Here is a 60,948-nt window from a genome sequence, read left to right as displayed (position 1 = left end):
TGGAACCACCAACACACTTAGAGCAGGCCGCCCGGCCAAACTGAGCAATCGGGAGAAGGGCCTTGGTCAGGGAGGTGACCAAGAACCCGATGGTCACTCTGACAGAGTTCCTCTGTGGAGATGGGAGAACCTTCCAGAAGGAAAGCCATCTCTGCAGCACTCCAACAATCAGGCCTTAATGGCCGAGTAGCAAGACGGAAGCCACTCCTCAGTAAAAGGCACACGACCGCCTGCTTAGAATTTTCCAAAAGTCACCTAAAGGACTCGGACCATGAGAAATTAGATTCTCTGGTCTGATGAAACCAAGATTGAATGCTTTGGCCTGGAGGAAACCTGGCACCATCCCTACGGTGAAATGTGGTGGCAGCATCATGCTGTGGGGATGTTTTTCAGTGGCAGGGACTGGGAGACTAGTCAGGATTGAGGGAAAGACGAACAGAGCAAAGTACAGAGAGATCCTTGACGAAAACCTGCTCCAGAGCTCTCAGGACCTCCGACTGGGGTGAAGTTTCACCTTACAACAATACAACGACCCTAAGCACACAGCCAAAACAACACAGGAGTAGCTTCGGGACAAGTCTCTGAATGTCCTTGAGTGGCCCAGCCAGAGCCTGGACTTGAACCTGATGGAACATCTCTGGAGAGACCTGAAAATAGCTGTGCAGTGACGCTCACCATCCAACCTGACAAAGCATGAGAGGATCTGCAGAGAAGAATGGGAGAAACTCCCGAAATACAGGTGTGCAAAGCTTGTAGCATCATACCCAAGAAGACTTGACTCTGTAATTGCTGCCAAAGGTGCTTTTACTAAGTACTGAGTAAAGGGTTTGAATAATTATGTAAATATGATATTTCATAAATTTTCTTGCAAAAAAATACAAACTGTTTTTGCTTTGTCATTATGTGGTATTGTCTGTAGATTGATGAGGGGGGGAACAATTTAATCAATTTTAGTAAATAAGCCTTTAACGTAACAACGTGGAAAAAGTCAAGGGGTCTCAATACATTCCGAATGCACTGTATGTGTATAGTGACATCAACCCCTTCAAATGTCCCATTGAAAAGGCCTGCAGCTAACCAGTTATTCTGTAACACAATCCACTAGAAGAACCACAGTCATCCAATGAATGTACATACCCTTCAATGAAGTACACTTCATTTATCAGACCATTTGATATACATGGATGTGCATAGTGAATGCAGGTGCCATCTAACTTATAGAAAGAGTGGATTATATGATACATTTAAAACAATTAAATAAATCCTGCTTAGTCCACACTGAGCTTTAAATGTCATCAAATCTGCTCCCGTTGACAACTGTCATATGTTTGTCCCATCAGATGACCTTGTGGTATAACGACAGTGTAATAATGAAGTGAATTTATGCTGCCTGGAAAGAAGAAGTTAAACTATGCTCAATCACTGTATGGTTCAAATTCAAATGACTGTCCCAGAGGCTCAATTGCCAATGACCTGAAAGCATTTGGATGCTCAAGCATTGCCACATCCCTTCCTGTCATTCTATTTACCCCGATCAACACTGCTTTCTTCTGACCACAAGATGGCGACTGCTCACATGCTGAGATCTAATTTACCAGCTCTTCTGTCGAAGGCATATGATGTTCAAAACAAGTAGCCAGTTCATGATACTGCAGCCAAGGGACTGTCACGGGCCAAGGCAGAGAAGAGGAAATGAAGGCAGAGCATCTTAGCATTTTTATTTTATACAATATAATGTTTATTATACAATATATAATGTTCTCCATGTGTTTCATCCCCTGTCCATCCCCCTAAGTATTCAACTCCCAGGATCTGTTATATTGGTGCCTGTTCTGGGAGATGGATTAGGAGAGATCATACGTCACCGGTATAGGGTAGTAAATCAGGCCAATTTAACCTCTGACCTCAGGCTGAGAGGGGTCAATTTAAGCCAGCAGAGACATTAAACATCAACACACTTATGATGGAGAGGCAAGCGTTTCTCTACTTAATCATGACAGTTTTTAGTAATGTTTCTGGTTTCCATGAAAATTGCTCTGCATGTGTATTATATTGACAACGCAGCGTCATATCCTCTGTGCCTGTGTGTGCGTCCGTGCGGCGCGCTTCTGTTTGCGTGTGTGTTTGTGTGAGCGTGATTGTGTGCATGCGTGTATTGCTGAGCGATGTGAGAAATGGGGAGGACAATCTTATCTGTCCCCTGCTGTGGATAAAGAGACTGGCTCTGAGAGGGGTCAGGATGCCCTGGTGTCAGGTTGTGGCTGCTGACTCAGGTCATGACCCAGGAATACCTATTGGCTTTGTGCCAAGACCCTCCTCATCTGAAGACATGGCTTAGGAGCCCCAGGGCTGAAACCTGAGCTGGGATGAGTTTCAAAAAACAACTCCTTAAAAGTCTGAGGCAGTGCTGCAAGGGTGCATATTAATTCATAAATGTTGGTATGATTAGATAGAGGTATAAACGTTTAACTAAAAAAAAATGTCCTTAATCTATTGTGATGATTTATCTCCTTGAAAGATGAGTTGGCTTTTACACGTTTGCAAACAAGTGGTTGTGAAACACTCCCTCTCCCTCTCCGTTTATGACCTTACAGCCTTTTGTAATGGTCAAAAGTAATGATTTGGTCATCAGGTCAGCTGTAGGTACAGTTCCATCCACATGCTGCAGGATGGAAGGTTATAGACTTGACACCAACAGACATGCCATGATAATAACAATTCAGGTGCATTGCTGGGCAGCTTGAAAATCAGCTTTGACGGGAACATTCTCTTTTCTGCTACATAATAAATACCTACAGCTGTTTTTTTTGTTAAAGTTTTTTATTTTTTATAATGTATATTTGGGAAGAAAGTTATCCTATTGATAGTATAATGCCAACTAACAGTCTTATTAGTTCGTGGATCATTCTTGGAATCTAAGTTGTATTTTTTTTCTAAACAGAAATATCAAAGAGAGTTAGTGGATAGTCTAGGTATAATATGCACAGATTTTTCGTTTTGTCTTTGAAGGAAGTTTGGGCGCACTACTGTTCTTTTGTTGAGTGTGTACAGTCCCTCCCACCCGTCTGGCTCAATGGCTTCAGAGTTTAGAATGACGCCACTCACGCCCCGCCCCGAAAACTCAATCTTTGCGTTCATTTCATTCCTGCTCCCATTCCGCGCATACTTCGCATCCCTGTAGATACGCGGCGAATTTTACGCACTAGCCGGCTGGTCTGGAGAAAAAAAAACCTTGTCAGTTCTGAAAAAAACATCTCAGTTCTTACAGCAAAATCGTAAAACAGCTCAAATTGTGACAATTAACCATAATAGAGGTGTTTAAGGTAAGTTTCCAACTACTTTGTATGATAACTTATTGTGATGCGTTAGTAGGCAACTGGGAAATCTGTGGTCAGATTTAATTGGAAATTATTTAAGGATGACTATAGTATATAAAAAAAATATGTAGCCTATCTAATAGAGGTAGGCCACTGGTGAAATAGATTGTAGAAACTGCAAGCTTGTTATATTGGCTGGCTGAACTAGCATACATCGGAGATCCGTCGCTTTCACTTTGTGCATAGACGTCGTCCGACATTGCATGAAAATTGACATTTAAAAATAAAAAGAATAAGCTGAAGACTCCTTTGTATATTGCGACGGCGCCACAGTACATCGTCGTATAATTACTGTAGAACACATATTGTTGCTTTTACATGATATAAGTTATTCAGACACTTTTGATTGTGTTTCCCCCCCAATAGGGAGGGAGTTGCCGTAAAGGATATTTTGCTTTCCTAGCGCAAAAAAGCATACAAGTCAAGAGGACTTGTTGCATTTCGGGTTTTCATTTGGCCCTTTGACATCTGTAAGTACACATTTTATTCGTACAATATAACATGTCGATGATGTAATATTGTATCCTAATCAGTAACTTATTGCCTGGGGGAATTATTGTTGTGTGATATCTTTCTGTTTACAGTAGTGTTTGGATGTGTAAACAGTTTTGCAATCATATTCACCACCGAATGATTTTTCCTTAGAAGTTATTTTGATATTTTCATATAAAAAAAAACATATTTTCATTATTTTAGCTATCTGGTACATTATGTGTGAAGGAGAAGTCTATATTACAGAGGGCCTTTGCCTTCGTTAATGATTCATTCGACTAGGTACAAGTGTGTAATACAGCCTCTAACCCTCCTGTGATTTCATGAGTCCAAGAAGCAAATTAAAATCTTTTGTAATTTGGTTTATGAATGCTATGATAAGTACAGTGTTTCATTTAATTTAATCACCATTCTCTCATCAAAGAAAATATGCCTGCAATTATTCCATGAGCCCATGGATTAGATTGGAAGTTTGTTTTGATCATGCGTAATCCAATTTTAATAACCTGCCTATTTTGAAACAATAATGTGAAACATCTCATCTCAATTAGATAATTAACAGATCTCTTTAGTGAAATACTGACTTGAGTCAAATGTGTTCAAGTATTCAGCTTTACTTGTCTTGATTTTTTCACCCACATTATATGTTATGAAACTGTTTTTCAATCTGACCATTGGTATGTCACTAAAGTTAATGTCATTATCACTTTCCTCAAAGTGGACTTAGTTTTTAGATTGAAAATAAAGCTTGAAATAAATATTTTGTCTAGCCAAGAGGGACTTAAAACCGCTTCTGAAATCAGAGGGGTGGGGGGAGGTGCAAAACTCACCAGTTACTTATGGGAGTGGAGGACTGTGGGTAACTTTGGAAGAGGGGAGGGAGGGATGGATGGAGGGAAATAGGGTATTTTATTATCTTTGCTGGGTTCAGGCTGTGAGTATATGGACAGTGGCGTAGCGCAGTTTCGCGTGCTCGGAAGGTCCGAGCAACAAAAATGTTTATTTTTTTTGTATTTTGTTTTGCTGCCATGTGGCAGAGAGAAACATTTGCAGTTTAATAGCTAATCTCATGCTATTTTACAAATTTTTCCATGCGTCTGAGAGAAAATGTTCCAATTTTAAAGCTAATTTCCTGTAATTCGAAATATTTTTTTGGGGGCCCCAACCTCTGGTTGGACCCCAACCCCAAAGGCTTGTGGGCTCCCCTGCCTTGCGTGGGCTGCAGGGATTGTGTGCTACGCCAGTGCGTATGAAACTGTTGAATCACCATGGGCAAACAGTCCTACTCTTCAGTCCGTTGACATCTGGTTTAGTACTTCATGCACCTGTAGAGGGAAAAAAAATGCAAATCCAGACGTTTGGTTTTACCCCTCCCTGCTGTGGAAATGTGGACTAACGACCATTTGTTCGGTTGTGTTTGCCCCTCACTGTCTAGGCCAGCCTATTGTTATGCCTGCAACAGGCAGTAGAGGCACCATATGGCTCCTGTGTGCCTAGTCGGTGCTATCCGCTTAATTTAGCTTATCAATGGCATTACAATATGGTAGATTTTTGAGTCGCCAGCTATTTTCTCCTTGTTATTCTGTCTTTGTATAGGGAAAGGGGAACGCCTGACACACCGAAGCATCCACAGCCTTAGAAAGTCACTTGGATAACCTGGCTCCCTAAATTACAGTAGCCTATCTGAATCTATGTTAAATACCTGGACTTTATCCCAAACAACAACATATTAAATTGACATGACTTTTAAGAACCATTGGTCTCGTCAACATGTTATAAAATCAACAGGTGATTTACCTTCTGAATGTGGGAATGATAGGCCTACACTGCTTTGTGTAACAAGAATCTCTCACGATTTCATCTGATTGCAAATCATCATCCCTCTACTATTCTAAAAGAGATTTTGTCTTAAATGGCCATTTTAAACATTAGAAGTGACCATCTTAACTAAAAGCCATGGAAACTAAATAAGTTGTCAGTGGAAACGGTGTATCATTTGGTCCCTTTCTGTCATTCCCGTGTCTTATTCTCAGAGTAGTGAAAATTAATGCTGAGATAGATTGACTGAGAGAATTATGTCTCATTTCTCTGGCCTGATAAGTTACCTTGTTGTCTGATACTCGCAGGACACAAAATGTGCGGCGGCAACAGAGAAAGGCTGTATTTTGGGAGGGATAGCCAATTCAACAGAAAGTAAATGGAGTGTAAAAGAGAAGAAAGAAAATTCATATGTAATGACATTTGGGAATGGGTTTGTTAGAGCAACAATGCGTGGTGCGGTGGGCTGGTGTGTCACAGCACTGGGGCAGAGGCACGGGGGGCAGGCTTTGTTTGGAGAGTAGGGGAACAATGGGCGTCCTCCAGGGGCATGGCTGCCTGGCTGCAGGAGGGCCGGCCGCTCTGCTGGCCTGTTCTCCGGGCCTCCCTCCGTGCCCTGAGGTAAACCCTGTGTCACAAAGGGAGCGTTTCAGCACGGTCTGCTGCGCCGCACTTTCAGCCGCGCACGGCCCCACAAAGCAGACGATGGGTGCCACCAAAACCGTACAGCTGGCACTCAGCCAGTGACGTCATGGCAGTGCTAGCTGCAGCCGCGGGGAATCTCTGCCTGCCAGCTTCTTCTGGCTGCACTTTGGCCCTGTCCACCAACCATGGGACCACTGTAACTCTAGGGTTAGGACACACAAGACCACAGGGTTAGGAATGTAAAGAGGGTGACAGACAAGGGTGCTTTCATTATCCCTTCGAAATTAGTACCAACAGCCCTCACAACAACAAATGTTGTCCAAATGTAGTTGTCCAAACGCCTCAAGTTGAGGCGTGCCATCTATTTAATCAATGGGATTAAATATATTGCCCCATAAAGCTTTAAAAAAAATATATATACCATATTATACCACTTAAATTACTTAAATATACAATAGCTGCATCAGCGATTAACAGCTTCGTAATTCAAACCACCTGACAGCTGAAATGCTATCTTCCTTTTTGTTTTAAGTCTCTCTTTTCCAAAATAAAAATCCTGATAGCTGTTTAGGCTACAGATGATGGGTCCTACGACCGATGTGTCACGACAGCAATATGCAACCCATCCGTCCTTACATGAGTCAGAACCTGAAGCTCAAACAAACCTCCTCAGAGTTATTGGCCTTAGCTGAAACAGGAAATCCAGGCTCCAACTACTTCCTTTCCCTGGACTGACTACAATACAGTAGTAGTGGCAACATGTACTGATTATACCACAAGAAAATAAAAAATACCTTATAGCAGATAAATTGAGTACAATTGTTGGTTCCTACAATGTTATTTAGCATTTGGCACAATGCTACCACTTTACTTGGATTACTGTGGCCTACTACATCATTGGTTAAGTACTAACAGATAGGTAGCCTAGCGGTTATTAGCGTTGGTCCAGTACCCGAAAGGTCGCTGGTTTGAATCCCTGAGCCGACTACGTGAAAAATCTGTCAATGTGTCCTTGAGCAAGGCACTAATTGCTCCTGAAAGTCTGAATAAGAGCATCTGCTAAAATGGGAAATTTAACAGCTATGATACTTCAGTGAATATCTAGGCTCTTTTGACAAAAATATACTTTGCAAGGGGATTTAAATAAAAGATTCCCACCATCACACCCCATCCCACTTTTGTCTGTAAATAAAAGGTGTCTAACTATTTCAATAGAAGAGAAGGAAAACACAATTTGGGCTAAATTGAGTTTGTACATTTCGTTAGGTGGAGCTGAAACGGTCTCTTTGTTGGGTCCTGAGCACCGTGACTGTTTTCTAACAGAGGTTGTATCAGTGTTTAGCCTAGGGACACACAGGGTTCACATCCCCCTTTGAAACCACATGCTCCTATCCTGCGGAGTGTCAAGGAAGGATTATACACTTACACGCAGAAGGCTGCTCTGGAGTTCACACTTCTTGGAGCATGTTGATATTACTCCAACCCAGGCCTGTCTTTCCTGGTAGAGCCTGTTGTTGAGGGAGAGAGTGACGCCCCAGGAAGATGACAGATAACAGAGGGGTCTGACTCAGCAATATAGCCGCCTAAAAGGAAGAATAGGAGTTGCGCTTATAGGAAACACACCAGCAACACAATACCTGGAGGAAGTGGGCCTGCTCACAGATATATGGACAATACATGGGGGAAGCAAAGTCTTTTTGGCTGCTACTACCACGTGTTGCTTAAAGCTGAAAATTGCAGGAGATAGTTTGGAATCCCCGAGCTGACAAGGTAAAAATCTGTTGTTCTGCCCCTGAACAAGGCCGTTAACCCACTGTTCCCCGGTAGGCCGTCATTGTAAATAAGAATTTGTTCTTAACTGACTTGCCTAGTTAAATAAAAATAAATAAATATAGTACTACAGTATTACTGTGGACCCCTTTCCATAGTTCACAGAGACGAGCCTCAATTGAACCAATTGGGAATCTGCACTGGCTGGCAGTCGGAGAGCGAACAAAATAGGTGGGAGGGGATGACTTAGGTGGGAGGGGATGACACTGCTGGAGGGGAGACAGACAAACAACAAGCGCCCTCCTGTCTTCCCCATGTAGTGGGACTAGTGAAGTATCCCGGTACTGTAGCTGTCTATCGGGGCCTGAACGCTAACAGAGTTACGCTGCTGCCAGGTTAGCTTGGGTTTACTGATTACTCTTCCTCCAGAGCCTGATAGCTGGACATTGTCAACAGTTCAGAACTGTAGAAGGAGGCCAAAAGAACTAGATGACTAGTGTAGGTACGAGTGGGTCACCTAGTACTGTTGCTTATTACATCTGAATTCGTATCTTATTTTCCCCCAACAAAATATTCTGTTTTTTACATAATTCTTTCATGAACCATTCATCAATTAAGTTGTTGCCTGGAAACAGCCACATGTTATTGCTTTAATGCAGTCAAAATTGATTTCTAATTTGTGTGTTGGGTTTGTTTTTATAAAAGAGATGCAGCGCCCCAGTGTTTTGTATTATGATGTAGCAATAAGTAGACCATTCAAATTGCTGGCTTTCCCTACTACACGTTTAAAATACTATTGCATCACGAACAAAAATTATTACATTTTTGTGGCATCCGTTTCATCTATTAAAGTGAAATGGTTCAGCACTGTTTGTGATTGTTGGAAAATACAATATGTACATTTTTGAATCAATCTTTATATTGAACACAAAATGAACACAGGATTTCTATTTGATATTTCTGTTCCCAGTTTTCCAGCGTACAATGAATGTATCTGAAGTTGTCACTATTGTGCAGGCCACCTTGAACTGCATTGACTGAACTTGAACTGCATGACTCATCAGGGTAGAATTCAATTTAGCTCTATACAATGGTAGACATCAGACTCCAAAAAGAAGCTACATGCTGTGACTAATATTTGTGAAATTCACTTAAATGGATTCGTCTTCAGAGTGACTGTCAATAGGTCGTGCATCCTTGCCTTATACTACGGTGGATCCTATATCATGCAGGGTCATAGCTTGAGCCCTTTCTAAAACCCTGGGTCTATCTATCTTTATGTCGCTAATAAGAGCATTTCCATGGCGTTCAGTCAGGGCTTGTGGTATGTAGTAATCTGCTCAGACTTGACTGTTGCATTGACACTGGCATTTCCCCCTCTCACAGCCTGTGATAATTAGCTAGCGTGTTTTTGTATTCAATAGAAACCTCGGAGCACCACTCAGTGACTCTGTGAATAGCCTGGGTCTCAGCCTGTGTCCCTTATTAACAAGTGTGGCAACAGTCCTCTGACACATCAATGACCATGTTACTGCTGTCTTGTTACTGCTGTCTTACAGGACAGAGCCACCTGGTTAGGACTGGGGTTGGTTGGTGCTCTCTGTGGTGTTGAGGCAAAAGCCGAGAGCTGCACCTCTGAGGATGGTGTTGTCATTTGTCATGTCATTTGGAGCTGTGATTGGACTGGAGCCTCATCCAGCCGTGCTCACTAAGGACCAGTCTCTTCTGGTAATGAGGATGTCTCTCTCTGTCTGGTGTTGGGAGAAGGAGTGCACTCTCATTATTGTTGAATATTTTCCCCGGTATTTTACAAATGTTCCATCCCGAGAATAAATCACTTTTCTCCCCGGTAACCCGGTATTTCCCGCCATAACCGGAAGTGTCGTTCAAAAGCATTATAAAGCATATAAATATCTGGATTTGATTGGAGCTTTGATCAGCATGAACATTCAAACCTGATGCTACCTGAGCTTGATGCGCCATATACAGGGCCTTCGGAAAGTATTCAGACCCCTTGACCTTTTCCACATTTTGTTACGTTACAGCCTTGTTCTAAAATGGATTAATCTACACACAATACCCCATAATGACAAAGCGAAAAAGGTTTTTTAAACAGAAATACCTTATTTACGTAAGTACTCAGACTCTTTGCTATGAGACTCGAAATTGAGCTCAGGTGCATCCTGTTTCCATTGATCATCCTTGAGATGTTTCTATAACTTGATTGACGTCCACCTGTAGTAAATTCAATTGATTGGACATGATTTGGAAAGGCACACACCTGTCTATATAATGTCCCACAGTTGACAGTGCATGTCAGAGCAAAAACAAAGCCATGAGGTCAAAGGAATTGTAGATCTGGGGAAGGGTACCAAAAAATGTCTGCAGCAAAAACACAATGGCCTCCATTATTATTATTATTTTAATTTTATTTAACTAGGCAAGTCTGTTTTCAATGACGGCCTACCAGAAGGCCAAAGGCCTCCTGCGGGGACAGGGGCTGGGATTAAAAATACAAAATTAAAAAAATTATATAGGACAAAACACACATCACAACAAGAGAGACACCACAACACTACATAAAGAGAGACCTAAGGCGACAACACAGCATGGCAGCAACACATGAAAACAACATGGTAGCAGCACAACATGGCAGCAGCACAACATGGTAGCAGCACAAAACATGGTACAAACATTATTGGGCACAGACCACAGCACAAAGGGCAAGAAGTTAGAGACAACAATACATCACGCGAAGCAGCCACAACTGTCAGTAAGAGTGTCAATGATTGAGTCTTTGAGATAAAACTGTCCAGTTTGAGTGTTTTTTGCAGCTCGTTCCAGTCGCTAGCCGCAGCGAACTGAAAAGAGGAGCAACCCAGGGATGTGTGTGCTTTCGGGACCTTTAACAGAATGTGACTGGCAGAATGGGTGTTGTATGTGGAGGATGAGGGCTTCTTAAATGGAAAAAGTTTGGAACCACCAGAACTCTCCATACAGCTGGCCGCCCGGCCAAACTGAGCAATCAGGGGAGAAGGGCCTTGGTCACATGCGCCGAATACAACAGGTGAAATGCTTACTTACGAGCCCCTACCCAACAATGCAGTTAAAATAATTAAAATAAGAATAAGAAATAAAAAGTAACAAGTAATTAAAGAGCAGCAGTAAAATAATAGCGGGACTATATACAGGGGGGTACTGGTATAGAGTCAATGTGCGGGGGCACCGGTTAGTCGAGGTAGTATAGGTAGAGTTATTCAGGGAGGTGACCAAGAACACGATGGTCACTCTGACAGAGCTCTAGAATTCCTCTGTGGAGATGGGAGAACCTTCCAGAAGGACAACCATCTCTGCAGCACACCACCAATCAGGCCTTTCTAGTAGAGTGGGCAGATGGAAGCCACTCCTCAGTTAAAGGCACATGACAGCCCGCTTGGAGCTTGCAAAAGGCACCTAAATACTCTGACCATGAGAAACAAGATTCTCTGGTCTGATGAAACCAAGATTGAACTCTTTGGCCTAATTGCCAAGTGTCACTTCTGGAGGAAACCTGGCACCATCCCTAAGGTGAAGCATTGTGGCGGCAGCATCATGCTGTGGGGATGTTTTTCAGCAGCAGGGACTGGGAGACTTGTCAGGATCGAGGGAAAGATGAATGGAGCAAAGTATAGAGAGATCCTTAATGAAAACCTGCTCCAGAGCGCTCAGGACCTCAGACTGGGGTGAAGGTTCACATTCCAACAGGACAATGACCTTAAGCACACAGCCAAGACAACACAGGAGTGGCTTCGGGACAAGTCTCTGAATGTCCTTGAGTGGCCCAGCCAGAGCCTGGACTTGAACCCGATCGAACATCTCTGGAGAAACCTGAAAATAGCTGTCAGCAACACTACCCATCCAACCTGACAGAGCTTGAGAGGATCTGCATAGAAGAATGGGAGAAACTGCCCAAATACAGGTGTGCCAAGCTTGTAGCGTCATCCCCAAGAAGACTTGAGGCTGTAATCGCTGCCAAAGGTGCTTCAACAAAGCACTGAGTAAAGGGTCTGAATAATTATGTAAATGTGATATTTCATTTTTTAAATTTATTTTGTATTAGCAAAAATGTCTAAAAACCTGTTTTTGCTTATTCATTATGGGTTATTGTGTGTAGATTGATGAGGGGGAAAAAATGATTGTATCAATTTTAGAATAAGGCAGTTACGTAACAAAATGTGGAAAAAGTCAAGGGGTCTGAATACTTTCCCGAAGGCAGTGTATTAAAAATTCATTTTATGAGCCCTACATTAATGACATTTAATGAGCCCCAGTCCCGAAAGGCCCAAATGATTGTGCCGTTATCCATTACATATTGAATATAGGCACATTACGTCTGACAGAATAACATAATGTAGCTAGCTATGCTCTCTTGGGTAAATAAATGAAACTAGCTCCAGTAGGCTAATCTATATTACTGTATTGTATTGTATTATACTGTATTATATGGACTGGAATTACACACATCATTCAAACTATGATAAAACAGAAGAGAGCATCCACATTTGGTGCAGCACAAGTAGGCTATAGGCTAGCAAATTTGATTTTAATTTTGAAATAATATAGGACTAGAATTAGATGCAGAAGGCTTTCATTTCTCTTCACGAAGATTGAATGGTTATGGGTCTGAATAAATAACTGCTATAGCCTACCGCCATCGCACGTTCGCTCTTCTTTCAAACTACCCGTGATTTCTACTGGCTGCTGTATTTAACATTCAGCAACAAAGAGCTTGCGTGTCACGGCCGTTGCTGGAAGAAGACCAAGGTGCAGCGTTGTGAGCGTACATTTTCCTTTTTATTTCAAAATGTCGCCAACAAAACAACAAACGAAAAACAACCGTGAAGCTTAAGGGCTATAGTGCCACAAACAAAGTTAACTACCCACAACGAAAGGAGGGAAAAAGGGCTACCTAAGTATGGTTCCCAATCAGAGACAACGATAGACAGCTGTCCCTGATTGAGAACCATACCCGGCCAAAACATAGAAACACAAAATCATAGAAAACAAAACATAGAATGCCCACCCCAAATCAGACCCTGACCAAACCAAATAGAGACATAAAAAGGCTCTCTGAGGTCAGGGCGTGACATTGCGTCCCTCTTCCAATAGTCTATTGGTATAAGAAATGCAAAAAAAATGATGTCCAGCAAGCTATTCTAGTCTATCTTTTCCTGCATGGGACTCCAAGAGCTAAGGAGTGTTTTTTTAAGGAGAGTCCAGCAGAACACAGGTGTTTGCATATTATGCAAGAGACAGAGGCTACAAGTTAGAAGCTTATTATACATAACCCATCATTAATTAGCTAAATGTAAGGCTAATACTGTATTTAATGTATTACCTGAAAGAGGTAGGCTAGGGCATCTAAATATAGGGCTAAATATCAATCTAGAACAGGATGATCTATTTTGGATACAATTTGAATGGAGTTGATGGAGAGAGAAAGACTGTGAGAGAGTGCTTGCACGTGCATTGATTCAAAGCAATTTGAGTGATAGGCTGTTTTAAAACTCTGCAGCTGCAATGAAAAGTTTTTGATTTACTATGAAAAAACAAGGTGACCCCCGAAAGCCAGATGGAGATGGGTAAATTAGACGCGCATTCGATCTTAATATTACTGTAGCATAGTCTACGCTGCAATGTAGGCCTACCTGTCACAAGAAAAAAAGCTACCATGGTGAGATGATAGGTCTACACATGCATTGTGAACTGCGCTCCTTACTGAGATGGGTTAACAGTTCATATACATTTTTTATTATAACTTACCGGTTTCTTTTAGTTATTTATCCCATGAAAAGGGAGTGATTTTCTCTGTTCCTGCCATTCAACCCTAATGCTCAAATGTTTTTTTTTTTTTTTTGTATAGGATTAGGTCCCAAAACTTGCTATGAATGTATGTAATGTACCTCTAATTACATAAAATCCACAGACTGCAAAGCGAATTTAAATGTCGAGGCAGAAGTCAGCATTTCAGAAATATTCTAGATTTTTCATGCTCTCCATTTTTACAATTATGAAGGCGACAAAGGAGGTGCAAATGTTAATGCCATAGTAGGGCAGTAAATAGACCCGTTCAGGTGGAGGGACATTGAAATAATGTCATTATGCTGAGGCCTATCCTGAGAGATAAAGGAGCCATGTCTCACTTAGCCCAATGCTGAAATGACAAACGGAAAAAGATGGGCACACTCTTTCACTGATGCATCGTGCTATTGAAATGCAAAGAGATATCTGACAGAGACAGGCATGAAAGGAGGCGTTGTCAGCCTTTGAATTTGAATTTCCAGCCTTATAGACTCATAAACTAATAGCAGGGCTTAAGTAATTCATGCTATCAGTAGAAATGAACTGAACAGCAGGGGATAAAAGCCTTTTTTACTCAGCGATTTGCTTGTAAGATGTTGGAAAAGATCTAAGAACATCATTTGATGGTTGCCTCTTGTAGATAATTAATCCTTTTGTATTAAATCTGTACTTATTCATACAGGTCTCATTTCATAATTACAAAATGCATAATTGTATTATGAATGGCCTTGTTAGTGCAGTTGTCAGAAATCTGTTCAGGCTTTGTAACTGCCGTCTTTGTGTGCTTATATGGTTACCTCCGAGTCCAGCTTTTGTTTAATGGTCAGGTTAATAGAGAAAAATCCCATGATACATCTCTCTCTCTTTGTAGGTTTCAGGCATGGCCATATCCATTTAGTAGTGTTGTGTGAAGGTGTTTTCACATTGCCCCTGTGGGGAACAGATTTCCTAGACATGGCAGAAGATTGGATGCCAGGGAGGTTCTGGTAAAACACAGTGTTTTGTGTTTTGGCTGCATTTTAGACGGACACAGCTTCCAAGAGATAGAGAACATGCCCACGAGGCAGAGGGGCAGAGGACCATGCTGCTGCTTGTGTTCACTGTTACAGTGATAACATGGTCAACCCCCTACCAACACAACCCCCTGGTGATGGAAGCGCTCATATATACATATCATTACATTTCATTACGACACACTGTCTGCTCGGCCTCCCTATTTCCCTCCCTGCAGCGATGCACATTGCAAACACAGAGGTAGCCCCAAAAGAGCTGGAATTAGAGTAGGCGAGAGAGAGAGCAGGAGAGAGAGCAGGAGAGAGAGCAGGAGAGAGAGAGCAGGAGAGAGAGAGAGAGCGAGAGAGAGAGAGAGCAAGAGAGAGAGAGCGAGAGAGAGAGAGAGAGAGAGAGAGAGAGAGAGAGAGAGAGAGAGAGAGAGAGAGAGAGAGAGAGAGAGAGAGAGAGAGAGAGAGAGAGAGAGAGAGAGAGAGAGAGAGAGAGAGAGAGAGAGAGAGAGAGAGAGAGATGGATGGATGGATGGATGGATGGTGTGAATGTATGCCCCCTGTTTCTGTGGAATCGCATTCATGCCATGGCGTTTATTTGGAAGGCTGTCCCTGCCTGGAGGATGAAGTGCAGTGTAAGTGTAGCCACAGTATATTGTTGCATGACTAATCTCCCTCTCCCATCTGCCACTGGGGCCTCGGACAAGCGGCCCCACTCCAGCATCTAGCACGGCCATATTGCACCAATCACAACATTCTGGCTTCCCTTGCCCCTCCCTCCCTTCTCCTCTACATTACTACAGAATCAGTGGAGCAGAGAGGCTGCTTGAGCTGAGACATTGCCCCGCATTGTACACAATGGCATAACATCACGGAGCAACCATGTCCAAACATCAGATCCAAATGAGTAAATCCAGATGATCTTCTTATTGTTTTTTTTTTTGTCATTGAAATAACTCAAGCATTTATACACTCGTCTACTATGTTATTGACAACAACAAAAAAAGGTACATTGATAAATAATAAATGTATCAGGCTTATTATTAAAACTCACCCTCTTGTTGCTCATAAAAAGCATATTTGATGTATGCTAGAAATCACCAGTTTGATGAAATAGTGCCTAAGTATTGCTTCCAGATTCCTCTTTAATTTTGCAGCAGGTTTACATAATTGGGAAATGGGAATAAGGGGGGGGGGGGGGGGGGGGGGGGGGGGGGGTAAATGTATTTGTCTGCAAAGCCTTTTGTGATGTGGTTTGTATCGGGGTGCTTTAATCTTTCCCAGCGGCCCACTCTAACAGGAAATAATCAAGGCTCTGGATGCAGATTAGGGAGGTGATACATTTAAGCTCAACAGATGAGTTAATTATGCAGTTTTCACTGCAGTGGCTACGCTGATAGGATTCTGCTCTTTGCCAATTCAACACCACAATGCTAATCTGGAGGGATTTTCCTATTATCTCTACAGGGATCCAGAAAACATCCCCGTGTTACACATGTCCCACGCAAATTCTCATTTTCCTCCTGAGTACCAAATGCATGTTGCTCATATGTTATACAAAACGGATTGAACAACATATAGGCAGTCATCACTGTCTGTGCCTAAATGTCTATTTGTTGAACTTTGATGGACACTCTCAGTGCTGTAATATGTAGGTCTATGGTTGCCACACATGTCAGTACGGTTCAGTAAGTGCCACATATGCATGTGGCTGTGCCACGGGAAGAGCTTCATATTTCATCACGTTAGGTGCGGTGAGCCTCTTTCTACTTCCTAGAGAGATAGGTTCTGTGAACGCCACTTGTGGGAGTGTGGAGGAAAACCTCAGCGCCACAGATATCCTGCTGGGCAGTGGCAATTATAGTAGCTAGGCATCTCCAAAAACACTTCTGAGTGTCACTGTTGTCTTCGCCGTGAATCCATCTGCTGACAGATTCTGGAACGCCAGAGTCCCTTTTAGTAAACATTATTTTTTTGTTTGCCTTACTAAATCTGCCCCAATTATCTCTGACATCTACTCCTCCAATCATGCTATTATGTCTCGAATCATGCTACTATGTCTCAAATCATGCTACTATGTCTCGAATCATGCTACTATGTCTCGAATCATGCTACTATGTCTCGACTCATGCTACTATGTTTCGAATCATGCTACTCTGTCTCAAATAATGCTACTCTGTCTCAAATAATGCTACTATGTCTCAAATCATGCTACTCTGTCTCAAATCATGCTACTATGTCTCGAAACATGCTACTATGTCTCAAATCATGCTACTATGTCTCGAATCATGCTACTATGTCTCAAATCATGCTACTATGTCTCAAATCATGCTCCTATGTCTCGAGGCATGCTCCTATGTCTTGAATCATGCTACTTTGTCTCAAATCATGCTACTATGTCTCGAATCATGCTACTCTGTCTCAAATCATGCTACTATGTCTCAAATCATGCTACTATGTCTCGAATCATGCTACTATGTCTCGAATCATGCTACTCTATCTCAAATCATGCTACTCTGTCTCAAATCATGCTACTCTGTCTCGAATCATGCTACTCTGTCTCGAATCATGCTACTCTGTCTCGAATCATGCTACTCTGTCTCAAATCATGCTACTCTGTCTCAAATCATGCTACTCTGTCTCAAATCATGCTACTCTGTCTCAAATCATGCTACTATGTCTCGAATCATGCTACTATGTCTCGAATCATGCTACTATGTCTCGAATCATGCTACTATGTGTCAAATAATGCTACTCTGTCTCAAATCATGCTACTCTGTCTCAAATCATGCTACTCTGTCTCAAATCATGCTACTCTGTCTCGAATCATGCTACTCTGTCTCGAATCATGCTACTCTGTCTCAAATCATGCTACTCTGTCTCAAATCATGCTACTCTGTCTCAAATCATGCTTCTATGTGTCAAATCATGCTACTATGTGTCAAATCATGCTACTATGTGTCGAATCATGCTACTATGTCTCGAATCATGCTACTATGTCTCGAATCATGCTACTCTGTTTCAAATCATGCTACTATGTCTTAAATCATGCTACTATGTCTTAAATCATGCTACTCTGTCTCAAATCATGCTACTCTGTCTCAAATCATGCTACTATGTCTTAAAGCATGCTACTCTGTCTCAAACCATGCTACTCTGTCTCAAATCATGCTACTCTGTCTCAAATCATGCTACTCTGTCTCAAATCATGCTACTCTGTCTCAAATCAGGCTACTATGTCTCGAATCATGCTACTCTGTCTCAAATCATGCTACTCTGTCTCAAATCATGCTTCTATGTGTCAAATCATGCTACTATGTGTCAAATCATGCTACTATGTCTCAAATCATGCTACTATGTCTCAAATCATGCTACTCTGTCTCAAATCATGCTACTCTGTCTCGAATCATGCTACTATGTCGAACTAATTGAAGGAGAAAGTATTTTACATGAAGATGCTGAATGAAGCCAAATTCATTCAAATTTGAATTACTCCTTTCTCCCTTCTGATAACCCACATTTATCAGCATGCTGTTAGTGATTACTAACTCAGTTCATAAATCAGTCGGGGAGAGTCATTTAGTGGTTGGAATGGAACGTTTTCCCCCCACCAATAGCAGTAGTTAGTTGTGCAATGTCAGCACTCAGCACACAAAAACCAAATTCAGTCAAAGCTACGCTTACTCTGTGGCAGATTCTTTACCAGCAGCCCCCACCCCTGTCAACCACACACACACACACACACACACACACACACACACACACGCACGCACACACACACACACACACACACACACACACACACACACACACACACACACACACACACACACACACACACACACACACACACACACACACACACACACACACACACACACACACACACACACACACACACACACACACACAGACAGACAGATCCTCCAGTGTACTGACATTCTAGAGGAAACATATGCTGCTAGTCGCTCTTTACAACAAAGCGTGCTCCATGAATAGGATCTTGTTTGAGAGGAAGGAGTTGCTGCCCGGCAACTGGATGGGGAGGGGGGGAGGGGAGGGGAGGGGGGGGGGGGCAGCTGTGCGGCCATCTCCACAAAGCCATGGGGAATAAAGTATATTCCAGCTGTACACTTTCTCTATAGGAAACGTTCTACTTGTTGGGGTGGGACGTCGTTTACGAAACTTAGGCGACGAAGTAGCTGTGTTTAGACGCGGAAGTGACAATGTCGTTTTTGAATGGGATATTGTGAACATAGACTCGTATTTCGGGAGCTCCACGAAGCCTTTGTACGCCGATTCCCCCTATATGAACCCCAGCCATATTGAAGAGCTTGGTGACAGACTGCCTTTGAGTAGTGACTGACTATGATACTGGTTTCCAAGTAGATGGCAGCTGGTGTGGATGAATGCTACCCAAGGCTTCTCTTCTATTCGCTCTCGGCTTGTGGCTTCCTTCTACCATGTTCTTTTATAGCATTTGTATTGTATCTGGATGTTTGTTTTGGGATTGGATCACATTCTCTCACCAGGTGTATACAGCATTAACGATCTGTCCTGCTATACAATGTCTTGTTAGGTTGAGGAGAAATGTTGATAGGAATAATCCTCATGCCTAGGTCCTGGCGACAGTTTGAATGTTCTCAAACTTAGCACTTGTGTAAAAACGACAAGCAGGCATCGGCCTGCCAACTCTCTGGACAAACATAGCGGTAGTTTCACCTTGTTGTCTCGCTTGTGTTCGCTCCCTTCCCGTGCTCTGCTGCTACCACCGCTGCCCAGGCCAGAGTGAACCAGGTCTGCGCTTCTCCGTTTTGTGCTGCGCTCTGTGGTGGTGCTGGAGGCAGCTGGTTTACACTCTGCTCTGTAACTGACTAACTGGCTGTTTGTTTATTCCGCTGCTGGTCTCCAGGTTTCTCCCCCCAGTGTGATCCAGGCCTGGGCATGGACGAGCGCAGCGCCACTATGGACCCCAGCAGTTGGAGCGGCAGCGAGAGCCCCGCAGACGACATGGAGAGGATGAGCGACGGGGCCGAGAAGGGCATGGACGGGGACCCCGAGGGGGTGTGGAGCCCCGACATCGACCAGAGCTTCCAGGAGGCGCTGGCTATCTACCCGCCCTGTGGGCGGAGGAAGATCATCCTTTCAGACGAGGGCAAGATGTACGGTAAGTACAGAGGAAGGAGGAAGAGAAGAACCCCAAGAAAGGCTCCAGTTAGTTAGAACTGGGCTATTGTTCACAGAAGCGGACGAAGTGGGGGGAATATTTATTTTGAATTATTAGAAACAACACATACTGCACCATGGTGAGTTAGTGAGAGTTGTGAGAGTGGTGAGTTAGTAAGAGTGGTGAGTTAGTGAGAGACATGACCAGTGAGTCTGCTGGAGTGCTGTGGGAGGGAGGGAGGGAGGCAGAGGTTTAGAACTAAAGCCAGTGTGAACCATTAGTGAGGAGCAGATGGTCGTGTGGCTGCCACCAGCTGCGCCGTACACTCTCCCCCCTCCCCCTTACCCTCTTTCTCACTCACACACACACACATACACACACACACAGTCCCTCACCCTCCCTCTCTTCTTGGGCTTGGCTGGTGATGTTGGGAGAGGGGGGACACCCCCCTCCTTATCTGAGTGTCATAGTTGCTCACAGCACACAACACAACATCCAATGAAAGTAGAGGTGAACCCCCCCCCTCTCAAACATGACCAGTGTCTGCTCTCGTGCGACCTCACTGACCAAGCTCACAGTCTGTATAAAATCTCAGGCCTCTTACCGAGTCAGAAAACTGATGTAAGAAAGATATTATATACAGAAACTAGAAAACCATTTTCGAGTCGTATGTAACAGCACTGTGGCACTTTGTGAACTTATAGTGAACTTTTGCTGGTTATAAGTGTGTATACTTCTATATGTTGTTGTATGTCTTCAGGTTGTTTCTGAGACTCTTGACACACAAATAAGACCATCTACAATGTTTGAGTTTGTGTTTATTGAATATCGCCCTGACTAGATCAATCTCTGTCTGAGCGTGTTGACAGACGTGTTATCTCTGCTTGGTTGTGATGTATTGAGTGGGATCAGCACAGGGTCGGTCAGAGGTCCTCAGTATTTTAACATGTTCCAGACTCAGCTGCTTGTTTCTTTACCTTCTCTAGAACATAGCAATGATCCCTCTGGGATTTTACTCAAAAACCACTTAAAGACCTGATTCTGTAGGTTTGACACTAACACACATCCATCAGACAGAAACTGGGCCTTGTGCATTTTGTCATTGTAGTTTATTCGAATGTATTACAAATCGCTACGCGTTACTCATGAATGGGATCTGCATGTCAGCGTATCAGGTAGGGAGGACAAAAGAGGGGGTTGCGAGGCATGGGGAGTTGGAGTAATGAGCAGTGATTACTGGAACTGTGGAAGAACTCACTCCAACCTCTCTTCCCAGCCGTGGATCCACTGGGTCCTAGTGCTTGAACTGTGACTCATTGTGGACTCATGTAGCCTGCAGCACAACCTAATATCTCCCTTGTCTACAATTAATATCCTCCACATAGAAGACCATGGATTTGCCTTTACAAAACACTCCGATCCTGTTGGCCACCACTGTACTGCGGGCCCCTCCGTCTCATCCCAGAGCTGATGAGACACAGATAGAGAGGGGGTCTAGGCTGATTAAGTGGGCTGATTGCTAGAAATACAATTGTTTGCATTAGTTAGCACTGGAACCACACAGATGGCCTGGATTCAATAACAACTTAATTTGCTGTCCGCTCGGGTCGCATCCTGACCAGACGACAGACAGTAGCTGAGCTTTCACAATGTGAGATGGCGTTGGCATCTGAGAGACTGGAGGAACGACACAGAGCGACCTGGATTAGTCACTAGAGGAGGCGGAGTGAGGCAAGAGCAAGGCTCAGGTCCTCCTGAGTGGCCCTCTTCAGCCCTCTGCTCCCTCCACTCAATGCAGTTAATTAGCAACTGTCTCTATAGCAACTGCCTATTGCCTCTAAACAATGTCTATTTTTCCTGTTGCAGCGGAGCTTATCTCAGTGTTTACCTGTGGGGCTCTCGGGTGCGTTGAGTCTCAGTGGGGCCTGGCACGGTGCCCAGCCTGGCCTGGGGGGGGGATGACTGGGGCTGGGGAGAGGCTCTTTCCTCTTTGTGGAGCGCCAGCTGCTCTACAGGAACTAGATTGAGCAGGTGGAAGGAAGGAACACGACCTCAGCCCGGCACAAAAAAAGCCCACGTACTGACTGATCACAAAACGTACGATTCCTTGATGTTTCTCTTTAATGTCTCAATGAAGTTATCAACCACTTTTCACTTCTTTTATCCGAGCGATAGATTCTAGAGAGAAATCAGTGTTTTTTTAAATGGTATTGACAATCTCCATCTGGTTTAGATGAGGAGCAGATAGGCCTCCGCGGTGGTTCCATTCTGCCACCATTTATCCTGTGAGTGGAGAGGCCTGTCATGATGCCTCATCATCATTAGCCCGTAGCAATCTGCTTTCTCTCTGTTGGCCAGGCCAAATATCCCAGCATGGCTTAGCTGGAGCAGAGACCAGAGCAGAGGCAGGCTGGAGTTTTGTAGCACCATTGATGACATGGCCATTTCCCCTCTGCTTCAGGAGCAGGTAGTGACTGAGGTATAGCTAGTGAATCTTGGATCAGGTTTGGATTTGGCCCTTTGAAGTTCTATGAAACATTGTCACTGTCACTAAAGATTAGCCAACTTTCAATATTTTTTTAAAAGGAAAGAAATGGCTTTGTAATGAGTTATGGGAAGCTGTGTACTCGTGAGGATTGATTTGGTTTACACGATATCTCGTCGCTGCCTTCTAGCTATTGTGGATAAGATCCTGTACATCCAAGCTGCCAACATGGCCGTATGAGATGAGACATAGTCCTCGTGCCCTCAGGGTAATGGTGAAGCATGCTGGGTTGGCTTGAGTCTGAGTCATCCTGGGGTCTGGTGCTCCCTCAGGCTATCCTCCCTGTATGGTACATACAGTATCATGGAACTACAGTAACATGTGACAGTAGGCTTCACTATGTGATGGGTACAGTACAGAGCCTTGACTTCAGCTTCTAGCATTTATAGTTGTAGCCTCTATAGGTAATAATACAACTATAGTACTAGCTGCTGAAACTTACGAGTCTGGAAGAGATTGTTTAAAGTGACGGTACAAAATGTAGTTAAAAACAAACATAATAAAAAAATATCCTGTAACTCCTAACTGCCACGATATGTCACAATAGGAATTATTTTTCTTGTAAAGGTGAAAACAGACAAATGCTAAACTATCAACGCTCATACCAGCTTGCTCTCTACAGTACAGTGGTGTGTGCAGAGTTGGTATTGGCACTGAGCCACTGTCATTCTCCCCGGCGTGGACCTGTATTGCACTGTGGGAAAGACCCACCTCCTCCACACCTTGGGGAACAGCACCTCAGAGTTCTCCTCTGAACACTATATGTATTTCCCATCCGTTGTATTGTGCCTCTTAGAGAGCAAAGATGATGCGTAGAGAGAGTTCAGAGTGTGACCTACACACGTTATCTTCAACGAAGGATGGAGACACACTGTAACGGCTGTCGTCTTCCTCCTCGTCTGAGGAGGAGAAGTTTGAAAGATCGGAGGACCAATGTGCAGCGTGGTAATTGTGCATCTTATTTAATGAAAGAAAACAACTCAAAATACAAAAACAACAAAGTGAAAACCGAAACAGTTCTATCTGGTGCAGACACACAACTCACGCCCTGACCACACTAAAACAAAGAAAATACAAAAGAACTATGGTCAGAACGTGACACACACAGAAGTTGCATCTCTTCATTTTTTTGAACCATTCTGCTATATATGGTTGCACAGGGTGTGGGGTAAAAAAAAGGTATAGCCAGAAAACACCATGTTCTTTGTATTTTCTGTATTAAGAGTAGTGGTCTTTTGTGGTGTGATTGTTTTTGGAAGGGTTTTTAGGTAGGTAGCTTTGATTTTACTATCTGTTATTTTACTACCTTAGAGTGGCGCGACATGACTTTGTCCTGCGAGGGAGGCCGGTTATTGACGATGCGCAACTGAGGTCTGGGAGTTTTTTTGAAGGTGTGTAAAATAAAAATGGAAAGTGCTCAGGAAATGTTTTCTTTTTTACGTTTTCATTTTTCTTTATTTAAGCAGGAAATCACCATTGAGTCCAGGGTCTCTTTCACCAGGGAGCTCTGCTTATGCAATTTCATAAGACAAACTCTAAATCAAATACAATATCAAACAAGTAAAATACAGCAAAACACAAATATTAAAGAAAAACAATTACATTCCTCAATAAGAAGGTCCCAAATCAATATTTCAAATTGCCCGAGCGGCACCAGAACATCCAACTGTGATGTATTTTGTCGTTGGTTCCAGCAATGAGGTGCTTTAAAAATACAGCGAATCCACCTAGTTCGGTGGAGACCCGAGGAACCTCAAGAGTTAACCAACCTTGTGAACGAGTTTGGTATCTCATGTTTTTATATTTTTACAGCGGTGTTTAGGTAAGTCGGAGGCTTGTGTAGTAGAGCTTTGTCAACAAAGAGGGAATACTGTAGTGATCTACGGGACTTTAATGAGGACCAGACAACCATTTGATACAGGATGCAGTGGCGAGTATCACAACTGTCACCTGTGATAAAGCGAAGGTTGCTATGGTAGACGGCATCCGAGGATTTAATAGTAGTGGCTGCTGTCACCATAGTGCTGAGCCCCGGAGAAGCATTATAACGGTCAGGATGTATTGTGGCAGGGGTTAAAACCTTTACCTTTCCAACCCTAATCAGGGAAACTCTTGACAGTCAAATTGCAGTTGCCAGTTGCTGTACTGTAACAAAGAATGTTCTTTTATCATGAATGTATTGTTGTTGAATGAGAGATACACTAAAGACCTCCGCTGTTTCTCGGTCTTCAAAATGAATGGCTATGGTGAAAGTGGGATGGTAGGAAATGTGCCAAGAGGAGAGTTCCCCGGATGCTGCAGTAATGTGTTCCCGTGTGGCTCCAGTGGGGTGTGAGCTGTGACCATGAAGGGCATGCCTGTACCTGTCGTCTCACACACACACACGATCGAAACAGGAATATCAATACCATGACATACAAGACCTGCCATGTTTACATAACAGAATTAGAGATCTTCATACAATAACCATTGAAACAAAAGGCATAGAGATGATTATCCAGTGGTATTCCCTCTGTCTTCCTCTCAAGGTAAATGGAGTGAAAGAGGCTCTTGGCACATCTTTGTTTGTTAGTAATGACTCAGTGGCCTTCAGGGGTAGAACGTGTTCTTAACAGAGCCTCTCGCGTTGAGGGCATGTGTGTGTCTGGAGTGTTTGGTTCGTAAAAGAGCACTAGGTGTTCATCTGTAGGTCGTTATGTTGCACTCCCTTCTGATGTAATTATTCCAGGAACAATGTGTTCCTTTGAAAGACATGATAGATTCATGGTACTTTGTGTGAAGGCCCACACAGGGACAGAATGACAGAGGTAATGATGACAGAAAGTGTTGTCGAGATAGAAGGAGAATATGTGAGCGGTCACAACACTCAATGCTGTTTCTCTCATTCTCTCTCTCTTTCTCTCTCACCCTCACTGTACAGTATTTGTTTGGGTTGACGAAACAATTCCGATGTACAGTACATTTTGCTTCACACCATTTCTTTGGGACTAGGTTGAAGAAAATCTTGAAAGGTAAATACCTTCGTCAGGCAGCTTAAAACTTCTTATGGCTGCATCCCGCTACCGGGATCGATATGACAGCAGCCAGTGAAAGTGCAGGGCGCCAAATTCAAACAACAGAAATCTCATAATTAAAATTCCTCAAACATACATGTGTCTTATATCATTTTAACGGTAATCTTGTTGTTAATCCCACCAAAGTGTCCGATTTCAAATATGCTTTTCAGCGAAAGCACTACAAACGATTATGTTAGGTCACCACCAAACCACAATAAGCACAGCCATTTTTCCAGCGAAAGATAGCTTTCACAAAAAGCAGAAATAGAGATAAAATTAATCACTAACCTTTGATTATCTTCATCAGATAACACTCATAGGACTTCATGTTACACAATACATGCATGTTTTGTTTGATAAAGTTCATATTTATAACAAAAAATCTGAGTTTACATTGGCGCGTTACATTCACTAGTTCCAAAAACATCAAGTGATTTTGCATAGCCACATCGTTTCAACAGAAATACTCATCATAAATGTAGATGATAATACAAGTTATACACATGGAATTATAGATATACCTCTCCTTAATGCTATAAACTTTACTTAATGCTATAAACTTTACTTTACGGAAAAAGCAAATCATGCAATAATCTTAGACGCAGCTCAGAACAATAGCCAAATTAGCCGCCATGTTGGGGTCAACAGAAACCAGAAAATACATGATAAATGTTTCCTTACCTTTGATGAACTTCATCAGAATGCAGTCCTAGGAATCCCAGGTCCACAATAAATGCTTGATTTGTTCGATAATGTCCGTTATTTATGTCCAATTAGCTACTTTGGTTAGCGCGTTAGCGGTAAACAATTCCAAAGTCACAAAGAGCATCCACTATAACGTGACGAAATGTCCAAAAGTTCCGTAACAGTCAGTAGAAACATGTGAAACGATGTACTGAATCAATCTTTAGAATGTTGTTAACATACATCTTGAATAACGTTCCAACCGGAGAATTAGATTGACTTCAGAAGAGCGGTGGAACGGAGGTCCTCCTCATGTGAAGGCGCGTGTTCAATGCGTGGTCACCTCATGGCAGTGATTACTAATTCCTGTCTCCTTCGGCCCCCCTTCACATTAGAGTCATCAGACAAAGTTCTATTGACTGTTGACATCTAGTGGAAGCCGTAGGAAGTGAAAACTCATCAATATCTCGCTGTAATTTCAATGAGAGCTTGGTTGAAAATCTGCCACCTCAGAAACAATTCAAACAGGAAGTGGAACTTCTCAGGTTTTTGCCTGCCATATGAGTTCTGTTGTACTCACAGACATAATTCAAACAGTTTTAGAAACTTCAGAGTGTTTTCTATCCAATACGAATAATAATAGGCATATATTAGCAACTAGGACTGAGGAGCAGGCAGTTTACTATGGCACCTCTGTGCACCTTTCATCCAAGCTACTCAATACTGCCCCTGCAGCCATAAGAAGTTAAGGGCCTGTGGAGTTCACTTGAGGATATTAAAAAAAAAAAAAAAAAAAAATCATGTGAGATTTCCAGCATGCTGATGTAATGTTTCCATCCGGGCCTCTCTGTCAGAACTCTGAGAGGCCCGAACACACAGGTGAGCATGGCTAATTAGTCCTGTTAAAACCAACCAACGGATGCAACCAACCAGCAACATTCACTCCCACAGGTCGTGAGTATGCGTAGTGGGCCACAGTTTGGGATAGAGGGAATTGTGGTTCTTAGAGTGCCGTTCTGCTGTAAATATATACACACTTAAACACACACACACTTAAACACACACACAGTGCCTTTTTAATTTCAAAAATTGCGATGAATGAATACAGTGGTCCTTTGCCAAACCGAGACGTGGTCGTTGTGGTCTGTGGACTCCTCGGTGTACTCCAAGCTCATCAGAGACTGGGCTCAAGATGACGTTTGGAGTCGTTCTAAAACAACTGAAGTGCTTTATTGTGAGTCGAGGCTATCGGCATCGGGTATACATCATCCTTCCATCCTAAACGTCACGGCTTAAGAAAACGTTTTTCTGACTTTGAAACCTTTGTGTTCTGGAAGTACCACTGAAATGGTTCTATAAACAAACTCAAAATCACTGCTGCATACTATGGGGTGCCTTAATCAAAATGTTGGATGTTTCTGCCATTCATTTCACACGTGCGTTACTGTGCAAAGATTTCCCCAAATTAGCAATTAGAACAGCAAGTGATGTTTGATATTCCCTGATTGCTGTGTTTGGCTTTACCGGTGGCTCCTTTTGTATAATGAAGTGTGTTGTGATTGGTGGAGAGCTGGATACATCCATAGGGGAGGGCTGGAGGGGTATGTTGATAATGAGAAAAGCCATCGTCACGGCCTCAGACCATCTGACTTTGGCCTTGAAGTCTTTCTCTCTGGCCCATTCTCTAAATGGGAGTGGGGTGGGGGTGGGGGGGTCATAATGTACTGTGTTAAGCCATCTAGAATGGGCAGCTGGTCGGGGATGGAGTCAGATGTCAGCCTGCCAGAGGAGTGTGTACGTGTGAGTGTGTGAGGATTTATTTGTCAGGGGGAGTGACGGCCGCACCCATTGACTGCTCTGAGGGAAACACCTGCATTGGAGCTGTAGATCTTATCAGACTAAGCTCCCTATCTCCAAGCTAAGGGATGGGTCAGAACAGCACCATCTGGTTTAGGGACACAGGGCCAGGGCTAGATCTATTTCCATTCAACAGGTCCAGAAGTAATTCAGTATTTTTGTTTGTTTCTATCTGTGTGTTTTTATCTTGTAGTTTGTATGCCTGTGACATTGCAGCCTCTTTTAGATGCATTAAAGGTGCTACACATGAATTGTTGCGTTGTAATTTCAGAAAATGTCCATAATATACCGTATCTGCAGTAATAGTGGAATGATAATGTTTCACAGTATTTCTTACCCGCCAGTGTTGTGATTGGCTGTGATATTCGCCTATTGATTTCTCCCGCCGGAGCGCCATCTGTTGTCAAAATGGGAAAAGCTGTTTTGACTTTGGCTTTGTTATCTAGTGGAAATCGGGTCAAGTGGCCAATGTAGAAATCGTTTTTTCCCTGGTTGCTAAAATTCTACACTGTTCTCTCAATTTCAGTTTATGTGAGAAAACAAGCATTGAATAGCGTAGGGAATAATTTTACCACCAACATCTCTGTGAAATATCTTTTCAATAACAAAAATGTAGTTTTTGGACCAAAGTAAAAGGCTCAAGCACGAGTCTCCACCATGTCACAGGGAAATGGGATGCGTGGGAGGAGGTTTGTTTTGAATACAGCCTAGTGCTGTTGCAATTCACCTAGCTTCTACATAGGGGCGAAATTCTAGGTATTATTTCTGGAGCTTTAAAGTTGGAATCCGAAGCGGTGAAACTGCCACGTCTGTTTACGATATTCCAACAACAAAAATATTCCCCCCCTCTGACATCATGGCAAATCATTGCACGCATGATAGAACAGCAGAGTGTGTCCTATGATACAATTATTATTTTTTTACCACTGAGCAGAATGCTCCTCTTCCCCGTTTCAAAAGCAAAACAAAAACATGCGCATGCCTGGGGGTCGACCAGTGGTGCTGTTTCACCAAATGCTGATCTCAGCTTTAAGGTCTAATCACTTGGATGGGGCTATTATTCCCATAACATACCCCAAGGTAGCCCTCTGTGTTTGTGTGTGACAATATGGAGGCTGGACCAGACAGAGCCCTGGGGAAGGAGTGAAGATACAGCAGCTCTAGCCGTGGTAATGTTCCAGTCTGTAGTAGTTATAGGGCTTCTCTCCCGTCTCCCCAGCCAGCCAGGGGACCTCCCACTGAAAGGCTCCATATTGTTGGCTTAGGCCTTTGTGATGCTAATGTAGGCCTGAGACCCTTGAGTCATCCATCATGGCCGGCGGGACAGCCAGGCTATTGTCCAGAGGATTTGGGTCTCTCCTGCACTCACTCCGCTCCGCCGAGAGACAGGGGCTTGCCTGGGGCCCAGTGCATTCTGGGAAGGGGGAGTAAAGAGCGGAAAGGATTAGGGCGCCCGTCACAGTGTAAATATAAGCTAGTCAGAGGGCTATGAAAGGAGGGTGCCTGCGACAAGTTTGAGCACTGGACCAAGAGACGAGGCATTTTGTTGTACGTGTGCATATTTTGTGGGATTTGTAATGTTGGGAGTTGATACTTTTGATACGTTTTAAAGTTGCTAGCCTCACTACCTTGAACGCAACATGCAAGAAAATGAATAGAACTGTAGAATACGGAGGGCAGCTTCTTTAACTGGTTCAAGATCATTTCATTGCCTATAAAGTGTTTGGTTTTTATTCCATTTCAGTGTTTCACAACTTTGATAATGTCAAGAACAGGGCAAGTCACAGTTGTCTTTCCTTATGGCCTTGATTCACAATGACACTTGGAAACCATCTCTGAGAAAAGCCTTTAAATCCCTTGTTATGATGTTGGAAACAGCTCATATTGCCTGGCAATAGACATTTATTGGAGGAGCGTTTAATGGCAAAGCCACACGAAGAGTGCAGTGAGTGAGTGTATGAGTGATCCTCAGGTTGTCAGAATGCCAATGTGTTCTCTAGGGTCTTCTGACATCACCCTGGATGCTGCAGTGCAGAGCCTTGTGGGGGTATGGTCAGTCCATCCTTAAAACGAGGGCCGGGAAAGGAAATGAGAGCTTTAAAAAGATCTCAGCTAAGAGACGTAACGATCTTGTTACACACACACACACACACACACACAAAAAAAATCTAATTTTTATAGCTGTTGTTACCAATACAAATAATTTCGACGTGTAACACGAAAACACTAACCTGCGTTATCCAGGAATTTCAGTGTCAGTTGTCCGTTGGTGTCAGTGGAGGGTGCTAAACTACCTCTCTCTGGTTATGTTGTGTGTACTGTGTGGTGTTGTGTCTCTGCCCTTTGTCTCTGACCCCTGACCTCTAACCCCTGGCCTGGATCAGTAGGGCTGAGGCCGGGTCACTGTGGGTCAGTGTCCTGCCCCATCCGTCAGCCTGGTAAGTGGGAGCTGAAATGGGAACACAGAACTGCCCACACACACTATCAGCTGTCAAGTAGCACTGTAGCAGTCTGCTGATCAGGCAAACCATAGCAATGAGAGCTCTAAGCTCCAACTCTACATAGTCAGACATCTCCAACCCACACACAAACTCTATCTCGTCGACCCACTGAACTCTCAACTCCAATCTGTTAACCCTAACTCTGACCCTGCTCTAACCTCTGCTGTAGGCTGCATTATGTTCTCCATAATTTTTTATTATTTAAGGGATAGCCAATGAAAGGAGATATTGTCCAGTTTGCTTGACGGATTTGCAAGGCATTTGAATAAGATGTTATTTCAGAGAGAACTCATTTGAATGTGTGTTTCTTGGCACATGCAATAATGATATTAAAAATTGACTGCTCCTAAAAAGCAACTTCGGATTTTGAAAACAGCCTATGTGGCATCGATGTTAGTCAGAAACATTTATTCTAGTGTCGAACTTGACTACAAAGTGTAAATAGGATAATTCTGGTCATAAAGTCAGCCTCGTCCAAACCAGAGATTTGCGAGATGATAGGAAAAATGTCTATGTCATGGAATGAAGGGTACTGTTACTACTGTAACAGTTTTCATTTGGTTTGGTTTATTTAAATCCTGCCCAAAGCTGGCGGCACCCAAGTAATCATCAATTCAGAGCGCAGCTGCAAGCGGCCAGATCGTAATGCCCATGGTCAATTTGGTTTGACATTTCATACCCCTATGGGGTTAGATAGGGACCATCAGTAAATTACACAATGTAAACAATATTTTTTAAATGTCAATAGCACCAAATGTAACTGACTTAAAAACCTAAAACCAACTATAAATTATAGAAATGTATTTACAAACATTGAAAGCATTTATGAGCCAACTAAAAGATGTGCAACATGAAAATATTGTCCCATTTACATTGTATAATTTATTGATGGTGCCTAACTAGCCCCAGAGATAATCTATCCAATGTCAAACCAACTTTGCCACGGTTGCACACCAGCTGGCTGAAGCTAATTGGCGAAAGAAGTTGGCTAGCACTAGCTAGCCTCTGCAATTTCAAGACACAAGACCTGGTTAGACTGTTTCAAGTTATCTAGAAGGGTGAGCAAATGTAACTGTGTACTGTTTTGGCAGAGTGAATGTACAAACGCTTGCCACGTGCTAACACACACACACACACAACAGACTCTCGTTTGGCTTCAGTCATGGCCGCTGCATTTCTTAAAGACCAAGCTGAAAATGAGGCCAAATCAGGAAGTTCAGCCCCCCTTAAATGGCTGGTTTTACAGAGACAACAAACAAAGCAGGAATCTGTGATGGAGCTGGTTTTGAATAAAAGTTCAGAAGAAAGCTGAGGGAAATGGAGCAGTGTTACCTCTTTGAAACTTAATGAGACATTTGACAATAATAATGTTCATCAGTGCAGAAACTTCTGTCTCTTGTCTCTCTTCTGGCAGTGCACTCTTTTTGTTTAGCTCTGGAAATAGATATTAGCTTACTCAACTCATAGTGGGCTAATTTATGAGTATCATGGGGGAGGGATTTCTTGGTTTGGTCTGTTAGGTTGAGGGTTTTTAAACTTCTCTCTCTCCCTCCCTCTGTCTCTCCCTTTCTCTCTCTCACTCCCTCTCTCATCCCTCTCCCTCTTTCTTTCTCTCTGGCTCTCTCTCTCTCCATCCCTCTGTCTGTCTGTCTCTCCCTTTCTCTCTGCCCTTTCTCTCTCTCCCTCTCCCTCACCCTCACCCTCTCTCTTCCTCCCTCACCATCCCTCTCTCTCTCCCCCTTTCTCTCTTCCTCCCTCACCCTCCCTCTCTTTCTCTCTTCCTCACCCTCCCTCTCTCTCTCCCTCTCGCTCTGTCACTCTCCCTCTCGCTTGTTTAGTGCTTTTGCCAAGTCCCGCTGAGTGTGTTTGCAAGCTGGTGAAAATAATGAATTATTCAGCAGTAAGCATGCTTACAGCTGGCCGTTTGGGGGCCTTTGATCTGGGAATTGGGCGTCTGCATGAATGCCCGTATTGTCATGTTATGTGTACACAGTGTGTGAGTGATTGAGAGTAGGGAGGCCCCAGCATGGGCAGCGGGAGATTACAGTGCGGGCCTGCTGGGTGCAGGGTCACACCACTAAATCCCCCCAGATGCTGTTTTTTTCGGCCGAGGTCACATGTTATCCGCCAGTCCGTGTTGCCTTAACAAAATGGTCCCCTCCAAGTGAACAAGGGTTAGAGTTAGTATCACCCACCAGGCCCCCTCCACACACACACCTGTCTGGAGTGGACACCTAAGCCAGGAGGCCACTACCTACACAAACCTGAGTGATTTGTTTCTTCCCCCAGGTCGCAATGAGTTGATAGCGAGATACATCAAACTAAGAACGGGAAAGACAAGGACAAGAAAGCAGGTAAGAGGACTCATCAGTCCAATCCCTAAGGTACACATATTGCCATTTTCTGGAGCCCTTAGAGGTTGCTGGAGGGCAGGTCACCTGATACTACTGGCCAGGCGAAGGAACTTTGACCTGTGTGGCCATGCGTAGGAGAATCAAAACATGATGCATAGCACTTTTCACTGTCAAACAGTGGAGGAAAGAAAGCGCTGGATGCAGTTGTCAAGGGAGGAGTGTGTGCCTGCAGTGGCGGGCTTTAGGCCCTTTTTCTTTTTCATCTCCATGGTAACCGTCTGTTCCCTTGTCTCCCTCCCAACAGGTCTCCAGTCACATTCAGGTTCTTGCCAGACGGAAATCTCGGGAGTTTCACACCAAGCTAAAGGTAAGAGCTACTGCCTTTTGGACCTCCAAGCGCTGTTTGTCTAGCTTCCTGTTTCTGTTGCGGTGGTAATGGGTGGGATGCCTGATGCTGTGACTCCAGTATCCTAGATTCCACACATCCAATATTCCTGTTTAGCATTCGATGGGCTAGTCCCATGCTTCCCCCTGTTTGTTGCTCTTGTTTCTTATTGCTTCCTGTGACTAACAAAAGTGTACACCCGCTCAGCGGAACTCGAATGGCTTTGCAAGGTGATAGTTCTACTCTCTCTTTCACTGATCAAGGCTTGAATTGTATGTTCAGTTTCATAATATTTCATATTATATTTTACTCAAGAAAAATATCTTACATCAACTTGCAAGAAAGTACTGTAATGTTTAAATGCTAATGTAATTTTTTAAAATATATAAATATTGATCCTGAAAGTAGATTGCACCTACAATATCTCCCTGCATGATGTTTGGACAGCAAGCCAATAAGAGAAGCATGCTGGCAAGACGTGTTCGCTGTTGATTGTATATGAGCACCTTAGTGTTGGAGATAGCAGTCAGCCAGAAGCTATGACCTTATCATCGTTTAACACTGAAGCTGTTCTTTGTTTGTGTGTGTTTGTGTGTGTGCTCAACGTAATCATTCTATGTTGTAATACGGACAGTAGTTAGTTTTGTCCGGATAGCAAAGTGTGACGAGTGGGCTGTAAGAGTAAAACCACTCTCATCTCTTTGCATTCAGGTCACATGTATGGTAAGTACCACCCTCAAAATACTGTACTGTTGGCTGTGCTTCAGGCCCGTCTGTAAAGCTAGGTGTCCCTGCTCTTAGATCCATAGTGTTGTGTCCTGCTGCTAAAGGCCCAAGTACTGTGTAATGTACAGTAACAGTCAAACGTTTGGACACACCTACTCATTCAATTGTTTTTCTTTATTTTTACTATGTTATATATTGTAGAAAAGTAGTGAAGACATCAAAACTATGGAATAACACATATGGAATCATGTAGTAACCAATAAAGTGTTCAACAAATCTAAATATATTTTATATTTGAGAATCTTCAAAGTAGCCACCCTTTGCCTTGATGACAGCTTGGTACACTCTTGGCGTTCTCTCAACCAGCTTCATGATGTAGTGACCTGGAATGCATTTCAATTAACAGGTGTGCCTTGTTAATTTGTGGAATTGATTTCCTTCTTAATGTGTTTGCGCCAATCACTTGTCTTGTGACAAGGTAGGGGTGGTATACAGAAGATAGCCCTATTTGTTAAAAGACCAAGTCCATGTTATGTCAAGAACAGCTCAAATAAGCAAAGAGAAACATCAGTCCATCATTACTTTAAGACATGAAGGTCAGTCAATCCAAGGGCTCCTGAGTGGCGCAGCGGTCTAAGGCACTTCATCTCAGTGGTTGAGGCATCACTACAGACACCCTGGTTCAATTCCAGGCTGTATCACAACCGGACATGATTGGGAGTCCCATAAGGCAGCGCTCAATCAGAGTCGTCCTGATTTGGCCGGTGTAGGCCACCATTGTAAATAATAATTTGTTCAGAATTGACTTGCCTAGTTAAATAAAGGTTAAATAAAATCTAAATAAATTAAAAAATCCGGAGAATGTTAAGAACTTTTATTCAAGTGCAGTCGCAAAAACCATCAAGCGGTATGATGAAACTGGCTCTCATGAGGACCGCCACAGGAAAGGAAGACCCAGATTTACCTCTGCTGCAGAGGATAAGTTAATTAGAGTTACCAGCCTCAGATTGCAGCCCAAATAAATGCTTTACAGAGTTCAAGTAACAAACACATCTCAACATCAACTGTTCAGAGGATACTGAGTGAATCAGGCCTTCGTGGTTGAATTTCTGCAAAGAAACCACTACTAAAGGACACCAATAATAATAAGAGACTTGCTTGGGCTAAGAAACACGAGCAATGGAGAATAGACTGGCGGAAAGCTGTCTTCAAGGCAAAGGGTGGCTACTTTGAAGATTCTCAAATATAAAATATATTTAGATTTGTTGAACACTTTTTTGGTTACTACATGATTCCATATGTGTTATTCCATAGTTTTGATGTCTTCACTATTATTCTACAATGTAGAAAATGTAAAAAATAAATAAAAACCCTTGAGGAGGTGTGTCCAAACGTTTGACTGGTATTGTATGTCCTGTGTGTGTGCATCTATCACCAGCAGCTACTGTGTATCCACTCCATCTCACTGTATCTACTCCATCTCACTGTATCCACTCCATCTCACTGTATCCACTCCATCTCACTGTATCCACTCATCACACTGTATCCACTCCATCTCACTGTATCCACTCCATCTCACTGTATCCACTCCATCTCACTGTATCCACTCCATCTCACTGTATCCACTCCATCTCAGTGTATCCACTCCATCTCACTGTATCCACTCCATCTCACTGTATCCACTCCATCAACTGTATCCACTCCATCTCAGTGTATCCACTCCATCACACTGTATCCACTCCATCTCACTGTATCCACTCCATCACACTGTATCCACTCCATCTCACTGTATCCACTCCATCTCACTGTATCCACTCCATCACACTGTATCCACTCCATCTCACTGTATCCACTCCATCTCACTGTATCCACTCCATCTCAGTGTATCCACTCCATCTCAGTGTATCCACTCCATCTCAGTGTATCCACTCCATCTCACTGTATCCACTCCATCTCAGTGTATCCACTCCATCTCACTGTATCCACTCCATCTCACTGTATCCACTCCATCTCAGTGTATCCACTCCATCTCACTGTATCCACTCCATCTCAGTGTATCCACTCCATCACACTGTATCCACTCCATCTCACTGTATCCACTCCATCACACTGTATCCACTCCATCTCACTGTATCCACTCCATCTCACTGTATCCACTCCATCTCACTGTATCCACTCCATCTCACTGTATCCACTCCATCTCACTGTATCCACTCCATCACACTGTATCCACTCCATCTCAGTGTATCCACTCCATCTCAGTGTATCCACTCCATCTCACTGTATCCACTCCATCTCACTGTATCCACTCCATCTCACTGTATCCACTCCATCTCAGTGTATTGTCTTCGCCAGCATGCTCGTCTTCTCCCAAGTCTTCTTTCACGCAAATGGCAGTGAGGCATTCCATTAACCCATGCTTGCACAAATTCACATGTTGTCCCGTGTGTCTCTGTCGTTAGAACATAGTGCTTGCAACACCCAAGGTTGTGGGTTCAATTCCCGCTGGGGCCACCCATAAGTAAAATGTATCATGACTGTAAGTCGCTTTGGGGGGAAAAACGTCTGCTAAATGGCATATATTACATATGCTTTTAAAATTTAACAGAAATGCTACTTAAATGACAGCATGTCAGAGGATGACACTTAACAGAGAACTCAAGCACCAGAGTGCCTTTTTTCCCCCCAAAGTTCAGTGTACACTACAATCTTGCCCTAATGTCCTTGTTTGTTTTCATAGAAGACCAACTCTGCCTTTAGAAGATAAATGCATGAAATGGTCTGGTATTCAATCACAGGCTCAAAAACACCACAATGTGTATTCTGTGCTTTTATTCACCAGTCTGAGAGAGAAGAAGTATGAAGAGCAATAGAAATCTGTACTCTTAATAGCACATTCCTTTCAGGTGTATAGGCGGTCTTGGTGTTCCTGTGGTCTTTTCAGATAATCCATGTCCTCGCCTGCTGGCGTTGTAAAGAGTTCTGTTGTGTGCGTGTGTTTGGCTGTTGTTGCTTGTTGTTTGGCCCACCACTCTCTGGCTGAGTCATTGTGTTGTTTTCTGCTGAAGGACCAGAGTGTGAAGGACAAGGCACTGCAGAGTATGGCCTCCATGTCCTCGGCTCAGATCGTCTCTGCCACCGCCATCCACAACAAGCTTGGCCTCCCAGGCTTCCCAAGACCCACCTTCCCTGGGGCGGCAGGGGTAAGACACCCGTCACTAAACACACATCTCTCGTAACAATTGACAAATATGGCAATTGACAAAGGACTTTATGTGCGTTGTGCCATCCTGATTGTCCATTCATTCATCTACTCCTTTTCCCTAGTTTTGGCAGGGTATGATATCCACTGGCCAGCCTGGATCCTCACAAGAGTAAGAAGTCCTAATGCTTGTCTTGTTATTCATAATAGAAGATGATGAAGTAATAAGTAATAACAAATGTGTTTGCTTGATGGTATAACTCAGTGGTCACCAACCGGACTTGTTGATCTCCAAGGCATTTCTAGTCGATTGCCAAACATTTCTGTAAAAAACCCAATGATAAAGCCTTGTGTTCCTATTTTTTTTTATTAGTCTCGGGCTGTTGGTGGTAGGTGCAGCCAATTCAGCTGCCCTGCGTGCCGGGTAGGCAAACTGTTGCCATTTCATGTGTCTGAAGGTACAAACTCTGCCTTCCCGGTGGGCCTGGAGAGGAAATCAAGTGCACTATGCTACCGCTGGTCTTTCAGATTGCTCAGATGACCCAGTCTGCAGTAACGTGGCATAAAAGAAAGCTACGGCAAAATTGTTACTGTGAGATTTCAAAACGTTTAAAACCATGACTAGAGAGATACTGTCAACAAATACAGCAAAGAACTGATGTTTTTATGAGTGACTTCATGTTTAGGTTCTTACTCAGCACTGTCAACACTTTGTATTCAACACTTTTATAACCCATAAAATTAGCATTCTTCCTATTTCCACTCAGCGCTACAACAAGCACTGCAGCAGTAATGAATGAGTAGGAAAATGTATCTATAGGTTTGCGTTGTTGTTATTATTAGTGGCTTGGGTCTCTTTTAATATCAGGAATATTTCACTTTCTCTGTTCATAGGAGTAACAACATGAATTTGTGCAGGAGGCAGAAATAATGCGGTGCGACTCGAATTTCGCCATCAGCTGGAAGACGGTGTCCCTTTTTGGTCAGTGTCAGCGGAGGAAAGGGAGAGCGGAGGGATGTTGAGAGACGGACCCTCAGTCTGCTGCTCTCTCCCTCCGCTGAGACTGACCATCAGATGCAGGCACCATCAGCCCAATAAAATAAAAAGCAAATTATTTAAATGTATGCTCACTCAGCTGTGCCTCACAAGTAATACAACAATGGATCTATTACCGGTGTGATCATATAGCCTACCTCAAAATGTTGAAATATATATATATTTTTTTTAAATGTTTCCCAAACAACACTGCATTGGCAGGTCAATTCAAGCAAAGCCAGTATGCGGTGATAATGTATTGGGCCTATAGCCTACTGCACAAACCTCAATGCTACAGAGCTGTTTTTAATTGGTTAATGTTGCGTAGGCTTACATTTTTTTAAAGTCATGTTAATAAAAAATCCGAGCGGTAGATCTCGGCATGCATTTTGACTCAGAAAGTGATCTTGGCCCAGAAAAAGGTTGGTGACCACTGGTCTAACTGGTATGTAGCCAGTTCATTCTTTGTATTATTGCATTACCCAGGTCAACCTCCTGATTCTGTGTCTTTTTGTCTTCAGCGTTAAGCCATTTGCCCAGCAGGCCTACCCCATCCAGACAGCTGTAACGACCACCATCTCAGGTGAGAGAACTTTTACCCTACCCACTCTATCAGCTCATTTCAATTCCTCTCAGGCCAACGCTCAAAAGAAACTCCAATGGCACCTATTTACCAGTACATTAATACTATTACATGGCCAATGCTACTATTGCTATAGCTAATGTTCATAACGTTAGTGAGGGGTGGGATGTTAGTGTCGGTAAACGGTGGATAGTGAATTGACGGTGTTGTATGTTACCCTGCCCAGCGTACGAGCCTCCCACAGCCCCCACGCCTACAGCCCCAGCCTGGCAGGGCCGCTCCATCGGGACCACCAAACTCAGACTGGTGGAGTTCTCTGCCTTCCTGGAGCAGCAGAGAGACCCTGACTCTGTGAGTACCTGCCCTACTGTATTCCTTTCCACACATAGTAAAACACACCAGGGTAAACCAGTAGGTGTTTCTCAGACAGCATCCCAAAGCAGGTCAAACTAGTGCCAATTCCTGAGGTCAACCGTACAGCCTCAAACTGGGGCATGTCTTCACACACACTCACAGACAGAGAAGGTAAAACAAGGACAATAATGTCACAAGCAAAGCAGAATCCCTCCAAATACCAAAGTGATACCTAAGTGACTCTGGAAAATCTATGTTTACCTTGGCACAGCCGATTTGTCATTTTGTCACTATTTCTTAGCTATTGCTTTTTTGCTTGTGTTCTATGACAGCAGACATTTATCTTGGGGTAGTGAGTTATCCGAGACCAGTATTTATGCTGCTATGCCTGTGCACATCTGTGACTTTAAAACAACCCTGAAAAGAAAACTGTCTTTTCTGAAGAGGTTGTCAGATCATACATGACGCGATAAAATCATTTTGAAATATTCATATAATTTTGATATGACGACCTTGTCAAGAGGGATTGAGAACTTTTAGAGCCGGTTTCCCAGACATATATTAACTCTAATCCTGGACTAAAATGCATTCTCAATGGAGATGAACTATTGAAAACGTTTCTTAGTTCAGGACCAGGCTTAATCTGTGTCTGGGAAACTGGCCCTTAAGGTAATGGAGAAGTCATAAAAAATGCCAATAGAAGGGATCTATTTAAACCTGTTGTTTTACTCTCTCGTCAGTACAACAAGCACCTGTTTGCCCACATCGGACAGACTAACTACTCGTACAGCGATGCCCTACTGGAGGCTGTCGACATCCGTCAGATCTACGATAAGTTCCCAGAGAAGAAGGGAGGACTGAAGGAGCTCTTTGGAAAGGGCCCTCACAACTCCTTTTTCCTGGTCAAGTTCTGGGTGAGTTTAATGGCACATGCGCACACGATGATGCTTTTTAAAAGGCGCATTGTCGGCTGTCCAATGCGCTGCTCTATAACCCGTCTCGAATTGATTCCCGGCCTTTATTGTCCACACAATTTAGCGTCACAGAAAACACGATTTACATCTAAACAAACAACTTTAATGATGCGTACATTCAAGTATACGCATCATGAGTGAAGCCGAGGATATGGTTTTGTGTTTGAATGTGTGTGTATGTGCGATTCCCCAGGGTCTGATGTGGTAGCATTGAGGCTTTGTTTGAACACCTGCCTACCTCCTGACAGGTGTGAGAGATTGGGGCAAACTAAGGAGATTGCAGTAGCACCCTACCAATGGAGTCTCTGTCTCTCATTTCTCTCTAAGCGCAAATATTTACTGGCACCATTCTCCACGGCTTTACTTACTATTACATCCTATATAGTCTATTGGCCCCAAGAAAGCTTTATTTGATTTACAATGTTACACCTGGAGTATGATGTCATCCTCAGCTCTCTGTTTCCTCTATGTTTGTTACATACATGCTGGTTCTCTATTAGCTTTGAGATACTCAGTAAAATCCCTTTATTTTGTTCAACACACAAATATTTTCATAATCTACAACTAATAGGTTTTAAAACTTGAGCATATTAATTCACGTCAACATGAATTCAATTCCAAATTCAAAATGGGAAACGCAAACAAGACGGTGAGTCTCTCTTCAGACATTAGTGAAGAGCCACTGCATCTGAATTTCAAACATGGACACTCACCATCTAAACAATCGCCCTCCTCTGATCATTACAGGCCTTAATAACCAGCTGACTTAATGAAGGAGCTATTTATTCCTTTGTTCACATGATGAACTCGGTGTTCTCTGAAACAGACTGTCCCCTTCAGAGGACTCTTATTGAATAGTTTATTTTTACATCCATTCAGGCCATTTCTAATATCTGTCTTGTGCCATTCGGATATTTCGGAAGCCTCTTTCTGCCTCATTTGAGATGCAGAAGCACAAGATTATTGTACAACAGTGTTTACCGGTAGATAGCCACTCAACTCATTCTCAGCATACAGACATGCCAAATAATACACTGCTCAAAAAAATAAAGGGAACACTTAAACAACACAATGTAACTCCAAGTCAATCACACTTCTGTGAAATCAAACTGTCCACTTAGGAAGCAACACTGATTGACAATAAATTTCACATGCTGTTGTGCAAATGGAATAGACAAAAGGTGGAAATTATAGGCAATTAGCAAGACACCCCCAATAAAGGAGTGGTTCTGCAGGTGGTGACCACAGACCACTTCTCAGTTCCTATGCTTCCTGGCTGATGTTTTGTTCACTTTTGAATGCTGGCGGTGCTTTCACTCTAGTGGTAGCATGAGATGGAGTCTACAACCCACACAAGTGGCTCAGGTAGTGCAGCTCATCCAGGATGGCACATCAATGCGAGCTGTGGCAAGAAGGTTTGCTGTGTCTGTCAGCGTAGTGTCCAGAGCATGGAGGCGCTACCAGGAGACAGGCCAGTACATCAGGAGACGTGGAGGAGGCCGTAGGAGGGCAACAACCCAGCAGCAGGACCGCTACCTCCGCCTTTGTGCAAGGAGGAGCACTGCCAGAGCCCTGCAAAATGACCTCCAGCAGGCCACAAATGTGCATGTGTCTGCTCAAACGGTCAGAAACAGACTCCATGAGGGTGGTATGAGGGCCCGACGTCCACAGGTGGGGGTTGTGCTTACAGCCCAACACCGTGCAGGACGTTTGGCATTTGCCAGAGAACACAAAGATTGGCAAATTCGCCACTGGCGCCCTGTGCTCTTCACAGATGAAAGCAGGTTCACACTGAGCACATGAGCACATGTGACAGAGTCTGGAGACGCCGTGGAGAACGTTCTGCTGCCTGCAACATCCTCCAGCATGACCGGTTTGGCGGTGGGTCAGTCATGGTGTGGGGTGGCATTTCTTTGTGGGGCCGCACAGCCCTCCATGTGCTCGCCAGAGGTAGCCTGACTGCCATTAGGTACCGAGATGAGATCCTCAGACCCCTTGTGAGACCATATGCTGACACATGCACATTTGTGGCCTGCTGGAGGTCATTTTGCAGGGCTCTGGCAGTGCTCCTCCTTGCACAAAGGCGGAGGTAGCGGTCCTGCTGCTGGGTTGTTGCCCTCCTACGGCCTCCTCCACGTCTCCTGATGTACTGGCCTGTCTCCTGGTAGCGCCTCCATGCTCTGGACACTACGCTGACAGACACAGCAAACCTTCTTGCCACAGCTCGCATTGATGTGCCATCCTGGATGAGCTGCACTACCTGAGCCACTTGTGTGGGTTGTAGACTCCGTCTCATGCTACCACTAGAGTGAGAGCACCGCCAGCATTCAAAAGTGACCAAAACATCAGCCAGGAAGCATAGGAACGAAGAATTGGTCTGTGGTCACCACCTGCAGAATCACTCCTTTATTCGGGGTGTCATGCTAATTGCCTATAATTTCCACATTTTGTCTATTCCATTTGCACAACAGCATGTGAAATTTATTGTCAATCAGTGTTGCTTCCTAAGTGGACAGTTTGATTTCACAGAAGTGTGATTGACTTGGAGTTACATTGTGTTGTTTAAGTGTTCCCTTTATTTTTTTGAGCAGTGTATAATTGCATGTATTGTCATGAGCCACTGGAGGGCCTCGCTGCCTTAGTAACCTTTACATTGAGTTGCTTTCCTCAAGTTAATCTTGACATTTTAAAGAAAATCCCTTTTTAATTTAAACATTTTCAGCATGTGTTGTAAACATTTAGCTCATTGTTTTAGCTGTTGTTAGTCAACATTTGCTTGACTATGTAGTTAAACCTCTGCTGTTGTGTTGTCCTGATGCAGGCTGATCTGAACTGTAACATCCAGGATGACTCTGGGGCCTTCTACGGTGTGACCAGCCAGTATGAGAGCTCTGAGAACATGACCATCACCTGCTCCACCAAGGTGTGCTCCTTCGGCAAGCAGGTGGTTGAGAAGGTGGAGGTGAGTCCTGGTCCTGCACACACCACTGTGTGCTCGGTGGAGAAGCAACTATAAAACGACACAAATGACTCACAATTACCTACTTTTATATTTGTGTGTTTATCACAATTGCGTACATGAGTGTTTTAACACCTATTTGATCGTGGTGGACATGGTTTCCTCCTCATTTATACAGCGGGTGGGTCTAATCCTGAATGCTGATTGGTTAAAACCGCATTCCAGCCCTTGTCTATGACTTTAAAATGCCTATTTAATCTGTTCCATCTGACTGCATATTCCACTGTCTCATCAGCCCAGCCAGGCAATTTATAAACATGATCTCCTCTATAAAAATCATCTAGACATTATCTCACATTTCTTTTAGACTAACATTTAGTTTTCAACAGCTGAGATCTGTATAAACCTTGTTGTCTGTCTCTCCAATGTTTGCAACATTGTTTCAATATTCAAATTCGATCTCCAGCTGTCCCATAGTAATGAACGTGTCAGGAGTCGGGATGAGACAGACAGGCAGGTAGCTTTTCTCAGCCAGTTGAAATCATGAGTCATTATCATTTTTATGGATATATACAAAGAACTATCAATAGAAAACAGGTCAAACGAAATGAAGTGCAGCTAGTTTGCAGTCTTTCCAGCTTCAGTTTGAAGTGATTGTTGACTAGCTCCTCTGAACAAAAGTGTCCTGACGAGCACATTTTCTACCTCAGGTGAAATCATTAGCTCATTGTTATGGATGTATCCAAATAAATGTCACTAGAAAACAGCTTAAACAAATACAAATGCTGCTACTTTGTTGTTATTCTGGCTGCACTGTTTGACGTGACTGTGAGTTAGCCGTAGTTGGCTAGCCAGCAAGCAAGGGATAAGAACGTTGCCAGCCAGTATGGCAAAAGAACATTTAGAACGAACGACTGGGTCGCATCTACAGATACAGAACAAAATAACTTAATGACTGGGTCGCATCTCTGGCAACCGAACACACCAGCCGGCTTGGGTAGCAACCCTAGATTTGTGTCGGGACTATATCATGTAGAAGGATGAAATATAATGAATAAATTCAGCGAAGTAACCTTTTTTGTTGGTAACCCATTGATTAACGGTGATAATGCCCGAGAAGCCGATGTTTGGAGGATATATTGGCACGGTTTGCCGGCCCTCGACGATACCCGTGCCAATATATCCTCCAAACACTGGCTTCTCGGGCATTATCACTTAATTGTTTTCTTGTGAAGAGCTGCACTCAGTGATCTCTCTCTTTCTCTCTTCCTCCCCCTCAGACGGAATATGCTCGCTTCGAGAACGGACGCTTTGTCTACAGGATAAGCCGCTCCCCTATGTGTGAATACATGATCAACTTCATCCACAAACTCAAACACCTGCCTGAGAAATACATGATGAACAGTGTCCTGGAGAACTTCACCATCCTATTGGTAAGGATGTCCTACTCAGAGTCATCAATCTGTTTGTATACTCATAACAAGTGTGTGTCTGTCTTTCTCTCTGAGTATGTGTGTGTTTCCGTGCATGTGTCTTACGTGTCTCACATTGCATTTGTCTTGTGTTTCAGGTGGTGACCAACAGAGAGACACAGGAGACGCTGCTGTGCATGGCGTGTGTGTTTGAGGTGTCGAACAGCGACCACGGAGCTCAACATCACATCTACCGGCTAGTCAAGGAATAAGAGACTGAGGCCTAGATTCAATCAGATCGAACGTTAACCGACATCCGCATAGCAGATGTTTTGGCGGTGTTGGAGGTGTAACTGCGGTATGAGCTGAAATATCGGTGAGCGGCTGCTCTTGTGTGGCATCAACCCTCCCTTCCTTAATATCCCTACCGTGTTGGGAGTTCAAGACGGTGCAAGGAAGTGTAGACTCTATCGATGTTAGAAGTAATGATATTCAAATGTCAAACCATTGATGTTAGGCTAATCGCATGTTTTCATGTTCATTTGGATGGGGGATTCGAGTGTTGTAACTTGTAACGTGGCTGAATGAAATTCTAACGCGGCTGTATGGGATTTGTCAGATTATAGTCGGGTGTGATTTCGTTTCATCCAATGGCGGTGTCCGCAATAATATAACGCAACGAGCCGCTTGTGGATTGGACAGCTCTCTGCAGTTCCACCTCCTGACACCGCCAAAACAACCGCTATGTGGATGTCAATCTGATTGAATCTAGCCCTGACACTCTGTGTAAAAATGCTTCATTCAGAACTGGGACAAACTATCACATAGATCTCACTAACCTGAAGGACATGTAGCTTATGAAGGATGGAGGGAAGACATTGAAGGACAGACCCTGAGTATTGTCAGGGTTGTGGGGGAGGACACAAGGCAACCGCCCAGTAAACACGCCTTCAGAATGACTTACTTGACAACCTTATGGAAAGTGGCTGTGCCTCTACACAAATCCCACCCACAATGTCCTTTGGTTACATTGTGGGTGAAGTCTATCACGGATAATATTATCATTATATTTTTGTCTTTTTAATGTATATTTGTATGAGTGCAGCTGTCAATCTGTGGTATAGTTGTGTCATGTGCCATTTTTGGTGTCTGTAGTGTAGAAAGTGTACATATGAAGGGGCATTGCGTAACATAGGGAGATGTTCTGTGGATTACATTTGGAAACTACTATCAGTTTCCAGCTTTTTATATTGTAGTCATCACCAATGTCAACCAATTACAGATCATGATAGCCTTTCTTAATTAGATAAATAGAAAAACTATACAAACAGTTACTACATACACTATATATACAAACGTACGTGGACACCCCATCAAATTAGTGGATTCGGCTATTTCAGCCACACCCGTTGCTGACAGGTGTATAAAATCGAGCCCACCGCCATGCAATCTCCATAGACAAACATTGGCAGTAGAATGGCCTTACAGAAGAGCTCAGTGACTTTCAACGTGGCACCGTCATAGGATACCACTTTTCCAACGAGTCAGTTCATCAAATTTCTCCCCAGGTCAACTGCAAGTGGTGTTATTTTGAAGTGGAAATGTCTAGAAGTACCAACTGCTCAGCCGCGAAGTGGTAGGCAACACAAGCTCAGAGAACTGGACCCCGAGTGCTGAAGCATGTAGCGTGTAAAAATTGTCTGTCCTCGGTTGCAACACTCACTACCGAGTTCCAAACTGCCTCTGGAAGCAACGTCAGCACAAAAACTGTTAATCTGGAGCTTCATGAAATGGGTTTCCATGGCCGAGCAGCCGCACACAAGCCTAAGATCACCATGCAATGCCAAGCGTCAGCTGGAGTGGTGTAAAGCTCGCCGCCATTTGACTATGGAGCAGTGGAAACATGTTCTCTGGAGTGATGAATTATGCTTCACCTTCTGGCAGTCCGACGGATTAATCTGAGTTTGGCGGTTGCCAGGAGAACGATACCTGTCCTATGTATAGTGCCAACTGTAAAGTTTGGTTGGTGGAGGTGGAATAATGGTCTGGGCTGTTTTTTGTGGTTTGGGCTAGGCCCCTTAGTTCCAGTGAGGGGAAATATTAACGCTGCAGCATGCAATGACATTCTAGAGTTATAGACGATTCTGTGCTTCCAACTTTGTGGCAACAGTTTGGGAAAGGCCCTTTTCCTGTTTCAGCATGACAATGCACCCGTTCATAAAGCGAGGTCCATACAGAATTTTTTTGTTGAGATTGGTGTGGAAAAACTTGACTGGCCTGCACAGAACCTTGATCTCAACCCCATCGAACACCTTTAGGATGAATTGGAACGGCTACTGAGAGCCAGGCCTAATCTCCCAACATCAGTGCCCGACCTCACTAATGCCCTTGTGGCTAAATGGAAGCAAGTCCATGCAGCAATGTTCCAACATCTAATGGAAAGCCTTCCCAGAAGAGTGGAGTTATAGCAGCAAATAGGGGGCCAACTCCATATTAATGCCCATGATTTTGGAATGAGATGTTCAACGAGCAGGTGTCCACATACTTTTGGTCATGTAGTGTACATGTAGCTGTGTGAACATCACTATCACACAAACATTTTCCAAAGAAAAGATATGTAGGTTTTACATTTTGTACATTTTGGATAACAAAGCAAATACTAAACTATAATGAAGACCAGTAATAGTTATAATTCCAGGGACACTTTGAAACTATAAATAAAATATATGATGATTCAGGTACCACTTTGCAGCACAACTCTCTCATATCTGCATCATATCTCCTGTGCCCAACTAAAAATAAACCTGTATTGTTAGGTATTACTGCACTGTTGGAGCTAGGAACATAAGCATTTCGCTACACCCCCGATAACATCTGCAAGATATGTGTATGCGACCAATAAAACTTGATTTTATTGGAAGAGGAAAAGCACTGTGATACCACAGCAAGACAATGTGTACAGACCAGAGATTCCTCCTATGTTATCTTTTCTCTGAGCTGCTAAGGTTTTACCCCGTATGACAATGAGGCAAAGAAATCATAGAATACACATATTGAACATTCAAAATGGACACTCTACTACCATAGTCACCCATCCCAAAGCACTTAGTTCCTCTGTATGGTTATTGCGGGGTGGAGTTAACTTGTTGAATGAACCTGCTCTTTTTAGTGACTGAGAAACACAGAAGTCAAAAACACTCCCATATATTAATCTCTGTGTTTCCCTGGTTCTGAATGCTATTCAGCCTTATTTTGCTTGTCAATCTGTGAGCTACGCTATTGGGCACATTAACCGTGGTGGTAGGGAATGGGATCCTTACAGATACTGTAACTCTACCACTCAAGCTGTGAGATCTTTCCTGAGCTGGAGGACAGCCTTGTAATTTCCATACATCCCAGTGTTATGTGTACAGTGCCTTAGTGAGTAACTTTCCACCAATGGCCCAATGGTTTGCTTGGATCGAAAATACATAACATTTGTGATGCGTCATGTCGGCCATTATAAATACACTGTTAACTATTAGTGGTTCTACATGTGCACCTATTTCACCTTGTTTTACAAAATAACTGGTAAATCATACATAGATTATTACAATGAACAAGTTCCGTGTGTAATAGCAGTAATAACTTTGCCTTGCTTATCAAAAACCAAAAAACTGGAGACATTTCAGAAGTGCAATTGTCCCTTGCACTGTAGCATAAAGTGCCTTTGGTCAAGACTTTCCAGCGAAGAAAAGGTTTAAAAGAAGCTAAACCAAAAAGTCTAAGAAAATGGTGGAAGAGATCACCAGAATGCCTTTTCCAATGCATTTCCCTGTAGAACTGTATTCATTTCCACAACAATTTGACTATTGCTGGGCGGCAGGTAGCCCAGCGGTTAGAGCATTGGGCCAGTAACTGGAAGGTCGCTAGTTAAAATCCCTGAGCTGACAAGGTGAAAAAATCGGTCAATTAACCCTACTTGCTCCAGGGTCGCCGTTGATAGTGGCAGACCCTGGCCGTGACCCCACTCTCCGAGGGTGTCCCGGGGAGTTGGGATAATGCAACAAAAAAACAAATTTCCAATTCACACGTGCGTATGATCCACACTTTACAGTTTAGTCATTTAGCAGACGCTCTTATCCAGAGTGACTTACAGTTAGTGTGTTCATTTTAAGATAGCTAGGTGAGACAACCACATTTCTCCGTCATAGTAAGTACATTTTTCCTCAATAAGGGAGTCAAGTGCGAGTGTTAGTTTACTTGTACATGTGTCAAATAGGACAAATATGAGAACCCACCTAATTATTATTATTATTTGGGAAACGATTGTACCCTTAGATGCATGTTCAGTTCACAGTGATCTCCCTGTGGAGGTTTATATCATCATATCATAGTCACAGTAGATCAATTGTGTTATTATGATATCATATGCACACTAACTTATTAAAGTCCAGAAAACATAATGCAGTATAGTGTATGTTACACTGTGGCTAAAGACAATGGATCAGGGTTTATGTCATGTTTGGAAGACCTTTGACCTGTCTTCTAACTTAGTAATAATTGTGACTAGATTCTGGGGTGTCCACCATTACAGTAGTTTCTGTTTGAATGTGCTGTATGTAGGCTATACTTTACAATGCTTTTGTGATGACTCCAGTTTAACCAGAGCCAAGCCTGTTGGTTTCACTGCTGGGCTCTGTGTCTCTGTTCTATCAACCTGGAATGTAGATTTCACACATAAGTCTTTTGAAGATATTATTTTAAACGGGCACAAGGAGATTTTTGACACAAACATCAGCAGCAAAGCTCTGGGCCATGTGCTCTTTGTCTATAGGTACTGGTAACTTTCATCTATTGTTTTCAACATTGGCTTTAATTTTTCTCAGTTTGGATGGCATCCTCAGAACATTGTGTGCGGATAATTTTTAAAAGGTGATTTGTATAAAGAAGAATCTATTCTGAGACGTCCTGGTACACATGTTTAATGTTATCTTTAATTTTCTTAAAGATTGTGAATTTTTCAGACAAGAATATAAGAAGAGAAACTGTCAATATGTGTGTTGTTACTGCAGGGTCTGGTCTTTGCTTTGTAACCTTTTCTTCATTGCTAAAGTCTTAGATATTTTATAGCTTTCTAGAAACTTTGTATGCATATAATATCCAATAAAACTAAATGGTCAATTCTGTTTCTGATTTGATGATGAATCATAATTTCTCACAAACATCAATGAATTTCTCTCAAATTAAGTAGTTGTATTTCATTACTAGCCTACCTTTGATATTTCTGTAACGATACAATACTCTTAATGCACAACAGGGGGAGCTATATCCAAAAGAACCAGGCCTCGCGAGCAGTGATACTGTGCAACGGTTCACCCACATGAGAATAAATATTAACTCGAATGATTTTTTCCTTGAGCCCGGAAATAGCAATTCTCTTTGAATACATCTCCTGGCCATGTTGATGTTGGAGAAGAACCTCCCTGACATTATTATAACCTCCAGCCTGGGGTGTTATGTAGTATTTGGTGTAGCAGGTAGCATCGAGGTTAGCGTTGGGCCAGCATCTGAAAGGTTGACGTACCGGAGCCGACCAGGTGAAAAAAATATAATATGTCACAGTGCCCTTGAGCAAGGTACTTAACTCGAATTGCTCCAGGGGTGCTGTACAATGGCAACCCTGGTCGTGACCCCACACCATGCGGGTGTCTCAGGGGGAGTTGGGATATGCATTTTTTTTTTCTTCCATTACACGTATGTAACAGGACAAATATAAGCTCCCCCCCAAGTATTATTATTATTTCCATCAACAAACTTCGCCTGTCATCCATCCACTGTCAGGGTCAGTGGAGGATAAACCAGGCGGGACCAATGACAACCTTTGATTTTGGCCAGATCATTAACATATTACACCACTACAACAATCCCAACATGCACCAAAGACCTCTGCAATAATCACAGACAAACATTTTTTTTGTTTTATGAAAATATGGTCTTTGTTCACATTCACATGTCTTTCGGGGGAGTGGTTTGGTTGGCAGGGTCAGTTTGGCCTAAAGACTGGAGACAACTGGGATGAATGGTAAGTGTGCTGTGTGTTATTGTGGGCAGAGAACTTATATTCTGAGCAGCTCCATTAATAGTTGTATTTTTATTTTGCTTGATTTGTTTCTATAGAATACCGATCAGAAGTAATGAAGATGTGAAATAAAGGAGTGAAACAAGGGGGCCCCTGACTGACCCTTGCCTGAATTAATTGAATATGTCATACATAACACTCAATTTAAAATGTGTTCACTTTTTAAACTTTCAGGTCAGAATGATGGCATTTTTGAACAAAGTACAGTAAGAAAATTGGTGCGTAAAATTTGCACAAAGTGAGCGGGTAATGTTACATACAAAAACTTCTGGAGTGTGGCGGTTTTGTGTGGTGATCAACAGACACTGGAGAGTCCCGTTGCGAGCGGAGGGCGTATACTTTAGTGTTTGCATAGAAATGTACCCACAGCAGTGCGTGCCGACCGAGAGGAAGGACGCCCGTTCCTCCTCTGCGCACAGTGTTCCAAACGGAAGTCTGCGGGGATAATGTAATGCCCCCTGCTGAACAACTTCCCAGCGTGCCTCTTCAGTCTGCTACGGGAATAATCCTACATAGAGGGAAGAGGTACTGAGCTGATTATTTCATGAGAATGATGACATGCCTACATAAGAATAAGGACAGCTCCAAACGAAGGTGTGTGACACACTTTTCTCTTAACGCCTGAAACCTGGGACCGAGGAGTCGAGAGGGGAGCAGAAACTTTGATAAGCAATTAGGTTGGAGGTTTTTTCCAGTATGGAGCAGGAAGAATGCAAGGTATCAGTATGGGTCTGCCAGGAGGAGAAGCTGGTATCGGGGCTGTCCAAACGCACCACCTGCGCGGATGTTGTAAAAGTTCTACTGGAGGACCAAAACTTGAAGCAAGGTGCGTCAGCGGCGATGCAGTCCGGGACCCCCCAGTCTTACTGCATAGTGGAGAAATGGAGAGGCTTTGAGAGAATTTTACCCAATAAAACCAAAATCCTGCGTCTCTGGAGCGCCTGGGGAGATGAGCAGGAAAACGTGAGGTTTGTGTTGGTGAAGAATGAGGCATCGTTACCGAACAACGGACCCAGGAGCGCCGAGGCGCGAGTCGTTCAGAGCAAAGACAATCCGTGCGCATTCAAGGGAGCAGCCAAGACCACAATGGCTTTCTCGCAAGAAAAGCAGCGGAGGATTGTTAGAAAAGCTTTTAGAAAGTTGGACAAAATTAACAAAAAGAGAGAAGAGACTTTTCCTAAGGATAAGTCCTCAGTGGAGAAATTGGAAACGTTGGTGCACTTAGTTATCTCGCAAGATCACACCATCCGCCAGCAGATCCAAAGGATCAAAGAGTTGGATGGGGATATAGAGAGGTATGAGGCAAAAGTGCACTTTGACAGAATTAAGAGACATGGTATCAATTATGTGCAGGACACATACATGGTGGAATCGAGCGTGGAGGCTGATCCAATAGAGGACGTTCCACGTTCAGCGGAGGCTATTGCGCAGTTTGAGGAGTACGCGCTTATGCGCGAGGAGGTCCTGCGACTTCAGGAGGAGTTGACAGAGCGCGAGGCTCTCATGGAATGCATCACAGGTGAAATTCAGGAGGAGCTAAACCAAAGGTGGATGAAAAGACGGCAAGATGAGCTGTCGGGCAAAGACACAGAAAGTATTGGGGAGTCTGTGGACATCCCCGTAGCTGCAGTGGCTCCACAGCCGGCAGCACAGTCAGGCGCCGCCGTCCCAGAGCCAGATGTGAACAGTCTATCAGAGAACGACTTGGTTTTGGAGGGGAAGATAATCAAAACAAAGCTGGATACCAGTTTATATATTGGTCTTCGTTTAAACACGGATTTAGAGGCTGTTAAGGGGGATTTGGACTTAAGCCAGGAGCTATGGGACGCGAAAGAAAAAGAACTAACGGATTTGCTCGCAAAAATGCACTCTATGAATTTAAATAAGGAAAAGTTACCCGAGGCTGATAAAGAACACTCTGGTGTCACTGAGACTGACATGTTGCCTTCCTTGGAGAAGAGCAGTGGGTGGGTGGAGCAGACCAGAGGTCTGTCCAAGACCTGCGACATGAACGACGAAGATTCAGACACGGGGCTGAGCTCCATGCATAGCCAGGACTCTGACAATACACCTGTGTGTGAATCACTGGTGTAGCTAACTCTTTGTTGAACTGTTGAAAATATGCAACGCAAACTCAGGGACAGTGAGAATTCTCTACACGAGACAATATGTTTCTCAGTTTCCTTCAAAAGGCATCAGCATGGACACCGTATATATACGATAGTCAACTCACTCCACAATAGTTTGTCTTTAAATAGGCCACTCTCAGATATTCAGTCAGTATAGACAAGCAATAGAATTTAAGATCATATTATGCCAATTGTGCTGAAATCCTGACAAAAGTTATGGAAAGTGGATATAGCTTGCTATGCTGTTTCTGTGTGTCCCAAGTATTATTTATCGGAAAATGTTTAGAATTAGGGGAAACAACAACTGCATTGAACTGCAAAAACCCACATGACTATGACCATTCAACTATAAACATATAGGTTACTGTGGAAATAAAGTATTAAAACATATTATGATCTGTTTGATTTAGTACTTGCATAAGTAGGACAAATGATTTAGGAGTTGGCTATGCCAATCACACATTTAATTTGCATTGGAATTAGTCCTACCTCATGAGAAAGTCAAACGTTGTAGGTAGATGTTTTGCATTCTTTAGGGGCCTTGGGGGGTGCCTTGGGGGGTGTGATGTGTGCTTGTCATGTTGTGCTGTTTTTAATTGAAGTCTGTGGAGCAGCAGAGCATGAACGTCTGTATTAATGATGATTACTGTAAATGTATACCTTTTTACTAAACTGTTTTACTAAAAGAGCAAACTGTTCACTATTAACCAAGCGAGGGAATTCCAGACATTTTTACTGTTGCGTTTGTAATTTTCATGCCAAACTTTTCACTGTACTCTGAGGTGGGTGTTCAAAAAGTTGGATAGATGCCAGTGCATTAAACTGCAACTATATTCGATCCATCTGGAGGCAGTATCTGCTGGCAATCTTTAGGCCTACAGATTTCTGTTGTTGTTTTTGTGACACTATCTGCCTAGGAGAGCCAGGCTCAAACCTGCTGAGATGTAGCATTTCCCAGAGGGTAACTTCTAGAAATATCAAAAGACATTCTCCAGAGGCAGGTTTTGTTAATTGATCATGTTGTTTAAGCATTACTAACCTTTCATATTCAGATGCCAGGCTGCTGATGCAAATTCAATGCAAATTGGCCAGACTAGCTGTCACCTTACCCAGTAATTGTTTAATTCATCCATGTAGTTGATCCTCACTTTCTCTCTGGTTGCTTGACAGCATGATACCAATACCCTATTGATGGCAATGCCCTATTCAGTTACAGTACAATTTGTTGTGCCAATCAACCTCATGGATCGGTAGTTCTCAGCATGGTTTATATCAGGACAACCACTTGAGAGCTCTAATCTAATCAGTTTATCAGGAGTCAGTACAAGTAATAGAAATTGCAGTGTATATGAACCCTGGGAAAGCTAAGACAGACAACATACAACATCCCAAAGTCAAAACCCAGACTGTTTCTGTTTATGCAACCCAGTCTGCTTTTGTGTCTGGGTGTTGTGTGGTGTTGTGGCCCCCCTGTGTGATCACTGGGCTGTGTTTGGCACGGGGCAGCAGGGCTGTATGAAAGCAGCCAGAGAGCAGCTGCCTAGCCTGGCTCACTCTGTTGAAAACAGTGGAGTTTACATAAGTCAGGGATGAAGGCTGGGCCAGGCCTTATGTTCTACTGTTTTGGGGTGCGCTGGGACTGGGACTGTGTGAGTAGGGATGTCTGTGTTTCAGATCCAAAGGATTTGAGTCCCCAACAGCCTAGTGCCACATGATGCTTTAAATATGACTTTTGACAACAGAGGGGGAGACTCCTCTTATGGAATATGGCCTTCAAATGGTTGTTTTTCATATCCATGCATTTCTGTCTAAAACATTCATGTCTGGGATTGACAATTTGTAGGTGTCAGATGTGACACTAATACTCTGTTAGTTCTCTATACCACTGAGATTAGTTCTGCCATATGTGTGAAATTGATCCCAGTGAGAGGCAAGTAAACAGACAGACAGACAGACAGACAGACAGACAGACAGACAGACAGACAGACAGACAGACAGACAGACAGACAGACAGACAGACAGACAGACAGACAGACAGACAGACAGACAGACAGACAGACAGACAGACAGACAGACAGATAGACACAACCTTGTTGCATTATCCTCAATTTTCACCTCAAATGTATCCATACACTGTGCCGTATACAGTACTTAACCCCCTTTACTTTAAAAACAACCTGCATGCATTGACATGAAAATGTTTTATTCAACTTAGGCATAACCATCTGTGCCAGGGATTTCCTGTACAATTTCAGCTAGTTTTTTTGTACTAATACCCCCTTTTTCTCCCCAATTTCGTGACATCCAATTGGTAGTTACAGTCTTGTCCCATTGCTGCAACTCCCCTACGGACTCGGTAGAGGCGAAGGTCGAGAGCCATGCGTCCTCCGAAACATGACGCTGCCAAGCCACACTGCTTCTTGACACACTGCTCGCTTAACCCGGAAGCCAGCCGTACCAATGTGTCAGAGAAAACACCGTCCAGCTGATGACCGAAGTCAGCTTGCAGCTGTAGTGACACCTTAGACCGCTGTGCCACTCGGGAGTCCGTCATTTCTGCTACTTTTGTATGATAACGCTATCAGGACGGTTTTATCATAATGGAATTGCATAATGCCTCCTGCACTCTTCAACCCCTATTTCACTCATGCAGTGCACCCTTAGTAATGAATGGGACCCTGCTCTGGCGATGTTCTCATGGGTCATCAACCTCAGGAGATTGCGGACCTATAAATAGTTAAAGAGCAGCAGCCTGTAAGGCCGGGGTCATTCTTACGCCATGTCGAGCTGAATAGGACCAGCCCTCTAAAACATTTAGAGCAGAATCCTAACTTCCACTTCGTCTGAATTGTTCATTAGTCTCCCATTGACATCAATGCGTGACAAAGTGAAAGAGAATCGCACCATACAGAAATATTTATAAATAGTCAAATTTAAGAGACTTGTGTGATATTCAGATGTATGCCATGCATGCATGGTGCAAAACCATTCAGATGAGATGACCCAGGCTCATAATGTGTTGGCTGGAATGAGCCCAGCAGTTAATATCCGTATGGGATCCAATAGGCCCTGGTAGCTGTCGTTAGAACATACTACTGTCAGGAAAACAATCTGTGCAATATAATAAAACCACCATATATTCCGTCAGACGGACAGACAGACCGAACATAACACATCTCACTGCATTGTTGGGAAGGGCCATTAAGTACTGTCAACCACTCTCATCCCTGTCCAGACCATTAGAGAGGAGGATCCATGTACCAGATAGGGTAGTATGGGATGATTCTACTCTGGAGCTAGGTGTTCCACAAGTGGCCTGTCAGATGGAGGGGCTGAGCCTCTAGTCATACCAAACTCTGGTGCATGTTCAGCAGGGCACAACATTGAGGAACGTTCAGGTATAAATATGTTATGTAGAACATGACTCTCGGACATGTAGAATAAGGAATCATGTCTCTGCTCATTACATTTCTATCTGCAACGTTTGACAATGTTTTCCTACTGAATGTGGCACTGAAAGAGTGATATAGAAGAGCATAGAGACAAAGAGAGAGAAGGGGGGGGGGGGGGGGTTCTGTCAGAGCTCCTAGCAAAGTGTCTAATTAACTTGATGAGCCTGTCTGCTCTGTTCTCTGTTTATCAGTCAGTCTGGCTGGATGAACATGGAACATCCAGACTAAGGCGTGGACTTATGAATATTTGATGACGACAACTCAGCCAGGCTGTGTGGTGCCATCTGACAGAGTAATTACACACAGACAGAGCCACTCACAAGCCCTGCCATAACTCACTTACAACCTGAAGAGCCACTCAGCCATATTGATTTATAGGCCTATTATAGAGGGATGGGTTCGTTTGTCTTGCTCCATTCCTAGTTCTGAAGCAAAGTAGCTCAACTGGGTTGCTCTAACATGCAGGACCAATAGGACCAATTAATGCTATATAAATATTAAGGAAGTACCAGTCTGCTATTTTGTGTTTTTTTTTGGCGCTGATCGTATGCATCGGCAGGACATAACGGCAGCGTCGGGTAAACTCTAGGGGTTGGTGTGTGTCTCTTTGTTACCAGCTGATGCATGATCTCTAATGTTAAGGAAGTCTTGAGGTTCTGCTCTTCTGAGTTAGAATAGCTCATGACAAGATGTAGACCATACTATTTACCAAGAGAGTTTTTGTCTGTACTTTTCGCTATCTATTTACCACCACAAACCGATGCTGGCATTAAGACCGCACTCAACGAGCTGTATAAGGCCATAATCAAACAAGGCTCATCCAGAAGCAGTGCTCCTAGTGGCTGGTGATTTTAATGCAGGAAAACTGAAATCCTGAAATTTCTACCAGCATGTCACCTGTGCAACTAACGTAGAAAAAACTCTAGATAACCTTTACTCCACACACAGAGATGCATAAAAAGCTATCCCTCGCCCTCCGTTTGGCAAATCTGACCATAACTTTAGCCTCCTGATTCCTGATTACAAGCAAAAACTCAAACAGGAAGTACAAGTGATCCGCCCAATATGGAATTGGTCCGGTGAAGCGGATGCTAAGCTACAGGACTGTTTCGCTAGCAAAGACTAGAATATGTTCTGGGACTCATCCGATAGCATTGAGGAGTTTACCACATCAGTCATTGGCTTCATTAATAAATGCATCGACGATGTCATCCCAACAGTGGGTATAGAAAGTCACCACCCTCTTTCAAAATGTTCACCTATTGTTGCCTTACAGCTTGAAATGAAAACACATCAAATCAGACTTTTGCCGGCTTTATTTACACACAGTAACCCACAATATCCAAGTGAAGAAACATTTCTAAAAACATTTATTAAATTTAAACAGTAAAATACCCTATTTGGATAAGTGAACACCCCCCTGAGTTAATACTTGGTGGAACCACCTTTTGCTTGTATTACAGCCATGAGTCTCTTTGAATACGTCTCTACAAACTTTGCATACCTAGACTGCGCATTATTTGCCCATTCTTCCTTGCAGAATTGTTCGACCTCAGTCAAATTGCATGGTGACCGCTCATGGACTGCACTCTTCAAGTCATTCCACAGATTCTCAATGGGATTTATGTCGGGGCTCTGACTACTGTAGGCCACTCAAGGACATTCACCTTCTAGCCACTGTACGGTTGCTTTGGCAGTGTGCTTTGGGTCATTGTCATGTTAAAATATGAACCGTCTTCCCATTTTCAACTTCCTGGCAGAGGGCTGCAGGTTCTCCTCAATAATCTGTTTGGTATTTTGCACTGTCCATTTTCCCTTCTATCCTGACAAGTACTCCAGTCCCTGCTGAAGAGAAACACCCCACAACAGGATGCTGCCACCGCCGTACTTTACTGTAGGCTTGGTGTTCTTTGGGTGGAAATATGTATTAGGTTTTCCCCAGACATATCGTTTTGCGTTCAGGACAAAAATAACAATTTTGGTCTCATCTGACCACAGCATCTTTTGCCAGTTGGCCTCAGAGTCTACACTGTGCTTTTTGGCAAAGCTCAAACGAGACTTGATGTGGCTTTTTCAGGAGTAGTTTTTTTCTTGCCACCCTCCCATAGAGACCAGATTTGTGGAGCGCTCGTGATATTGTGGTCACATTTGATACTGTCGCTAACTAAAAAGCAGCATTTCCCAAGAGAGGATGGCTTTCACTTCAGCAGTAATAAATTCATGAACTTCTTTGAGGAAAAGATCATGATCACTAGAAAGCAAATTACGGACTCCTCTTTAAATCTGCGTATTCCTCCAAAGCTCAGTTCTCCTGAGTCTGCACAACTCTGCCAGGACCTAGGATTAAGAGAGACACTTAAGTGTTTTAGTACTATATCTCTTGACACAATGATGAAAATAGTCATGGCCTCTAAACCTTCAAGCTGCATACTGGACCCTATTCCAACTAAACTACTGAAAGAGCTGCTTCCTGTGCTTGGCCCTCCTATGCTGAACATAATAAACGTCTCTCTATCCACCAGATGTGTACCAAACTCACTAAAAGTGGCAGTAATAAAGCCACTCTTGAAAAAGCCAAACCTTGACCCAGAAAATATAAAAAACTATCGGCCTATATCGAATCTTCCATTTCTCTCATTTTTTTTGAAAAAGCTGTTGCACAGCAACTCACTGCCTTCCTGAAGACAAACAATGTATACGAAATGCTTCAGTCTGGTTTTAGACCCCATCATAGCACTGAGACTGCACTTGTGAAGGTGGTAAATTACCTTTTAATGGCGTCAGACCGAGGCTCTGCATCTGTCCTCGTGCTCCTAGACCTTAGTGCTGCTTTTGATACCATCGATCACCACATTATTTTGGAGAGATTGGAAACCCAAATCGGTCTACACGGACAAGTTCTGGCCTGGTTTAGATCTTATCTGTCGGAAAGATATCAGTTTGTCTCTGTGAATGGTTTGTCCTCTGACAAATCAACTGTACATTTCGGTGTTCCTCAAGGTTCCGTTTTAGGACCACTATTGTTTTCACTATATATTTTACCTCTTGGGGATGTCATTCGAAAACATAATGTTAACTTTCACTGCTATGCGGATGACACACAGCTGTACATTTCAATGAAACATGGTGAAGCCCCAAAATTGCCCTCGCTAGAAGCCTGTGTTTCAGACATAAGGAAGTGGATGGCTGCAAACGTTCTACTTTTAAACTCGGGCAAAACAGAGATGCTTATTTTAGGTCCCAAGAAACAAAGAGATCTTCTGTTGAATCTGACAATTAATCTTGATGGTTGTACAGTCGTCTCAAATAAAACTGTGAAGGACCTTGTTACTTCTAGGTTAGACTACTGCAATGCTCTACTTTCCGGCTACCTGGATAAAGCACTAAATAAACTTCAGTTAGTGCTAAATACGGCTGCTAGAATCCTGACTAGAACCCAAAAAATGGATCATATTACTCCAGTGCTAGCCTCCCTACACTGCCTTCCTGTTAAGGCAAGGGCTGATTTCAAGGTTTTACTGCTAACCTACAAAGCATTACATGGGCTTGCTCCTACCTATCTTTCCGATTTGGTTCTGCCGTACATACCTACATGTACGGCAGACGCTACGCTACGCTACGGTCACAAGACGCAGGCCTCCTAATTGTCCCTAGAATTTCTAAGCAAACAGCTGGAGGCAGGGCTTTCTCCTATAGAGCTCAATTTTTATGGAATGGTCTGCCTACCCATGTGAGGGACGCAGAGTCAGTCTCAACCTTTAAGTCTTTACTGAAGACTCATCTCTTCAGTAGGTCATATGATTGAGTGTAGTCTGGCCCAGGAGTGTGAAGGTGAACGGAAAGGCTCTGGAGCAACGAACCACCCTTGCTGTCTCTGCCTGGCCGGTTCCCCTCTCTCCACTGGGATTCTCTGCCTCTAACCATATTACAGAGGCTGAGTCACTGGCATACTGGTGCTCTTCCATGCCGTCCCTAGGAGGGGTGCGTCACTTGAGTGGGTTGAGTCACTGACGTGATCTTCCTGTGTGGGTTGGCGCCCCCCCTTGGGTTGTGCCGTGGCGGAGATCTTTGTGGGCTATACTCGGCCTTGTCTCGGGATGGTAAGTTGGTGATTGAAGATATCCCTCTAGTGGTGTGGGGGCTGTGCTTTGGCAAAGTGGGTGGGGTTATATCATGCCTGTTTGGCCCTGTCCGGGGGTATCATCGGATGGGGCCACAGTGTCTCCTGACCCCTCCTGTCTCAGCCTCCAGTATTTATGCTGCAGTAGTTTGTGTCGGGGGGCTAGGGTCAGTCTGTTATATCTGGAGTACTTCTCCTGTCTTATCCGGTGTCCTGTGTGAATTTAAGTATGCTCTCTCTAATTCTCTCTTTCTCTCTTTCTTTCTCTCTCTCGGAGGACCTGAGCCCTAGGACCATGCCTCAGGACTACCTGGCATGATGACTCCTTGCTGTCCACAGTCCACCTGGCCGTGATACTGCTCCAGTTTCAACTGTTCTGCCTGCGGC

The 60,948-nt window shown here is 43.4% G+C and overlaps 2 protein-coding genes across 2 annotated transcripts; both read left to right on the top strand.

Moving 5' to 3' along the window:
* The first annotated feature begins 3,172 nt into the window (after positions 1-3,172).
* Positions 3,173-46,172, top strand: LOC120054122 (transcriptional enhancer factor TEF-1-like). Its single transcript, XM_039001532.1, has 14 exons — positions 3,173-3,323; positions 3,744-3,847; positions 19,857-20,111; positions 33,044-33,108; positions 33,413-33,475; positions 34,205-34,216; positions 37,288-37,422; positions 37,547-37,593; positions 38,979-39,040; positions 39,267-39,391; positions 40,135-40,308; positions 43,190-43,330; positions 44,608-44,760; positions 44,898-46,172. The coding sequence occupies exons 3-14, from the start codon at positions 19,889-19,891 to the stop codon at positions 45,009-45,011; spliced, it is 1,314 nt and encodes a 437-aa protein (XP_038857460.1). The 5' UTR covers positions 3,173-3,323; positions 3,744-3,847; positions 19,857-19,888; the 3' UTR covers positions 45,012-46,172.
* Positions 46,173-51,218: 5,046 nt separating this feature from the next.
* Positions 51,219-53,379, top strand: LOC120054121 (ras association domain-containing protein 10-like). Its single transcript, XM_039001531.1, has one exon. It carries the CDS (start codon positions 51,557-51,559, stop codon positions 52,952-52,954), a length of 1,398 nt encoding a protein of 465 aa, XP_038857459.1. The 5' UTR covers positions 51,219-51,556; the 3' UTR covers positions 52,955-53,379.
* The last annotated feature ends 7,569 nt before the right edge of the window (positions 53,380-60,948 follow it).

Source organism: Salvelinus namaycush, chromosome 9, assembly GCF_016432855.1.
Source record: "Salvelinus namaycush isolate Seneca chromosome 9, SaNama_1.0, whole genome shotgun sequence".
Classification (NCBI taxonomy): Eukaryota; Metazoa; Chordata; class Actinopteri; order Salmoniformes; family Salmonidae; genus Salvelinus; species Salvelinus namaycush.
The sequence above is the reverse complement of the archived record's forward strand: the minus strand, read 5'-3'. Positions and strand labels throughout refer to the sequence as shown.

Coding starts and splice junctions, on each gene's coding strand:
- LOC120054122 (XM_039001532.1), top strand. CDS start 19,889: ATGGACGAGCGCAGCGCCACTATGGACCCCAGCAGTTGGAGCGGCAGC. Junction 37,423..37,546: donor CCTTCCCTGGGGCGGCAGGG/GTAAGACACCCG, acceptor CCTTTTCCCTAG/TTTTGGCAGGGTATGATATC. Junction 39,041..39,266: donor TGTAACGACCACCATCTCAG/GTGAGAGAACTT, acceptor TACCCTGCCCAG/CGTACGAGCCTCCCACAGCC.
- LOC120054121 (XM_039001531.1), top strand. CDS start 51,557: ATGGAGCAGGAAGAATGCAAGGTATCAGTATGGGTCTGCCAGGAGGAG.